Source organism: Tachyglossus aculeatus, chromosome 24 (genome assembly GCF_015852505.1).
Source record: "Tachyglossus aculeatus isolate mTacAcu1 chromosome 24, mTacAcu1.pri, whole genome shotgun sequence".
In the NCBI taxonomy this organism is placed as follows: Eukaryota; Metazoa; Chordata; class Mammalia; order Monotremata; family Tachyglossidae; genus Tachyglossus; species Tachyglossus aculeatus.
The window spans coordinates 3,686,298-3,758,386 of NC_052089.1; positions in this window are offsets into that span (position 1 = coordinate 3,686,298).

Here is a 72,089-nt window from a genome sequence, read left to right on the forward strand (position 1 = left end):
GGTAGGAGGGATATGGGACGATAACTAGAAGGTGAGGTGGGGTCAAGAGAGGGTTTTTTTTAGGATGGGAGAGACATGGGCATGTTTGAAGGCAGAAGGGAAGGAACCAGTGGAGAGTGAGCGGTTGAAGATGGAAGTTAAGGAGGGGAGAAGGGATGGAGCGAGAGATTTCATGAGATGAGAGGGAATGGGGTCAGAAGCACAGGTGGCCGGAGTAGCACTTGAGAGGAGGGAGGAGAGCCCCTCTGAGGACACTGCTGGGAAGAATGGGAGAGTAGCAGAGAGTGTTGAGAGCCCACTCCCTTCTTCATTGTCCCGAAATTGCTTATTTTGTTCTTCCCCTCTCCAAGGCCCTCAGCACTTATGTACATATCTGCAATTTATTTGCTTGTATTAATGTCCGTCTCCCCCAGCTCTAGACTGTAAACTCGTTGTGGGTAGGGAATGTGCCTGTCTATTCATTCATTCAATCAATCGTATTTATTGAGCGCTTACTGTGTGCCTGTCTATTAATTCATTCAATCAATCGTATTTATTGAGCGCTTACTGTGTGTAGAGCACTGTACTAAGCTCTTGGGAAGTACAAGTTGGCAATATATAGAGACGATCCCTACCTAACAGCGGGCTCACAGTGGAGAAGCAGCGTGGCTCAGTGGAAAGATCCCGGGCTTTGGGGTCAGAGGTTCAAATCCCGGCTCCACCAATTGTCAGCTGTGTGACTTTGGGCAAGTCACTTCACTTCTCTGGGCCTCAGGTGCCTCATCTGTAAAGTGGCGATTAAGACTTTGAGCCTCCCGTGGGACAGCCTGATCACCTTGCAACCTCCCCAGCGCTAAGAACAGTGCTTTGCACGTAGTAAGTGCTTAATAAATGCCATTATATTATAAGCGGTGTGGCTCAATGGAACGAGCCCGGGCTTTGGAGTCAGAGGTCAGGGCTTCAAATTCCGGCTCCGCCAATTGTCAGCTGTGTGGCTTTGGGCAAGTCACCTAACTTCTCTGTGCTTCAGGTACCTCATCTGTAAAATGGGGATTAAGACTTCGAGCCCCCCGTGGGACAACCTAATTACCTTGTAACCTCCCCAGAGCTTAGAACAGTGCTTTGCACACAGTAGGCGCTCAGCAAATGTCATCATTATTACTATTATTACTCTCTGTGCTTCAATTACCTCATCTGTAAAATGGGGATTAAGATTAATGGGGATTTATTGTTGTATTGTGCTCTCCCAAGAGCTTAGTATAGTGCTCTAAGCACAGTAAACGCTCAATAAATATTATTGAATAAATGAATATTCGTTAAGCGCTTACTGTGTGCCAAGCACTGAACTAAGCGCTGGGGTAGATTCAAGAAAAACAACTCCCACATGGGACTCAAAGTCTACCTAGGAAGGAGAATAAATATTGAAAACCCATTTGCAGATGAGCGAACCGAAGCCCAGAGAAGTTAAGGGACTTGCCTAAGGTCACATAGCAGGCATATGGTGGAAACGGAATTAGAACTCACGTCTCTGACTCCCAGGGCAAGGTTCTTTCCACTATACCATGTTGCATCTCTCTAGATCATCAACTCAGTTCTCCCCTCTACTGTTCAGGAAGGAAGAGTTGGTTCTCCTGCCATTGGTGGGAGAAAACGCTCTCTTTGTCCCCAGAACCCCTCACTTTTTTTTACCTCCAGTTCCATTTTGGCATAAGTGGGCTACAGGTTTAGCTAGCTTGGCGCTCCCTCCCCTTCATATGCACCAGACAGCCACTCTCTCCACCTTATTAAAAGTGCATCTCCTCAAAAAGGTCTCCCCTAAATAAACCCTCTTTTCCCTGGCTCGTTGTCTCTTCTGCGCCACCTATGCATTTGGATCTGTGATATTTGCATAATTATTACCTGCCCCACTCCCAATCCCACAATACTTCTGTCCATATCTTTAAATTATATAGGTTATTTGTTTATATTAATTTCTATCTCCCCAGCAAGATTGCAAGCTTGTTGTGGACCGGGAACATATCTACCGACTCTGTTATGTTCTACTCTCCCAAGTATTTGGTACAGTGTAAGCACTCAACAAATACCGTTGATGATGAGTTAGACGGGGGAGTAAGTGCTCTGGATGTGAAGGAAACGGAGGTGACAATCAGAGTAATAAAAATGATAATTCATTCAATGGTATTTATTGAGAGATTACTGTGTATAGAACACTGTATTAAGCGCTTGGAAAGTACAATTCAACAACACATAGAGACAATCCCTGCCCACAACGGGCTCGCAGTCTAAAACGGGGTAGAGATCATTCATATTAGTGGCATTTGTTAAGCACTTCCTATGTACCAACCACTGAATCAATCAATCGTATTGATTGAGCGCTTACTGTGTGCCTAGCACTGTACTAAGCGCTTGGGAAGTACAAGTTGGCAACACATAGAGACGGTCCCTACCCAACAGTGAGCTCACAGTCTAGAAGGGGGAGACAGAGAACAAAACAAAACATATTAACAAAATAAAATGAATAGAATAGATATGTACAAGTAAAATAAATAAATAAATAGAGTAATACTCTATTACTCTATTACACTGAACTATGCGCTGGGGTAGATACAAAATGCTCAGGTCCCATGTGGGACTCACGGTCTATGTAGGAGGGAGAACAGGGATTGAATTTGGCAGATGAGGTAACTGAGGGATAGAGAGGTTAAGCAACGTGGCTTGGGTGGGCCCCTCCCTGCCCCCATTTTATAAATGGAGAAACGGAGGCGGAGAGAGGGGCAGCGATGGGGTCTGAACTCAACTGCAGGTGAGCCGCTCGGGTGTTCATTTGGGAACCGGCGGGCAAGGAGAAGCAGCCTAAGGGCTAGAGGAGGTGCAGGGGGATGGTCGCTTGATGGAGGTCCTCAACTCTCATCCAATCAATGGCATTTATTGAGTGCTCACAATGTGCAGAGCACTATTCTAAGCACTGGGGTTTTCTCAGTTTGGACACCGTCCCTATCCCACATGGGGTTTCCAGTCTAAGTTGGAGATTGATCGATTGATCGATTGATTGACTGCATGAATGCAAGGAATCATAATCAAGCAGAAAACCCTCACCTCTGGCTTTAAGGCATTCATTTATCTTTTTCCTCTCCCCTTAAACTCTCTCCTCTCCCACAATGCCCCAGCCCACACACTTCATTCCTCTCATGCCACCCTGCCTCATTCTCATCTTTCTCACCATCTCTTGCTTTCCCCCTACCTGGAACACCCTCCACCTTCATATCCGGAAGACCATCACTCTCTGAATCAAGATCTTTCTAGAATCACGTCTCTTTCAAAAGAAACTACCAGATTATTCTGTCATCTTCCCACCGTATTTCCTCCCCAATGACCATGTTTACTCTCACACACCACATTGCACTTATGGACACATAAGTCCTCTCTGGCTTCCTCTTAGTTTTAGTTATTTTAATGTCTATCTATCACATTAGATTGTAAGCTCCTTGAAGGAAGGGATTAACGTCTTCTAACTCTATTGTACTCTCACAAACATTTAGGACAGTGATCTGTACAGAGTATGTGTCTGGTAAATATCATCCATTGGATGATTGCTGTGGCTATGTCAGTTCCAAGCATTTCTGTGAGGTACACTCTCCCAATTCTCCTCACAACGGATGCTGTTGGGTACAGAGAAGGAGGGATGGAGGGGGAGAGAGAAAGAGAGAGACATGGAGAGAGAAAGATGGAGAGAGAGAGACATCACGCTTCTTGTGGACAGAGATTGCATCTGCCAATTCTATTGTATTGAGATTAATTATGGTGTTTGTTAAATGTTTACTATATACCAAGCACTGGACTATATACCAAACACTAGACTATATAGCAAGCACTGGGCTCAGCTCTAGGGTAATTATAAATTAATCAGGTTGGACCCAGTCCGAGTCCTAAGTAGTACTTTCGTAAAAACTTAGTACAGTGCTCTACACACAGTAGATGCTCAATAAACACCATCGATTGATTAATTGATAGAGACAGGGAGAAAGAGAGAGAGATACTGTAGAATGTTAGCCACTTGCGGGCAGAGATCTTATCTATTGTAATTAATCACTCAGTTAATTGCCTTGTCTCTCATAATTGTCTCACGACTCTCTCCCGTGCTGCTGCTGCTCAGCAAAGGTTAGTTTTTACTTGTAGTAGATTGCCTTCCACTCGCCAGCCACTGCCACTAAGGAATGAAATGGGTAGGCCTCTGCGTGACTCTCCCTCCCGTATCCGAGACTGGTAGAGTACTGGAATCTCTTTATGTGCGATCCTGAGAGGGGTCTCAATTACCCTATCGCTATTAATTATGGTACTTCAAAAGCTTTACATATATCCCAAGCACTGTACTATGTGCTGGGATAGATACAAGATAATCAGGTCCCATAAGAGGCTCACAGTCTATGTAGGATGGAGAAGAAGTATTGAGTGCCCGCTTTGCTGATGAAGGAACTGAGGCAACAGAGAAGTTAAGTGACTTGCCCAGAGTCACACAGAATATATGTGACAGAGCCAGAATGAGAACCCAGGTCTCCGACTCCCAGGCCTGTGCCCTCTCCACTAGATCATGCTGCTTCTCAAGCAAAGGGAACCCAAATTGAGGGGGCCCATGAAAGAGCATGAAGAGGATTTGGTGGAATGTAAAGTAAGACCAGGGATAAGGAATTGAAGCATGAGATTCCACCCATGGAGGTCTTTAAGGAAGTGGCAGGATCTGCTTCACTAGAGAAGTACACACCTTCCTGCCCACAGAGAGATTAGTGACTGAATTTCTCCTTTCCTTATTAGAACTCCTGATTGGGACTTTCTGTCTTGAAATGGCAGAAAAGAAATGGCCAATCACACAGTAGTGACAGAATTCCTCCTCCTGGATTTCTTTGAGGTCCAGGGGCTGCAGAGAAAGTCCCGTGGATTTAACAGAGTTTCGGCAAGGAGTTTTGAAGTTGGGAAGCCCTGTGGTCTGGTGCAAATGAAGGTACTGGGAATTCCATGCCGAGGAAAGGTGATGAGGTAGGAATCTGAGTGGGGGAGCTGGTAACGAAGCACAGTGAGATGGTGCACTTGAGAGGAATGGAGAATGAAGAAAGGAATTCAGTAGGGGAAAATAATGCATATCAATCGATCGATCAAATTAATGTGAATTTCGCTTACGATGTGAAGACCTTGGTACTAAGCGCTAGAGAGAGTACCATTTAACAATATAACAGGGTTGGTGGCCACATTCCCTGCCCATGATGAGCTTACAGTCTAGAGGGAACTGTCCAACTTGGATTGCTGCAGTTTTCAGATGGTCCCAAGCCCTGCCATGGGATGAAGTTCCAAACCTCAGGGCATACCCAGAACGTTATTATTAATCACAGAAAGGGAATGATGATTAATTGGTTGATGCTGTCATAAGAAGGAGTCCCAGAGTGGGAACCACGTGGGACTGGACAGTCATTTAGGTTGTGGAGGCCGGGACCACAGGGAGCCCACGATCTTGGCCTTCCGAGATTCCCGGACAGTCAGCTGTCTCAGCCTAGTCCCGGGCCCGTCCGCACACGGGGAATCCCCCAGGAAATAACCGGGCTGTGTTCTGAGGGGACAGCGCAGCTGAGAGGTGTAGCGAGCATCCTGACAGCTCTCACCTCTCAGTCAGACTTTCCTGTCACTACCACCAGCGTCCAGAACCGATGGGATAGAGTGAACCTCTCTCTCAGCAGAGTTCTGTGCTCTCCAGCCCAGGACAAGCCCAGTGACTCTGGAGAGGAGCAGGGGAAAGGTGAGGGAAATTTCCCCTTTCCCCTATCCCCTTTACTCTCCATCCAAACCGCTACCCTGCTCGTTCAATCTCTCATCCTATCCCGATTGGATTACTGCATCAGCTCCTCTCCGATCTCCCATCCTCCTGTCTCTCTCCACTTCAATCCATACTTCACGCCGCTGCCCGGATGGTCTATGCAGAAACACTCTGGACATGTTTCTCCCCTCCTAAAAAATCTCCAGTGGCTACCAATCAACCTACGCATCAGGCAAAATCTCCTCACCCTCTGCTTCAAGGCTCTCCATCACCTCACCCCCTGCTACCTCACCTCCCTTCTCTCCTTCTACAGCCCAGACCGCACCCTCCGCTATTCTGCCGCTAATCTCCTCACTGTGCCTTGTTCTCGCCTGCCCCGTCGTCGTCCCCCGGCCCACATCATCCCCCTGGCCTGGAATGCCCTCCCTCCGCACATACGCCAAGCTAGCTCTCTTCCTCCCTTCAAAGCCCTACTGACAGCTCACCTCCTCCAGGAGGCCTTCCCAGAGTGAGCCCCCTCCTTCCTCTCCCCTTCCTCTCCCCTTCCTCCCCCTCCCCATCCCCCACGCCTTACCTCCTTCCCCTCCCCACCGCACCTGTATATATGCACATATGTTTGTACGTATTTATTACTCTATTTATTTATTTATTTTACTTGTACATATTTATTCTATTTATTTTATTTTGTTAATTTGCTTTGTTTTGTTGTCTGTCTCCCCCTTCTAGACTGTGAGCCTACTGTTGGGTAGGGACCGTCTTTATATGTTGCCAACTTGTACTTCCGAAGCGCTTAGTACAGTGCTCTGCACACAGTATGCGCTCAATAAAAACGATAGAATGAATGAATGAACTTGATGACCAAGGTCAGAGTCACAATTTCTCTAAATTAAAAGCAGTGTCGCTTAGTGGAAAAAGCATGAGCCCGGGAGTCAGGAGGACGGGGTTCTAATCCCAGTTCTACCACGTATCTGGTTTGTGACATTGGGCAAGTCACTTCACTTTTTTTGGCCCCGATCCGGTCCTCAAGGGATTCCCCTCAGAGCGGCGGCTGCTTTATCTTGGGGATTGGGTTCCATCTGGAGAAACATCTCAGTGTCCGCGGGAGAGCGGAGAGCGGCTGAGGGCTCCTAGATGTCCCTCCTTGGCTGACCGAACCCATGAATCCAAGGGGAGATAGGGGACCAGCCCAACCTGGGAGAGGTCGGCGACTTCCAGCCCCACGCTGCCCCGGTGAGTGTGCCCTGTGTTGGAGATTGAGGGGCGGGGAGAGGCCAGCAGCCCACAGTGAGTCTGTGGAGAATCTCGCATTCGGCCTCCAAGGTGAAGTTCGGACCAGGGCAGCATTGCAGGCGAGTTTGAAGGAGCAGAAACCATGGACGACACAGTGGCAGGTACTACAGCACAAGCCACTAGTAATGGAATCACTGCCTCTGCTCAGTTCCTCAGTCGCATGGTCTTTGTAACTGGACCAGCACTCATCTGCTGATTGTTCTACGGAACCCCCTCCAGCGTATCGCTGACATCATTTCATCGGCCCTCTATCGTCCTTCTCTCATCTCTCCATCACCGCTCCATCGTCCCTCCATCATCCTTCCATCCCCCTATATTATCAGCTCGTTATGGGCAAGGAACGTGTCTACCAACTCTGTTGGACTGTCCTCTCCTTAATGCTTTAGTCAAGTGCTCTGCACACAGTAAGCACTCAGTAAATACCATCGATTAAACATTTCTCCCAGCCCTCTGCCAAGTCATAGGTGACGTACCTTGTTGGGGTCCCAAGCCAGACCCTTCCCTGTTTAGCCAGACTTCACTCTGCAGTTCATTTTCCTCATACAGAGACTGCTGCAATCGGATTCCCTGGACTTGCAGCTTTGTGTGTGTGTGCGTGCGCGCACGTGTGTGTGTGTGCTCAGGGCATGGTAGGAGAATCAGGGAGCAAATCACAGACTTTAGGGAAGGGGGCCATCTGGGTAGGGAACAGTGGGGTATGTTCACCATCTCTCCCTAGGGAATAGTTTTGGGGGTCAGGGAAGTGCCGAACGAGTGACTATATACGTTTATGGTTGTGTGCGTCTACCAACCTGTTCGTATTTTACTCCCCCAAGTGATCAGCACAGTGCTCTGCACACAGTAAGCACTCGATAAATATGATTGGCTCTGTGAGACTGTCCGTCTTTGGGAGAACCCCGGTCTGTGAGTGAGCGGAAATACAAGTGAGGGCATTATGTGTTTGTTTACCTGTGATTTTGGGTGTGAGAGTGAAATTGTGTGCTTCAGGGTGCCTTGTAAAGTTGGTATATCCTTGACTTTTTTGTCCCCTGGGGGCTCGATAAACACCGTTATTACTATTATCAGCCAGTCAATCAGCTTAGTACAGTGGTCTGCACACACTAAGCCCTCAGTAAATACGATTGAATAAATGAATATTTATTGATCAAAGAGCAGAGCTCTGTGTGTCGAGCACTGTATTAAGTGTTTGGAAGAGTACAATAAAAGAATATAAGAGACATACCGCCTACCCACAACGAGCTTGCAGGCTCTGTACATATCCATAATTTATTTTATTTTAACATCTTTATCCCCCATTAGACTGCAAGATTGTTGTGGGGAGGGAACATGTCTACCAAATCTGTTAGGTTCTATTCTCCCAAGTATTTACTACAGTGCTCTGCACACAGTAAATGTTCAAAAATACGAATTCTAAATTGCTTGATTGATTGATACTACAACTTCTACTAGGGCATTTGCTGCTATTACTCCTACTATTACTGTGACTGCTTTCCCCTCTTGTATCTTTGTCATCTTGTTAACCCCACTGGGAGAAATATGGTGTTAATCCTCCTTTGGAATTCCCAGCTTTTTACATGGAAGTCTTTTACCAAGTTTCTGGGTCATTTTGTAATTAATAATTCTCTTCCAATATAAAATAAATTGCTCCTCTCATAGAATCACCGGGAAAACTCCTGATGATTTCTTCACCTCATCAGGTTCTGTGTCCTGTGCAGAGAGTCATCATCACCTACCAATGACCACCATCTCCACGGTGAGGGAATTCCTCCTGATGGGTTTCTCGGAGGTCCGGGAGCTGCAGCTGGTCCACGGCGCGCTGTTCCTCCTGGTCTACCTAGCGGTCCTGACAGGGCATCTCCTCATCGTTGCCTGCAACGCCCTCGACCGGCACCTCCACACCTCCATGCACTTCTTCCTCAGGCAACTGTCTGTTCTTGACCTCTGCAACATGTTTGCCACCATCCCGAAGTCCATCCTCAACTCCTGGACCGACTGCATCTCCATTTCCTTCCTGGAGTGCATCTTGCAAGTGTTTTTCCTACTGCTGTTTGCTTGTACTGAGCTCTATATCTACATCCTCGACTGTTATGTTGCCATCTGCTTCCCCCTGCGCTACGATGTCATCATGGATTGAGGGACCTGTGAGAAGATAGTAGGCACCTCTTGGCTCAGAGATGTCCTTTCTGCCATCCTACATCCTTCTTCCACCTTCTCGGGCCCTCTGGGAGGGACCAGTGTGATCCATCAACTCTTCTGTGAGATCCCTCAGGACATCAGAGTCTCGGATTCCAATGGGAGGTTTTGGGAATTTGTAGCTATGAAACCTTCAGCAAGCCTGAGCTTGGTCTGTTCATTGTCCATCGTTGTATCCTACATTCACAGCTTCTCGGCTGTGCTGAGGGTGCTGTCCAGAGAGAGCCATTCCAAAGCCTTCTCCATCCATCTGCCCCACCTCATCGTCTACACTTTATTAATTTCTACCGGTGAGGTGGCCTATCAAACCCGTGTAAGACTCCCCCTCGATGATCGACCTGCTTGTGTCCGTGTTCTATGCCATGGTGCCCCCGACCCTCAACCGCCTCTTATACAGCCTAAGGGACATAAAGTCCGCTCTAAGGAGGGTCATAGCGTAGAAACAGTTCCCCTAGGAAGCACCTCTTGGGGATCGGGAACAATATCTTTCTCCTCAAGATATTAAATATGGCCCTCCAGCCCCGGGAGAGGTATTTTAAAAAATGTTGCTTGTTAAGCAGTGACTATGTCAGTCACTTAGTCGTATTTACCATGTGCACAGCACTTTACTACGTACCAGGGAGAGTACAATATAACAATATAACAGACACATTCCCTGCCCACAGTAAGCCTATAGTTTACAAGTTGCCAAGCACTGTTATAAGTGCGGGGCTAGACACAAGGTCAGCACGTTGGACACAGTCCCTGGTGGATTCATACCTGTTCTTCATATTTAAACTGTAAGTCTCCTGTGAGACCTGATTATCTTGTATCTACCCCAATGATTGGCACATGGTAATTCACAAATACCACAATAATTCTTACTACTCCAGTGCTTAGTACAGAGCTTGGCACCTAGTAAGCACTTAATAAATACCACAGTATTACTATTACTAACTCTGTCATTTTTATAGTATCTGTTAGGTGTTTACTTTGTGCCTGCCACTATATTAAGCACTGGTGTAAATACAAGATAATCAGGATGGACACAGTCCGTGTCCCACGTGGGGAATCACATTCTTAACCCCCATTTCACAGATGAGGTAACGGAGGCACCAAGAAGTGAAGTGACTTGCTTCACACAGAGCTGGGATTAGAACGCTGATCCTTCATTCCGAGGCCATGGCTCTGCATTTCCCCCAAGCCCTTGCTCTATCCTAAGTTCTTAGTAGAATGCTCTTCACACAACAATCACTCAGTAAATATCATCGATGGATTGCTTGGCTGCGGCCTGCTGATGTATCTCTCTATCTCTCTCTGGACCATCACCACTGGGAACATTCGGAGAGTCAGAAGCCCGCCCTCACCCAAGCACTGATCAGCACAAGCAGCTGGTCTGGAGTCCTCTGTTGAATGGTATAGATGGACATCCACCACCACAAGACCACCAGGGGAGATGGGAAGGCTTGGGGAGACAGGGTCCTGTAGGTGAAGCCAGATCATTCCGTCTCCACTGCCCACGCTTTGCCATTTTGACTCTAGCCCCCATTTCACCATAAAGGGAACGCCCACACCTCTGGAATGGGATTCCTGCCCTACTGCAGGCTGAGCAGCTCTTCAACGCTGGCATGGAGGGAGAGAGTCCAGGGGCTCTAGGCAGGGGCCAGGGCAGCTCTAAGACACCCACCACGCCAACCCAGTAAGCTTCCACTCTCACGTCCAAGTGGTACAACCAAAACTCTCTCATTGTCCAGGGGGCAGAGGAGGCAATGTCTTGCTCTGAAACTGGAAAGCTCTCTGTAGCACCTGTACATTCAATTGTATTTATTGAGCGTTTACTATGTGCAAAGCACTAAACCAGGCACTTGGGAGAGTACTATATAACAACAAACAAACACATTTTGTATGTAACGAACTTACAGTCTAGAGAAGTGGGTAAGAGATTCCTGGCCTCGGCTAGGGATTTGGGCCACATGGACATTATCAGAATCCCTTGATCACTGGCTTTAAATCCCTCGATCAGCTCTTTCCCCACTACCGATCAAACAATGGTAAACACTAAGTACTTTCGGTTTGCAGAGCACTTTACTAAGCACTGGGGTAGACATTAGATAATTGGGTTGGACACAGTCCCTGCCCCACACACGGTTCATAGTCTTAATCCCCATTTCAGAGATAATTTAACTAAGGTCCAAAGAAGTGAAATTACTTGCTCAGCACCTTGATCTTGTAACTTCATCCTCTAGACTGTAAGCTCGGTATGGAAGGGAACATATCCACTAATTCTGTTATATTGAACTTTCCCAAGCGGTTAGTACAGTGTTGTGCAGACAGTAAGTGCTCAATAAATGCCATGAGTTTATTGAGGAAAGTTCCACACAAGAAACGTCTTCCTATTCCTGTCCACCTGCCTGGTCCTTCCAATCAATCAATTAATCATTCAATTGAATTTATTGAATGCTTACTATGTGCAGAGCACTGTACAAACCACTTAACCATAGCGGGCTCCCACCAGTTCATTCATAATAATAATAATAATGATAATAATGGCACTTCTTAAGCACTTTCTATGTGCCAAGCAATGTTCTAAGTACTGGGGTAGATGCAAGTTAAGCAGCTTTGACAGAACCCCTGCCCCACGTGGGGGTCAAACTCTTAATTCGCATTTTGCAGATGAGGTATCTGAGGCCCAGAAAAGTTAAATGACCTGATACCCACAGCAGACATGTACCAGAGCTGGGACTAGAACCCAGGTCCATATGACTCCCAGGCCCGTGCTCTATCCACTAAGGCATACTCCTTCTCTAATACCTTCTAGACTGTAAGCTCACTGTGGGCAGTGAATGTGTTTATCAACTATGTTAAACTGTATTCTCCCAAGTGAGAAGCAGAGTGGCCTAATGGGTAGAGCATGGGCCTGGAGGTCAGAAGGATTTATGTTCTAATCCCGGCTCCACCATTTGCCTGCTGTGTGACCTTGAGCAGATCACTTCATTTTTGGGGGATTCGGTTCCCTCATCTGTGAAATGGGGATTACGACTGTGTGCCCTATGTGGAACAGGGACTGTGTCCAACCTGTTTAACCTGTGTCTACAGTGCCTGGCACATGGTAAAAGCTTAAGAAAAACCATTTTCAAAAGTCCTATTCTGGACACCATTCAGTAGAGAGGATCAGGTTCTGGAAGCCATGTTCTGGACACCATGCTCTAGAATTGCTCCAGTTCAGGACACAATACTCTAGAATGAATCCAGTTCTTGAAGCCATGCCTTAGAGTGGCTCTGGTTCTGGACACAATTCTCTGAACTGGATCCAGACCTAGACACAAAGCCCTAGAGTATCTGAACTGGATCCAAGCCTGGACACAATGCCCTAGAGTGGCTCTAGATCCAGGCAGAGCCTGAGTGGACTGAGTGGGAAGCTGCCCTACAAGAAGTGCTGTTCATTCATTCATTCAATCATATTTATTGAGCACTTACCGTGTACAGATCACTGTACTAAGCGCTTTGGAAGTACAAGTTGGCAACAACACTGTTACCCTCTCCCCACTGTTTCTTTGTCTTTCCTGGGTCCCTTTAACTCCAGAGCATTGAAAGACCAGAAGCAATTCTTCCTGGATTGTGCTGAGGAAGCAACCGAGAGTCTAAAACCGCTTGAGCATGCATGGTTGCGCAGGAGGCCTAGTTTGGCAGATCGTCTGGAAATGGTCATGATTCTCAGACCAAATGAGGCTCTTTGGCCCTGATCTGGACAAAGTCGTATTGGCAGAAGTAGCCATTGCCCCGCACCTTTCCAGGACTGCTCTCAGTGGACAGGCTGAGGCCAGGTTGGGACCAGGTTCAGTCCCAAGGGGAGCTTCTCCCAGGCTTAAAATCAAAGTTATTTCACAGTCCGCAAACCTCATCTAGAGTTGGAAGTGATGCACTCCGGACCAACAGATAAGCAAAGAACAAAAGAACGCGGCATGGATGTATAATCACCAGTCCTCTCAACGTCAGTGAGTTCATTATGAAATGTATGGTCTTGATCAAGGGCTCACTCTATATTAAGCACTCTGCTTAGCACTGGGATAACCACAAGATCTTCACTGAGACCAGGGAGAGTCCTGTCTATGGCCGTGAGCCTTACTGATGTCATAGCTTCGCCAAGAGGCCTTCCCTTAAAGCACTCAATTACCTTGCCCCCTTATACCTCACCTGATGCTCTCTCATAACCCAGCCCACACACTTTTCTCATGTATGCCAGCCTATTCACTGTACCTCAATCTCGTCTATCTCACCGCTGACCTCTCACCCACGTCCTGCCTCTGGTCTGCAATGCCCTCCCTCTTCATATCCAATAGATGATTGCTCTTCCCACCTTCAAAGTCTTATTAAAGCCATATCTCCTCCAAGAGACCTTCACTGATTAAGCCCTCATTTCCTCTTTTCCCACTCCCTTTTGCATAACCCTGATTTGTTCCCTATACCTGCCCCTGCCCCCCTCTCAGCCCCACTGCACTAATGGCCATATCCATAATTTACTTCTTTTAATTAATATGTATCCACTGTGGCCAGGAAAAGGGTCGGTTATATTGTTTTATTGTACTCTGCCAAACACTTAATACAGTGCCCTGCATACAGTAATTGATTAGGCGTGGACCATCAGACAAAATGAGGAAATTCTCTTCTAATGTCAATTGCTCTTCAGCCAGAAACTCAGATTTTCTTTCATGGACCAACCAATCGATCAATAAATAGTATTTCTTGAGAATTTACAGGGTACAGAGCACTGTAATAAGCACTTGGGAGAATACAATACAAGAGAATTCGCAGACGCATTCCTTACCCACAACAAGCTGACATTCTAGAAGGGGAGATGGACAATAATAGAAATAAATATATTACAAATATGTACATTAAGCTCTGGTGGGCTAAGGGGAGTGAATAAAGGGTTCAAATCCAAGTACAAAATCGATCAATCAGTGTGGGTTTTGTATGGCATTTGTTAAACATTCACTATGTGTCTGGCAGTGTTCTAAGCACTGAGATAGGTTAGAGTTTATCGGGTTGGACACAGTCCCTGTTCCATGTGGGGCTTACAGACTAAGTGGGAGGGAAGGAGAATTTAATCCCTATTTTAATCCCTATTTTATGAGCTAAGTAAGGCACGGGGAGGTTAAATGACTTGTTCATGGTCACTCAGCAAGCAGTTGCCAGAGCTGGGATTGCTGAGTCCTGTGACTCTCAGGCCCAGGCTCTTTCCACTCGGCCATGCTGCTTCTATTTTTCGTGTGCTTACTGTGTGTAGAAAGCTGTAATAAGCACTTTAGAGAATACAGTTTAACAGTGTTGCTAGAACGTTCCCTGCCCACGTTGAGTTTAAGGTCTAGAGGGAAGTTAGAAATGGAGCAGTCCCTCAAGATGATTAGATCTACTTCACATGCACACTAGAAATGAGAGAAGCTGCGTGTCCTGGTGGAAAGAGACCAGGCCTGGGAATCAGAGGACCTGAGTTGTAATGCCAGTTCCGCCATTTGTCTGCATTGTGACTGGGCAAATCACTTCACTTCTCTGAGCCTCAGTTTCCTCATCTGGAAAATGAAGACTCACTACATGTTCTCCCTTCCGCTCACACTCTGAGCCTCAAGTGGGACAGGTACTGTGTCTGGCCTGGTTATCTTGTAGTTATCCAAGTGCTTAGTATTGTGGTGGGCATAAACGACCATAATTATTGTTGACGTAGGATGAAATAAAATGACTTGAAAATTAATAATAATAACTGTGGTGTTTTTTAAGCACTTACTGTGTTCCCAGTATTGAACTATGCACTGGGGTAGATGCAATACAAGCAGGTCAGACACAGTCCCTGTCCCACATTGGGCTCAGAGTGTGAGGGGGAGGGAGAATAGGTAGTGAGTCCCCATTTTCCAGATGAGGAAACTGAAGCCCAGAGAAGTGAAGTAATTTGTCCATGACCACACAGCAGATAAATGGCAGAATCAGGATTGGAAACCAGGTCTGATCAGCTTGTATCTACCTCAGTGGTTAGTACAGTGTCTGACACATCATAACTGCTTAATAAATACCTTTAGAAAATTGCAAAGCTGGGATTCATTCGTTCATTCATTCTTTCAATCTTCTATATTGAGCGCTTATTATATGCAGAGCACTGTACTAAGCACTTGGGAAGTACAAGTCTGTAACATAGAGACGATCCCTTCCCAACAACGGGCTCACAGTCTAGAAGGGGGAGACAGACAACAAAACAAAACATGTAGACAGGTGTCAAAATAGAACAAATAGAATTAAAGCTATATGCACATGATTAACAAAATAAATAGTAAATATGTACAAGTAATGAATAGAATAATGAATCTGTACAAATATGTATATGTATATATCTATATATCTATATCTATATCTATATATGTATATATATATATATATGTATATATATATATATATATATATATACAGGTGCTCTGGAGAGGGGAAGGATTTAGGGCGAGGGGGATGGGGAGGAGGACAGGAAAAAGGGAGCTCAGTCTAGTCACTCTAGGAAGGCCTCCTGGAGGAGGTAAGCTCTCAGTAGGGCTTTGAAGGGAGGAAGAGAGCTGGCTTGGCAGATGTGTGGAGAGAGGGCATTCCAGGCCAGGGGAAGGACGTAGGAGGGGGGTCGACTTCAGGACAGGTGAGAACGAAATACAGTGACGAGGTTAGCGGCAGAGGAGTGGAGGGAGTGGGCTGGCTGGAGAAGGATAGAAGGGAGGTGAGGTAGGAGGGGGCGAGGTGATGGAGAGCCTTGAAGCCAAGAGTGAGGAGTTTTTGCCTGATTTGTAGGTTGACAGGCAGCCACTGGAGATTTCTGAGGAGGAGAGAAACATGCCCAGAGCGTTTCTGCACAAAAACAATCCGGGCTGCAGAGTGAAGTATAAACTGAAGTGGGGAGAGGCAGGAGGATGGGCGATCAGAGAGGAGGCTGATGCAGTAATCCAATCGGAATAGGATTAGAGATTGAACGAGCAAGATAGTGGTTTGGATGGAGAGGAAAGGGCAGATATTGGCAGTGTTGCAGAGGTGAGAACGGCAGGTTTTGGTGACGATTTGGATGTGTGGGGTGACTGAGAAAGCGGAGTCGAGTATGACACCAAGGTTGTAGGCTTGTGAAACGGGAAGAATGGTAGTGCTGTCTACAGTGACAGGAAAGTCAGGGAGAAGACAGGGTTTGGGAGGGAAGATGAGTTCAGTCTTGGACATATTGAGTTTTAGATGGCGGGCAGACATTCGGATGGAGATGTCCTGAAGGCAGGAGGAGACACGAGCCTGTAGGGAGGGAAAGAGAGGAGGGGCAGAGATGTAGATTTGGGTGTCATCAGCGTAGAGATGATAGTTGAAGCTATGGGAACGAATGAGTTCACCAAGGGAGTGAGTGTAGATAGATAAAATAAGGGGACCAAGAACTGACCCTTGAGGAAACCCTACAGTAAGAGGATGGGAGGGGGAGGAGAAGCCTGCAGAGGAGATGGAGAATGGACGGCCGGAAAGATAAGAGGAGAACCAGGAAAGGACGGAGTCTTTGAAGCCAAGGTTGGATAGCGTGTTGAGGAGAAAAGGGTGGTTCACAGTGTCAACGGCAGCTGAGAGGTCGAGGAGGATTAGGATAGAGTAGGAGCCGTTGGATCCGGCAAGAAGGATGTCATTGGTGACCTTTGAGAGGGCAGTTTCGGTGGAGTGTAGGGGACGGAAGCCAGATTTGAGGGGGTCAAGGAGAGAGTTGGCGTTGAGGAATTCGAGGCACCGGGTGTAGCCGATTCTTTCTAGAAGTTTGGAAAGGAAGGGTAAGAGGGATATAGGGCGATAATTAGAAGGGGAGGTGGGGTCAAGGGTGGGTATCTTTAGGATGGGGGAGACCTGGGCATGTTTGAAGGCAGAGGGGAAGGAACTAGTGGAGAGTGAGTGGTTGAAGATGGAAATTAAGGAGGGGATGAGGGAAGGGGCGAGAGATTTGATAAGATGAGAGGGAATGGGTTATGAAGCACAGGTGGATGGAGTAACACTTGGGAGGAGGGAGGAGATCTCATCTGAAGATACTGCTGGGAAGGATGGGAGAGTAGCAGAGAGGGTTGAAAGCGGGGGGGTGGAGAAGGTGGAGGAGTGACGTTGGGGAGCTCCGACGTGATGGAGTTAATTTTAGTGATGAAGTAGGAGGCCAGATCGTTGGGGGTGGGGGATGGAGAAGAGGGAGGAACAGAGGGCCTGAGAAGGGAGTTAAATGTACGGAAGAGCTGACGGGGATGATGGGTATGGGTGTCAATAAGGGAGGAGAAATAGTTTGTCCTGGCAGAGTGAGAAGGCAGGGTTAAGGCAGGACAGGATAAACTTGAAGGGAACAAGGTTGGCGTGGTGTTTAGACTTTCGCCAGCAGCGTTCAGCAGCTCGAGTATAAGAGCGAAGGAGTCGGACAGTGGGAATGATCCAAGTCTGCCAGGTCCTCTGACTCGCAGGCCTGGGCTCTGTTACTAGACCACGTGACCTCTATTGAGGTTTCCATAGACTGTGAGAGCATCCTGCTCGACTGTGTGACCTTCATTATGTCAAATAGACAGCATTCACTCTCACCCGCCTCCTGCCAGAGCTGGCTGATTTCAACTTGACCGACTCCAGCCCAGGACCAAGGCCAGGACCAACAACACCAACCTCAGAGGACAAAGGGTGGCACATCATGATCATCAAATACCGAATTGTTTCCCGATTTATAGTGATTCAATAGATATATTTTCTCCAGAACGTTACATCTTCACTATATCTGTAGTCATTCTGGTATGTCTTTCCATAGAGTTTTCTTGGTAAAAATATGGAAATGGTTTACCAATGCCTTCTTCCACATAGCAAAAACGTGAGTCTCTTTGACTGTTTCCCATGCCGCTGCCGCCCAGCACAAGTGAATTAACTCTGTCTGATGCTTCAGCTTAAACCTTCCCATTTTGAGTAACCATAGCGAGAGAGTATCTCTCAATAGCATAGCTCTAAGCACATCGGTAGAGTGCAAATGGCTCCGAGTTGGTTGACTGGAATGGAAATACCCCTGGGTTGTGCCTGGATTCTTATTTGCTGTTGTGGCTGTGCTGGCATGCCCATCTCCCTCCTGTCTCCCCCATGATGACAGGAAGTTTTCTACAATCAGCCATTGCCTTAACCACTGCATCAGTCCTTCACCGACCTCCCAGCCTCCTGTGTCTCTCCATTCCAGTCCATATTTCATTCGTTCAGTCGGTGTCTTCCCAATCCTCAAGAACCCCCAGGGGTTGCCCATCTACCTCCGCATCAAACAGCAACTCCTTACCACAGGGCTTGAAAGCACTTAATCACCTTGCCCCCCTTCTACCTCACCTCACTGATCTACTACAAACCAGCCCAAACACTTTGCTCCTCTAGCGCCAACCTACTCACTGTGCCTTGATCTCATCTATCTCACCACCAACCCCTTGACCACATCCTGTTTCTGGTTAGAAACACTCTCCTTCTTCATATCCAACAGATGACCAGTCTCCCCACCTTCAAAGCCTTATGAAAAGCAGATGGTGCAGTGGATAGAACACAGGCCTGGAAGTCATAAGGTCATGGGTTCTAATCCTGACTCCACTTATCTGCTGTGTAACCTTGGGCAGGTCACTTCACTTCTCTTTGCCTCAGTTATCTCATCTGTAAAATGGGGATTGAGACTGTGGGACCCTAATGGGACAGGGACTGCATCCAGCCCACTTTGCTTGTATCCACCCCAACGCTTGGTAAAGTTCTTGGCACATGGTAAGCGCCTAAGAAATACTATAATTACTATTCATTATTGTGCCCTCTAAGAGCGCTTCTCCGACCAAGCCCTCTTTTTTTCTTCTCCTTTTCTCTTCTGCATCGCCCTGGCACTTGGATTTGTTCCCTTTATTCACCCCAACCTCAGCCTCACAGCAGTTATATCCATATCTGTAATGGATTTATTCATATTAATGTCTGTCTTGCTTTCCAGAATTTAAGATCATTGTGAACAGAGAACATGACAATGATTTTGGAATTTGTTAAGCACTTACTGTGTACCTACCTAGCATTATACTATGCGCTGGGGTAGATACAAACAAACAAGGTTGGGCACAGCTTATGTCACACATCGGGCTCACAGTCTTAATCTCCATTTTACAAATGAATCAACTGCGGCACAGAAAAGTCACGTGACTCGGCCAAGTTCACACAGCAGACAAGTGGTGGAGGTGGAATTAGAACCTAGTTCCTCTGACTCCCAGGTCCAGGCTCTTTTCACAAGGCCATGTGGCTTGCTGTATAGTTTGTATTTGACTTTTCTATTTACCTCTTTTTATCAATTTAAACAAAATCTAATGCAGTAGAATTTCAGAATAGAAAGCAATTGCAAATTCTCTCCCAATTGAGGGAGGCCACCATTTACTTGAGGGAAGCAACCCTTTGATTGAGGGAGGCGCTTTTTCTCCCTCAAGCAACAAATTCCTTTTGAATCTTCCAATCCGATCACTCCAACCCCCTGGATTTCCTGCAACTGAGTGACTTCAAGAATCTGAGGGAAGGGGAAATGGTTAAAAATACCAGATTAGTAAGACGACTTTCAACCTGTGGAGCTACCCCAATTCAGTTCGGAATTTCTCTTCGCAATGCACAATACACATCTCCATAACACTGTTCCTTTCATTCTAACATAACTCATTCTACACACACTTTCACTGACACAGGGCACAGCCAATTCCTCCCCATCAAATGAGGTGTCACTTTCCACCCCAAGGGGAAGTGCCTAATTCTTTCTTCAACATTCTCATTCCTTTCTGAGACATAGGGATTCCCTCTCATCTCTATTCACTCCCACATTATCTCCTTAGCGATAAACCTTCAGGCCTTTCGTTTGTTTCCTTTTCACAACCTATTATCATTCCTGCTTGTGCCAAGGCGACCCTGGGCATCGGCCATCCCAAGGTCAAAATGTTACCTGTGACGCAAATTCTCTGGCCAGAGGGGGCGGGGAGGAATGATAAGCGTCCCTCACCTCCGACCCAATAAAGTATGGGCGATGAAAGGGGCGGAGATCGAGCAAGTGGAAGACTGAAGCCGGGACGGCACAAGCCACAGGTAATGTAAAAACCTGTCGCCTCTGACCTTCTGGGTAGAACACCGAGACGCGCAGCAGCCGCAACAGCAGCAGCAGCGGCGGCGGCCCACGTGTCTTTCTCTGCCCAGAAAGCCAGACGTCCGCTCTGCAACCAGGACCAACCCACTGAGGGAAGGGCTGCGGGACGGGTGACTGTCTCGCCGAACGCTCGTGGGTGAGACCCAGGTGCCCCGCTGCAGCTGGAGTACACAAGTGGATTCCTCCCGTGTAGGGAGAGCACATGATGAGGTCTAGCCGCCTCACCACGCGCACGCGTAAGTGGATTCTTCCCGAGTGGGATAGCACGTGGCGAGAGCACTTGCGACTTTTGAATGAGTGTGTTCCTCCCACTACGGAAGCTCCAATATGACTAATTAATCATATTCCTCCCGAAAGAGAAGTTCAATTCATTGCGCCTCCACAATTAAATAATTCAATTCGCCTCCCGGAGTAAATTTTATATAAAACTCGGGTTTTCCGTCCCTGGCCTCTCTCTCTTTTGCCGCTCTGATTCCCGAACAAACCTGTCCCCGGGCGACGGGTGAAACTGCTCAACCCACAACCATATACATAATCTTTCTGTAGGAATCACCTCAAATCTCCAAGTATAGGCTTCATGGCATAATGAATAGAGCACAGGCTGGGGAGTCAGAAGGATATGGGTTCTAATACTGTTTCTGCCACTTGTTTGCTATGTGACTTTGGAAAAGCCACTCAAATTTTCTGTGCCTCAATTACCTTATCTGTAAAATGAGGATTAAGATTATGACTGTGTCCAATCTGATTATCTAATATTTACCCCAGCGCTTAGTAAAGTGCCTGACACATAGTAAGCGTCTAAGAAATACCATCATTGTAATTATTAGTATTACTATTACCTCAACTTCTTGGCGTTCCCAAAACATCCTCCATTCTACACACTCAAATATGAGGGGGATCTTAATCCCAATGCATTCATGCAATCTTTTCAACTCTTAAAGCAGAGCACTCTACACATTCACACTCTTATACACACGTGAGGTTACACCCAATCCCAAGACATTCACACAATCTTTTCAGTAGTTTGGAACAGAATAGAAATGTTCTCTGGTCATCATCAGGAACTTTTCTTCATGGAGACGTTAAGTACCCGGTAGCAGCAGTGTCAGACACTGATCTCTCATGCGAGGCTGGTTTAGGACCTGAAACCTAAACTTGGTAACTTGGTTAGTGCAGGTTTAAACATTCATTCATTCATTCAATCATATTTATTAAACCCTTACTGTGTTCAGAGCACTGTACTAAGTGCTTGGGAAACTACAGTAAAGAGTGACAATTCCTGCCCACAACGAGCTCATAGTCCAGAAGAGGGAGACAGACATGAAAACAAAAAAGCAGGCATCAATATAAATAAATAAAATTACAGATATATGCATAAGTGCTATGGGGCTCGGATGGGGGGAAGCAAAGGGAGCAAGTCAAGGCGATAAAGAAGGGAATGGGAGATGAGGAAATGTAGGGCTTAAACTGGGAAATGTGACTTCAGTAAGGCTTTGAGAGGAGGGAAAGTAACTGTCTGGCAAATTTGAGAAGGGAGGGCATTCCAGGCCAAAAGTAGGACTTGATCCAGGGGTCAGTGAAAATCGCAGAAGAACCCCAGTATCTACCAGAAAGGAGACTTCTTGGAGGTCATTCACTTGGACGGTCATATGCAGAGCACCCAGACTGTGAGAGGGCCGTGGCCACCGTCTGTTGGCAGGGCCTGCCGGATCCCCCTTCTAGCCTCCTTTTTCTGTAGCGAGTGGAGCTGTTGGTCTGCCGTCCCAGTTTCAGCAGCCTCAGCATATCGGTGGGCAACCCATCCAGTTCCTCCATAAGGAAACTGTTCCTTTAGTTCCCACCATGTGACCACTTGTCCTGAGTTCAGTCTCCCTCTACCGGCAGACCACAAGGGTCAGTGGGTGCCCTTCCTAGCAGCGGCCCACGTTGTCCTCCTTGGCTTCGAGCCTTTCCCCACCACAGCTGCTAAAAGCCAGACAACCGGCATCTCAGCGGACTGGCACAGAGGCCAGGCGCTGTTGACTATATTAACTAAGGTGCCCCAGGTTTGTACCACCATGGCACTATCCCTCAAGCAACGGGCCAGCATGAACTCTGGCCTTGGGGGTGAACCCTTTACTATTGTGCGTAGTAAGCCCCTTGAGTGGGGAGGTACCAGGGGCTAGGCTTCTGGATTCTGCCCTTACTATTCAGGATTTGTTCGATGTCTACCAACGTGTCTACCAACTCTATTATTTTGTATTTTCCCAAGCACTTAGTACAATACCGTGTATACAGTAAAAGCTCAGTACATATGATTGATTGATAGATGGGTCTTCTCCATAATATTAATCCTGGTATTTCTTAAGTGCTTATTATGTACTAGGCACTGCACTGACCACTGGGGTAGATACAAGCAGAGTATATACAGAGAAGCGGCATGACTTAGTGGAAAGAGCCCAGGCTTGAGAGTCCGAGGTCGTAGATTCTAAACCGTCCCTACAAATTATCAGCTGTGTGATTTTGGGCAAGTCACTTCACTTCTGTGTGACTCAGTTACCTCATCTGTAAAATGGGGATTAGGACTACAAGCCCCACGTGGGACAACCTGATTACCTTGTATCTACACCAGCTATTAAAACAGTGCTTGGCACGTAGTAAGCGCTTAACAAATGCCATCATCATCATCAAGCTAATCGGGCTGGACACAGTCCCTGTCCAACAAAGGGATCAAAGTCTTAATTTCTATTTTACAGATGAAGTAACTGAGCCTCAGAGAAATATATGTACTTGCCCAAGGTCACACAGCAGACAAGTGGCGGAGCTGGGACCAGATCCCAGGCCCCCTGATTCCCTAGCCACTCTGCTGCTCCAGAAACTTCCCAATAGCCCTAGCAGCCACACTTGATTGGAGCTTGTTCCTTTCCTCATAACTCCTTCTCTCCCCAAGGCAGCTCATGGAATTTCCCAACCGATGATCAACATCACCACAGTGACCAGATTCCTTCTCCTGGGTTTCTCGGAGCACCGGGAGCTGCAGCTGGTCCATGCCACACTCTTCCTGCTTGCCTGCCTGGCGGCTCTGACAGGGAATCTCCTCATCGTCACGTCACCGCCCTCGATCAGCGCCTTCACACCCCCATGTACTTCTTCCTCAGGAACCTGTTCTTCATAGACGTCTGCTACATCTCCATCACTGTCCCAAGTCAACCCTCAACTCCCTCACAAACGTCAACTCCACCTCGCTGCTGGCTTGCACTGCCCAGGTCTTTCTTGTGATTTTCTCGGCGGGATCGGAGATGGCTCTGCTCACTGTCATGTCCCACGACCGCTATGTGGCCATCTGCGCCCCCTACACTATGACATCATCATGCACCGCTGTGCTCGTGCCTCTATGCTTGCCGCCTGCTGGCTCAGCGGCAGTCTGATCGCCTTGTTGTACCCTGCCAGTACTCTGTCACTCTCCTTCTGCGGCCCCAACGACGTCGACCAGTTCTTCTGTGACGGCCACCAGTTGCTGAGGCTCACCTGTTCTGCTAGCCAATTCGCTGAACATGTGAGATTAGCCATAGCCATCTCCTTAAGTTTCCTCTGCTTCGTGCTTATTGCCGTCTCATATGTGTGCATCTTCCGGGCCGTGCTGAGAATGCCGGGTGCCGCGGGCCGGGCCAAAGCCTTCTTCTCCACCTTCGTGCTTCACCTCTTCATCGTCACTCTTTTCACCTCTTCTGAATTCTTCGCCTACCTGAAGCCAATATCAGACATCCCCTCGGCACTGGACATACAGGTGTCCGTGTTGTATGCCATAGTTCCCCCGACCGTAAACTCCCCTCATCTGCAGTCTGAGAAACCAGGACATGAAGGCCTCTATGAGCAACCTTCTTGGGCAGGAAAGTCTTCGAAAAGAAAAAAATATAGCACGTGAAATTTTTCCCATCCTAGTTGGCATAGATCCTATTCTTTGGCTGGGCTGCTTTGGCCAGTACTCTCCTTCAATATTTATTTATATACATGTCTGTGTCGCCCTCTAGACTGGAAGCTCGTTGTGGGGAGGGAATATGATCACCAACTCTGAGCCATTAGTTCAGTGCTTAGCACACAGGAAGTGATCAATAATATCATTAATAGATTGATTAATGTCTGATTTTCTTCTCTAGATTGTATTTTCCTTATGGACAGGGAATGTGTGTACCAACTCTCTTATATTGTACTCTCCCAAGCACTTGGTACAATGTTCTGCACACAGTAAGCATTCAATAAATACTACTGATTGATTGATTGATTGATTGATTAGTCTTCCCCAGCAACAGCTCTCCTGGTTTGGGAAGGGATGTGTTTGGCAGGAGCAGCTTCTGACATTCCAGAACCAGGGTAGAAAATCTGATTTCTATCCCCCTACATGCCTCCCCCAGCCCTGCTGATCCAACTATGCAAGTTGGATGCAGGGTTTTGTGGGCATGGTAAGTGTTGAAATAGACTAGAAGCAGACATAATAATCAGGGTTATGTTGGTTAGGGCAATGGTCTTGGTTGTGAGTGTTAATAATAATAATATACAAGATAATCAGGTCACAAATGGAGTTCTCAGTCTAAGTAGGAGAGATAACAGGTATTGAATCCCCATTTGGTAGATGAAGTAACTGAGGCACAAAGAATTGTCTTTACCAAGCAGCAAGCTTGAAGCAGCATTGCTTAGTGGATAGAGTCTGGACCTGGGTTCTGGTCCCAGCTCTACCACTTGTCTTCCGTGTGACCTTGAGCAAGTAACTTCATTTGTCTGTACCTCAGTTACCTCAGCTGTAAAATGGGGATTAAGACTGTAAGCCCCATGTGGGACATGGACTGTGTCTGACCTGATTCTCTTGAATCTACTCCAGCGCTTAATACAGTGCCTGGTACATAGTAAGCACTTAACAAATACCATAAAACAAACTAATCAAGGTCATACAACAGACAACTGGGATTGGAACCCAGGTCATCTGACTGCTAGGCCTGTGCTACATTCTTCTGAGCACTTGGGAAAGTACTATACGATCAAGATTGTAGATATGGTGCCTGCGACATGGAGCTTACAGTCTACACGAAGTTATAGACATTAAAGTAAATTATGGACTGTGAGAGTATGTATAAAATTTCTGTGGGATGAACATCAAGTGCTTAGCGGGTACGATCAAAATGCATAGGTGATACAAAGGGGATGGTGTGTCGGCGAAAGGAGGACTTAAGAATGTCCCTTGTGGAGGAGATGTGATTTTAATAAGGCTTGGAAGACGGGGAGGAAGGTGGTCTGTCGAAAATGAAGTGGAAAAGAGTTCCAGGACAAAGAAAGTATGTGGCCTAGGTGAGATAGGTCAATCAATCGATCAATCAATTGTATTTATTGATAACTTCTTTTTATGCAGAGCACTGTACTAAATACTGGGGAGAATACAATCAATCAACCAATCAATCAATCGTATTTATTGAGCGCTTACTATGTGCAGAGCACTGTACTAAGCGCTTGGGAAGTACAAGCTGGCAACATATAGAGACAGTCCCTACCCAACAGTGGGCTCACAGTCTAGAAGGGGGAGACAGAGAACAAAACCAAACATACTAACAAAATAAAATAAATAGAATAGATAAGTACAAGTAAAATACAGAAATGAATAGAGTAATAAATATGTACAAACATATATACATATATACAGGTGCTGTGGGGAAGGGAAGGAGGTAAGTTGCGGGGGATGGAGAGGGGGACGAGGGGGAGAGGAAGGAAGGGGCTCAGTCTGGGAAGGCCTCCTGGAGGGTATGAGCTCTCAGTAGGGCCTTGAAGGGAGGAAGAGAGCTAGCTTGGCGGGTGGGCAGAGGGAGGGCATTCCAGGCCCGGGAGAGGACGTGGGCCGGGAGTCGATGGCGGGACAGGAAGGCTGAGTAGGTGTGAATAAGGCCTTTTTCCCGGGGTTGGGGGTGGGGGGAGTCAGTCAGGACCGGACCGGGAAGGGGGGTTGGGGGGCACTATAAGGAAGGTCACTTAAGTGGGTGGGGGTGGAAGTAAGGGGCGTCTATGGCGGCGCTCGGAGGAGAGGAGCCTTCCGGGAGCAGCGGGGGCCACGCGGTGTGATGGCGGGTGGGCGGGCCTCTCAGGAACGGAGTCCCAGGAGTCTATGGTGGCGCGCTCTGAGGAGAGGATCCTTCCAGGAGCAGCAAGGCCGCGCGGTGTGATGACGGGCGGGCTTCTCGGGAACGGAGTCCCGGGCGTCTGTGGCGGCGCTCTGAGGAGAGGATCCTTCCGGGAGCAGCGGTGGCCACGCGGTGTGATGGCGGGCGGGCCCCTCGGGTACGGAGTCCCGGGCGTCTATGGCGGCACTCTGAGGAGAGGATCCTTCCGGGAGCAGAGGGGGTCACGCGGTGTGATGGCGGGCGGGCCTCTCGGGAACGGAGTCCCGGGCTTCTATGGCGGCGCTCTGAGGAGAGGAGCCTTCCGGGAGCAGCGGGGGCCAAGCGGTGTGATGGCCGGCGGGCCTCTTGGGAACGGAGTCCCGGGCGTCTATGGCGGGCCTCTCTGGCGCTCTGAGGAGAGGATCCTTCCAGGAGCAGCGGGGGCCACGCGGTGTGATGGCGGACGGGCCTCTCGGGAACGGAGTCCCGGGCGTCTGTGGGGGCGATCTGAGGAGAGGATCCCTCCGGGAGCAGCGGGGGCCACGCGGTGTGATCCGGGCGGGCGGGCCTCTCGGGAACGGAGCCCCGTGCGTCTATGGCGGTGCGCTCTGAGGAGAGGATCCTTCCAGGAGCAGCAAGGCCGCGCGGTGTGATGGCGGGCGGGCCTCTCGGGAACGGAGTCCCGGGCGCCTGTGGCGGCGCTCTGAGGAGAGGATCCTTCAGGGAGCAGCGGGGGCCACGCGAGTTGGTAAACACATTTCCTACCCACAAGAAACTGAGTCAGAGGACCTGGTTTCTAAATCTGACTCCGTCATCTGTCTGCTGTGTGACCTTGGGCAAGTCAATTCACTTCTCTGGGCCTCGGTTCCTTAATCTGTAAAATGGGGATTAAGACTGTGAGCTCCTTGTGGGACAGGGACTGTGTCCAACCCCAGCTCTTAGTACAGTGCCTGGCACCTAGTATGCACTTAACTCATAATAATAATAATAATGGTATTTCTTAAGGGCTTACTATGTGCAAAACACTGTTCTAAGCGCTGGGGGGATGCATGGTGATCAGGTTGTCCCACGTGGGGCTTACTGTCTTAATCCTCATTTTACAGATGAGGTAACTGAGACACAGAGACCATAAGTGACTTGCCCAAAGGATACGTGGCAGAGCCGGGATTAGAAGCCATGACCTCTGACTCCCAAGCCCGAGTTCTTTCTACTGAACCACTCTCCTTTTCTACGGAACGTGTCTGCTGATTCTACTCTGTTGTGCTCTCCCAATTGCTTAGTATAGTGCTCTGCACACGGAAAGATAAATACGATTGTCTGGCTAACTAATTAATTGAGTGAGTAAGTGATTGGTTGAGAAAGGGAGGATGAAGGGGCTCTGTGCAGCTGTGGTCCACGGAGGCAGGGGAACCCCAGTCCTGTGACCCTTCCAGCCCGGCATTCCACCCCTAACCGGCCTCCTTGATTCATTCCCCCTCCCAGTCCCACAGCACTTATGTCCATATCTGTCGGGTATTTATTTATAATAATGTCTATCTCCCACTCTAGACTGTAAGCTCATTGTCGGTAAGGAATGTGTTTGTTTATTGTTATATTTTACGCTCCCAAGAGATTACTATAGTGCTCTATCCACAGTAAGCGCTTAATAAATATTATTGGCTGACTGACTGTCTCCGGGAGACAGATGGAGGGCGGGGCGGAGAGGAAAGTACCACTGGTATGGGGAAGCCTCTGACCGCTGCCACGTGGAGCGGTAAGGCGAGGAGCAAACGCGTCTGGGCGTCCTGCCGGGTGTTGGAGAGAGCTGGGCACGGGCGCTGAATTGTACTTTCCAAGCGCTTAGTACAGTGCTTGAGCACACAGTAAACGCTCAATAAATAGTAATGAATGAATGAATGAGGGGCCATGTGGCCCCACTACCGGTGGGGGATGTGCGGGTGATAGTCAGTTGTAGTAATTGAGTACTTACTCTGTGTAGAGTACTGTACTAAGCCCTCGGGAGTGTACAATAGAACAAAATGACAGACACATTCCCTTCCCTCAATGAACTGACAGTCTAGAGGATGTGCGAGGCATTAGAGGAGCGAAGAATGCGGGCTGGGTTGTAGTAGAAGAGAAGCATAGGAGGTAGGAGAAGGCATAGAGCAGCGTGGTTTAGTGGATAGAGCATAGGCTTGGGAGTCAGACGGATCTGGTTTCTAATCCCAGCTCTGCCATATGTCTCCTCACAATTGGCTTTAAAAGACTCAATCACCTTACCTCCTCCTACCTCACTTCGCTAGTACCCTACTACAACCCAGCCCGCACACTTTGTTCCTCTAAAGCTAACCTTCTCACTGTACCACCGTCTCATCTATCTCGCCACCGACGTCTCCGCCTCATCCCACGTCTGGCCTGGAACGCCCTCCCTCCTCATATCAATCAGATAATTTCTCTCCCCTACTCCAAAACCTTACTGAAGGCACATCTCCTCCAAGAGGCCTTCCCTGACTGGCCCTCCTCTCCTCTTCTGCCACTCCAATTTGAGCTGTTCATCCTCCCTCCCACTCCCGCAGCATATAATATATATATACATATATATATATATAATTTATTTCTTTCTGTATTTAGTCATTTTTTTTTATTAATGTCTATCTTCCCCTCTGGGCGGTGAGCTCGTTGTGGGCAGGAATGTTTCTGTTTGTGATTGTATTGTACTCTCACAAGTGCTTAGTACAAAGCTTTGCACACAGAAAGCGTTCAATAAATAGTAGTGAATGAATCAATGTCTACTGTGTGACCTTGGGCAAATCACTCAACATCTCTAGGCCTCAGTTACCTCATATTTAAAATGGGGATCAAGAGCGTGAGCCCCATGTGAGACACATGTGTTGGACAGGAAATGTGTCCAACATGATTGACTTGTATCTATCCTAGCGTTTAAAGCAGTGTTTGGCACATAGTACGCACTTAACAAGTTTCATTACTATTAAGGTGACTGAGTACTTTTAAGTCACTTTGTTCTTTTTTTCAAGTAAGAACTTCGTGGCAAAATTAGGGCCACGGATGAATCACAGGTGGTAGAGGTCTGCAAGAATCTGGAAGATGTAGTTTGTTTCATTTGCCTCCTATGTGCCTGGAGGCACTGAGTCTCGATTCCCTTCCCCTTCATAGCTGACAGACTACCTATCCCCACTTCAAAGCCTTATTAAGACCACATCTCTAAGAAGCCTTCCTCAACTAACCCCTCATTTCCAGTTCTCCCACTTCCTTCTGTGTCGCGCTTGCTCTTGAATTTGCATCCTTTATTCACTCCTCCCCCAGTCCCACAGCACATATGTTCTTATCTGTAGTTTATTTATATTAATGTCTTTCTTCTCCTCTAGACTGTAAAATAGTTGTGGGTAGGGAACGGCTCTGCTAATTATTGTATTGCACTTTCCCACGCCCTTACTACAGTACTACTATAGTAAGCCCTCAACTAATACCACTGATTGAGTCAGAGGCTGCTTCTGACTTACTGTGTTTCATAGTTCCCGCATTTGTGAAAGAAAAGTCTCTTCTCCCCATTCCCTCTCCCTAAAACATCCTCACCCCTCCTATGATTCTTTCTACCCCTTAATGCTAATGACTCTTTGGCTTCTATCCTCCTTCTCTGTCATCCTTTCCCACTGATCCGTTTTTCTTTCCTTTTCACCCATAATTCCCGAGGGCGACACACACACAGTTTTCAAAATGAAACGTTGGGGCACATCTACTACTGAGCTTCTCTTTATGGTGTCAGTTATTTCGTTTTCAGCATTTTTCCCCATTTTAGATCATATCTGTTTCTTTCGAGAAGCAGCATGCTCCAGTGAATTGAGTGCGGACCTGGATTCTAATCCCCATTCTGCAACTTCTCTGCTGCGTAACCTTGGGTAAACCACTTCACTTCTTTGGACCCCAGACACTTCATCTGTAAAATGGGGATTGAGACTGTGAGCCCTATGTGGAACAGGGATTGTGTCTAAACTGATTAGTGTGATCCTTGCTGTCATCCTTAACTCCCACGTATCATCATTAACCCCACGTATCCAATCCGTCGCAATAACCTGCCAGTTTCACTTTCATACCATCTCCAAGATTCGCCCTTTCCTCTCCATCTAAACCGTTACCATGTTAGTACAATCACTCATGCCACCCTGACTGAATTACTGCATCAACATCCTTTCTGACCTCCCAACCTCCTGTCACTCCCCACTTCAGTCTATATTTCACTCTGCTGCCCGGATTATCTTTCTACAGAAGCATTCTGGGCATGTTACCCCTCCTCAAAACTCTCCAGTGGTTACCTATCAACCTCGGTATCAAGCAAAAACTCCTCACTGTTGGCCTGCAAGGCGCTCTATCACCTTGCTCCCTCCCACCTCACCTCCCTTATTTTCTACATCACAGCCCGCACACTCTGCTCCTCTGGTGCTAACTTTCTCACTGTGCCTCATTCTCGCCTGTCCCGCCTGTGACCCCTGGCCCACATCCCACCTCTGGCCTGAAATGCCCCCGCCTCATCAGATCTGCCAAACAATCACACTCCCCTCATTCAAAGCCCCACTGAAGGCTCACCTCCTCCAAGAGGCCTTCCCAGGCTAAGCCCCCTTTTTTCTAAGCTCCCTTCCCCTCCTCATTGCCCCGTCCCGCCCCCTTTGTTCTACCCCCCACCCCACAGCACCTGTGTATATATGTGCATATCTATATAATTGTATTTATTTATATTTATGTCTGTTTACTTGTTTAGATGTCTGTCTCTCCCCTTATAGACTGGAAGCCTGTTGTGGGCAGAGATTGTCTCTATTGATGAATTCTACTTTCCAAACCCTTAGTACAGTGCTCTGCACACACTAAGCACTCAATAAATTAGATCGAATGAATCAATAGTTTGAATCTTCCCCAGAGCTAAGAACGGTGCCTGGAACATAGTAAGCCCTTAACAAATACCATGAAAAAAACAAAAAGGCTAATTGAATCCCCATTTTACTGATGAGGAAACCGAGACCCAGAGAACCAAAGTGACGGGCCTAAGGTCACACAAAAGACAGGTGTCAGAGCCGGGATTCCCAGGCTTGGGCTCTTACCACTAGGCCAAGCTGCTTCTCCTGTCTTCTGCTGGGGTCACCGAAGTGCACGAGCAGCTCTGAGCTCAGACATCGTTTTCACTGTGACCCAAACTGTCTACTTCAACAGGTTACAACTCTGCAGTATTGAATGCTTTCAAGCACTTAACACAGTGTTCTGCATACAGTCAATGCTCACCAAATACCGACGAGGTGGAAGGGAAGAGGAATTCTTGAGGCAGAAGGGTGGATGTTTTTATGATCTGAACAAAAGGGGGCAAATTGGCATTACCATGGAGGGAGGGAGACGTTGGGTAGACGTTATGGAGGGAAATCAGATATGTTCTTTCAGAATACAGCTGCCACCACTCAGCTGGCCTGGCTGAATAACCATCCGCTGCCTTGGCTCCCTTTTAGATCCTTCCAGTTGACGTAACGCCTTCATTTCACTGTTCCCCCTCTGGATCCTTCTACTTCCGTGGCACTGATTGGTAAGTGGTCCTGCCCTCATGGTCCGATTCCTTGGGCAGGGCAGGGACCGGGTGGAGCCAGAAACATTTCCACCCAGATTGCCCGTGTTGTTCTGCCAACCACCACTTTCCACTCCCCTGTCCGGAACACGGGAGGACTTAGTACTGGGCTGGAGTCAGGCAGCATAGACCAGCCAACTCTGAGCGAGGGTGGGTGAGAATGAATATTGTCTGTCTGGGCATTACTGGATATGGATTTGTGTCAGAGGAGGGCAGCCTGCTCGACGGTGTGACTACATCTGCTCCTCCGAGGAATGGGAGAGCCCTTTTATGATGATGATGGTGATGATGGCAATTATTAACTGCTTACTTGTCCAGTTAGAGCAGAAGCCTGGTCCTGGTTTCTTCATTCAGACCCTTGATCCTGCTCCCTCTCTCTCCTCTATTCCCTACTTACTGCCCTCGTCTCTGGATAGTTTGGACAACCCTTCTTTCTCCACATTTTGGCCTGGGTCTTCCTCCTGGAAACAGATCTGCTTCACTTCAGAAAATCGCCCCCCGAAGGGAGAGTTTGGGTGTGATCTCCTCCCTGCCTGTGTCTCTAATTTCTGAAAGGAGGCTCCATTCTCTCGGCCATGGCCTCAAGGAGACGCTCGAGGAAGCTTTGCATGTGTGGGAGTGACCGGTGATTGCAGGATCGAGGAAGGAAACAGTCATGGAGTCCTGGACACAGGCTCTCCATCGGAACGAGGGACTCCAGATGAGGAGCCAACACCAACTCTCTCCTCGACCCCCTCCAGTCTAGCTTCCGTTCCCTACATTCCACGGAAACTGCCCTCTCAAAGGTCACCAATAACCTCCTGCTTTCCACATCCAACGGCTCATACTCTATCCTAATCCTCCTCGCTCTCTCAGCTGCCTTCGATAGTGTGGACCACCCCCTTCTCCTCAACACGCTATCCAAACTTGGCTTCACAGACTCCATCCTCTCCTGGTTCTCCTCATCTCTCCGGTCGTTCATTCTCAATCTCTTTTGCAGGCTCCTCCTCCCCCTCCCATCCGCTTACTGTGGGGGTTCTTCAAGGTTCAGTTCTTGGTCCCCTTCTGTTCTCGATCTACACTCACTCCCTTGGTGAACTCATTTGCTCCCACGGTTTCAGCTAACATCTCTATGCTGATGACACCCAAATCTACATCTCTGCCCCTGCTCTCTCCCCCTCTCTCCAGCCTCGCATCTCCTCCTGCCTTCAGGACATCTCCATCTGGATGTCTGCCCGCCACCTGAAACTCAACATGTCCAAGACTGAACTCCTTGTCTTCCCTCCCAAACCCTGCCCTCTCCCTGACGTTCCCATCATTGTTGACGGCACTACCATCCTTCCCGTCTCACAAGCCCGCAACCTTGGTGTCATCCTCGACTCTGCTCTCTCGTTCATCCCTCACATCCAAGCCGTCACCAAATCCTACCGGTCTCAGCTCCGCAACATTGACAAGATCCGCCCTTTCCTCTCCATCCAAACCGCCACCCTGCTCGTTCAAGCTTTCATCCTATCCCGTCTGGACTACTGTATCAGCCTCCTTTCCGATCTCCCATCCTCTTGTCTCGCCCCACTTCAATCCGTACTTCACGCCGCTGCCCGGATTGTCTTTGTCCAGAAATGCTCTGGGCATGTTACTCCTCTCCTCAAAATCTCCTGTGGCTACCAATCAATCTACGCATAAGGCAAAAAATCCTCACCCTCGGCTTCAAGGCTCTCCATCACCTCGCCCCCTACTACCTTACCTCCCTTCTCTCCTTCTACAGCCCAGCCCGCACCCTCCGCTCCTCTGCCGCTAATCTCCTCACCGTGCCTCGTTCTCGCTTGTCCCGCCATCGACCCCCGGCCCACGTCATTCCCCGGACCTGGAATGCCCTCCCTCCCCACATGCGCCAAGCTAGCTCCCTTCCTCCTTTCAGGGTCCTACTGAGAGCTCACCTCCTCCAGGAGACCTTCCCAGACTGAGCCCCCTCCTTTCTCTCCCCCTCTTTCCCCTTTCCATCCCCCCCACCTTACCTCCTTCCCTTCCCCACAGCACCTGTATATACGTATATATGTTTGTACGTATTTATTACTCTATTTATTTATTTTACTTGTGCATATCTATTCTATTTATTTTATTTTGTTAATATATTTTGTTTTGTTCTCTGTTTCCCCCTTCTAGACTGTGAGCCCACTGTTGGGTAGGGACCATCTTTATTTTGCCAACCTGTACTTCCCAAGCTCTCATTACAGTGCTCTGCACACAGTGAACGCTCAATGAATGCGATTGATTGATTGATTGATTGAGGAGTCCTCAGGGGGACGGGAGTAAATCTGGAGAGCAGAAATACAGGAGAATGGTGAGAATTTCAGCCAGCGCTTCCAGTGGTTCCGCAACCGGGAAATGACCGGGCCCCGTGAAGCCCTGGGGCAGCTGCGGGAGCTGTGCCATTTGTGGCTGAGGCCAGAACTGGAACATCTGGTGTTGGACCAGTTTCTGACCAACCTGTCCACCGAACCCCAGGCCTGGGTGCGCATCCAGCGCCCTGAGAGCGAGGAGGAGGCCGTGGCCACGGTGGAAGATTTACAGGGAGATGTCAGTGGGTAAAAGAGGAGACGGATGTATGGGAGAGGGCTGGGGGACCCGCAGGTGGATTTGAGGGAGTCTCAGCTGAGGGAACGTAAAGAACCCCTGAGTCTTTTCCTGGGGCCAACTCTGGTTCCTTTCTTCTCCTGACTGCGCCTGGGTCACGTCTCTAAAGACTAGGAGAGGTTTTCTCTCCTGTTGCAAACTAAATCCAGTGTGACAGTTCTGCCCCTGGGATTCCCCTCCTGAAAAGCGAGCCGAGTTTCTCCTTTCCCCTAATGGGCTTGGAGGAGTCCAGAGTCCCCCTTTGCCCTCACTGGAGAGCCCCCTACGGTCTCTAATCCCCATATGACAGCTTTTCTGACGTTTTATATGGTATTTCTTAGGCGTTTACTGTGTGACAAGCCCTGGACTAACTGCTGGTGCAAGTTAATCAGGTCTGACACAGTCCCTGTCCCAAACAGTTTAAGTAGGAGGAAGAGCAAGTATTAAATCCCCCTTTTGCAGATGAAGAAACCGAGGCACAGAGAGGTGAAGCATCTTCACATGTAGGCTACAAATTCGTTGTGGGCCAGGAACGTGTCTGCCAGTTCTGTTGTGTTGTACTCCCCCAAGCACTTAGCACAGTGCTATATACAGAGTAAGCACTCAGCAAATACTAATGATTGATTAACTTGCCCAGGGTCACACAGCTACCAGGTCATGGAGCCGGTTTAAAACCCAGGTCCTCTAACTCCCAGGCCTGGGCTCTTTCCATTGGACCAAGGTGCTGCAAAGACTCCCCATGATTAGTAAAGGCCAAGATAAAATATTGATGAGGGGAGTGGGAAAAATGTAGATTCAGGAAACTACCAAGGATTATTGTTAGGAGTCGCAGAAAATCTGTCCTGTCATGTGAGTGTCCAGATGAGTGTCCAGCCTCAGCTGCATCTCTATTTCCCTCTAGCCTCTGTCCTGCTGCTCTCAGGAGAGAGTTTCTGATTCTATCCTGTTGATTTGTGTTACAGGATCCCTCTGCCTCGTCTATGCATTTGGATCAATACCTTTTGGATACTTGATATTCAACCCACCCTCGGCCCCGCAGCACCTATGTACATATCCGAGCTCCCTGGGGTCAGGGAACGTGTCTACCAACAATATTGTACTCTCCCAAATGCTTAGTACAGTGCTCAGCGCAGAGCCACACAGTAAGTGCTCGATAAAACCACTGATTGACTGATCTCTGTCAACTATTTCTGTCACTGTAGCTCCCTTTCTAGAATGTAAGCTCACTGTGGGCAAGAAATGGGTCCACTAACTCTTGTATTGGGCCCTTCCAAGAAGTTGGTGTTGGGCTCCGCATACGGTATGCAGCCTGGCCTAGTGGAAAAAGCTGGGGCTCATTATTGTTATGGCATTTTTTATATTCTTAATATGTGCCGAGCCCTGTTATCAAAGCTGGGGTGGATATAAGGTAATCAGGTTGTCCCACGTGGGGTTCACAGTTTTAATCCCCATTTTACAGATGATGTAACTGAGGCAAAGCAAAGTTAATCGGCTTGCCCAAGGTCACACAGCAGATAAGTGGCAGAGCCGGGGTTAGAGTCCTGGTCCTCTAACTCCCAAGCCCGTGCTCTTTCCAATAAACAACCTGTGCTCTAAACCCTGCCTCCACAGCTTGTCTGCTATGTGACCCTGACCAAGTCGTTTGACTTATTTGCCTCAGTTGCCTCATTTGTAAAATGGGGATTAAGACTGTAAGGACAGGGGACTATGTGGGACAGGGACTATGTCTAACCTCATTAATAATAATAATTAAAATGGCATTTATTAAGCACTTACTATGGGCAAAAAACTGTTCTAAGTGCTGGGGAGGTTACAAGGTGATCGGTTGTCCCACGGGGGGCTCACAGTCGTCATCCCCATTTTACAGATGAGGTATCTAAGGCACAGAGAAGTTAAGTGCCTTGCCCAGAGTCACACAGCTGACAATTGGTGGAATGCGATTTGAACCCATGACCTCCGACTCCAAAGTCCGTGCTCTTTTCCATTGAGCCACGCTGCTTCTCATTATCTCATACCTATTACACTGCTTAGTACAGTGCCTGGCATGTAGTAAGCTCATAATAAATACCATTAAAATACAATATAAGTGCTCAATAAATACCACTGATTGGGTGGTTACTAGGTGTGGTCTTGTCTGATCTCTTCTATCATCATCTCATCCCCTTTGTGGTTACTGTTGACTAACAACATCAATAGTATTTATTGAGCACTTACTATGTGCAGAGTACTGTAGTAGGTGTTTGGAAGAGTCCAATCCAACAGAATTGGTAGACATATTCCCTACCCACCACAGGCTTACCACCTAGCATGCGAGGCAGGTGTTAATATAAAAAAATTCATAGTATATGATTTTGATTGTTCACAGGTCCCTACCTCCACTCCCAACTAGAATGTGACCGTGGAGGATACAGCCCTTCTTCTGGGAGGAGATCAAGAGTCACTTCCAGCTTCCTGTGTCAGCTCCTTGTCACAGTGTATGGAGCTGGATTTCCTTCAGTCCAGTGTGCCAGTCCACTGTTATGACGATCATTCTGGTGCTCACTGCCACACCTATGGGTGCTTGTTTCCTCCCGCCTCTTCCGTTCTACCGCTCCATCTCCATTTTCCCATTGCCAGTTTGAGCCCCTCAACCTTTACTTAGGCCGTAGCCTCCTGTCCCCACCTTCAAAATCAAATAGCCTCCTGCAAAAGCTCCTTTTTATCCATGACACCTGAGAAGCAGCATTGCCTAGGGGCTGGAGCACGAGCCTGGGAGTCAGAGGACCTGAGGCCTAATCCCAGCTCCGCCCCTTGTCTGCTGTGTGACCTTGGGCAAATCACTTCAGTTTTCTGTGCCTCAGTTTTCTCATTTGTAAAATGAGGAATAAGACTGTGAGTCCCACGTAGGAAAAGGACTGTGTCCAACCTGATTATCTTGTATCTATCCCAGCTCTTGGTACAGCGCGTGGCACATAAAAAGTGTTTAACAAATGCATTACAAAAAACATTTTAGTTGCCTCTCTCAAATGACACCGCATATCCTTGTGTGGACAGACATGGTTGTCTGATGATGATTTGTTGTCATGATGAAATAATTTTTTGGTTTCAATAGTCTTCCTGATGACGTTCGGCATTTTGCTTGTCTTTTGTGTACTGACACATTTTGGTTCCATGATATGACAGAACACAAAACACACATACAATCCTTGGTATTTATTGATCACTTACTCTGGGCAGAACAGTGTACTAAGCACTTGGAAGGGTACAGTGCAACAGAGTTGCTAGGCGACTTCCCTGTCCACAAAGAGTTTACTGTCTAGAGGGGGAGAATGACATTAATATAAATAAATTATGTACTTTGTGCTGAGGGGCTTAGGGTAGGTTGAATATCAAGTGCTTAAAAGATACGGATCCAAGTGAATAGGCTATGCAGGCAAAAAGGGGAGGGAATAGGGGAACAGGAGGGCTTACTCAGGAAAGGTTTCTTGGATAATATGTGACCTTAGTAAGACTTTGAAGGTGAGGAAGTCTACCAACTCTATTGTGTTTACTCTCCCATTTGCTCACTACAGTTTCTGCACACAGTAAGCGCTCAATCAGTGCTATTGGCTGATTGATTGATTAATTATCTGTCCATCAGTTTCCATATATCTCCCTGTCTCTTCCTGCCCTCTTGGTTGGATTTTCCCAGCTCAAATTAAACACTTCCCAAGGGAGGAGGGGATTCCAGTTCTGGTTACCTATGGGTTCCGAGGATAATGGGAGTCTCTCCTCTAGACCGTAAGCTTGCTGTGGGCAGGGAGTGTTTTTGTTTATTGCTCTGTTGTACTCTCCCAAGAGCTTAGTACAATGCCCCGCACACAATAAGAGCTTAATAAATGTGACTGAATGAACTTGTGGTAATTGCTCCGTCCACTCTGCCGGCTTCACAGGGGCCTGCCCTTCCCAAGGAAATGAGACCGGAAGATGAGAAAAGAGCTGCTGTGCTTAAGGAAGCCAGGATTCAGTTGAACCTTGGGTTCTTCTGCCCAACTATAGATCTGGCTCTTTGTCCTAGTTTTGGAGCTTCTTTAGAAAACTGGGAAATAGCGTGGACTACTGGATAGAGGCCGGGCCTAGGAATCAGAGGGCATGAGTTCATTCATTCATTCATTCAATCGTATTCATTGAGGGCTTACTGTGTGCAGAGCACTGTACTAAGCGCTTGGGAAGTACAAGTTGGCAACATATAGAGACGGTCCCTACCCAACAGCGGGCTCACAGTCTAGAAGGGGGAGACAGAGAACAAAACAAAACATATTAACAAAATAAAATAAATAGAATAAACATGTACAAATAAAATAAATAAATCAATAAATAGAGTTATAAATACGTACAAACATATATACATATATGCAGGTGCTGTGGGGAGGGGAAGGAGGCAAATCGGGGGGATTGGGAGGGGGAGGAGGGAGAGAGGAAGGAGGGGGCTTAGTCTGAGAAGTCCTCCTGGAGGAGGTGAGCTCTCACTAGGGCCTTGAACGGATGAAGCGAGCAAGATTGGCGGATGTGCAGAGGGAGGTCATTCCAGGCCAGGGGGATGACGTGGGCTGGGGGTCGACGGCGGGACAGGTGAGAACGAGGCACGGTGAGGAGAGTAGCGGCAGAGGAGCGGAGGGTGCGGGCTGGGCTGTAGAAGGAGACAAGGGAGGTGAGGTAGGAGGGGGCTAGGTGATGGAGAGCCTTGAAGCCGAGGGTGAGGAGTTTTTGCCTGATGTAAGGAGTTTTTGCCTGATTCTAATTCCAGCTCTGCCACTTGGCTGCTGTGAGGCCTTGGTCAAATCATTTAACTTCTTGGTGCCTCAGTTCCCTCATGTGTAAAATGGGGATTAAGACGGCGAGCCCCATGTGAGACGTGGGCTGTGTCCAAAATGATTATCCTGTTAATGTACTAACCTCCAGGGCTTAGTACAGCACCCGGCACAGAGTAAGTGCTTAACAATGACCACAAAAAACACATTTCCTCTCCCTTCGATTACTACATTCTGCTTTGCTCCACGTTCCCTTGGCCTCGTGACACTCCGTGTCCAGGCTGCAAAAAAGAAACCAAAAACTTGGATGTTGCATTCTATTCACACATCTGATTCTACCCCAAACGTCCTTCTCATTTATTATAGATGTGCATCTGGAAGAAACTCACGGCTCAATAAGTTCTAATCTAAGTAAGTAACTTCTGATCTAAGCCTACCAGATGGCTTAGACCAGTGTTATTGTTAGGTTAGGGGCTCAGAGAAACCTCGGAGCAAATAATAACGCAACTAGCTGGGGAATCTTCCTTTGTATGTCTCCCACCTAGACTCCTGTCCTCCCAGAGTCCAAGTATGACATGTGAACATCTCCATTCTAAGTGCTGAAAAGAGAGTGTGAATGTATTGAGTTTGGGTGCACCTTCATATTTGTATAAGTGTGGGAGTGTGAAGTGTTTTGTTATTAAATATTGAAAAGATTGCAAGAATATGTTGGCATTAAGGCCTGCCTCGTGTTAGTGTGTGTACAACGTAGGAGGGGGGAATGTGAAAACCAACTCTTAACCAGTCTTACTCCATTTTGTTTTCAGTCTCCACTTCGCATTAATCTAGTTTGTTTTCATAAATCGTGCTTCAACTACACCCTTCCAGGCCTAGCCCTAACTCTAACCCAAAACCTAGGCATAGCCACAGCCCTAACCCTAATCTTAAACGTATATTAAACCTTAACCCTAACTCTAACACTAAGCGAAGACCATGTCCTAACTCTAGCCCTAGGCCTCTTTCCCTACAATAACCCTAATCCTAATAGTAACTGTAATCCTAATGGCAACCTTAATTTTAACCTTTACCCTCACCATAAACTTAACCCTAATCGTAATCTTAACCCTGACCCTCACAATAACACTAACTCTAAACGTAACCCTTATCTCTAACACTAATCTTAACCTAGTCCTAACCCTAAACATTCATTCATTCATTCATTCATTCAATTATACTTACTGAGCACGTGCTGTATGCAGAAAACTGTCCTAAAGGTTTGGGAAAGTAAAGTATAAAAATAAACGGACACATTCCCTGCAGACAACGAGTTTACTGTTTAGGGAGGAGGCAGACATTAATATAAATAAATCAATTAGAGATATGTACATAAATGCTGTGGGGATGAATATTCTTAACCCTAACTGTAGCCCCAGGCCTAGTTTTAAACCAATCATGAAGCCTAACATTAAACCCAAGACTAATCCTAACTTGAACTTTAACCCTAGCCCTAACCCTTACCTTAAACTTCATCCTAGCTGTACCCTTAACCCTGACCCCAATCCTAATCCTAGCTATAACTCCATCTGTATGCCTAGCCTTAGCTCTGAACGTAACCATAACCATAACCCTAGTAAAGTGTACTATGGGATCATCTTTACTATATCCCGCCACAACCTCAAAATAAACATGTCCAAAACAGAACTCCTGCTCTTCCCGCTCGAACCCTGTCTGGGCACCTGTCTTTTTTTTTCTGGTAATCTTTAATAAGGGTATACTATGCTCAAGGCACTGTACTAAGCGCTGTAATAGACTCACGCTAATCAGGTTGTTCACAGTCCCTATCCCACATGGGGCTCGCAGTCTTCCCCCCCCCCCCCCCCTTTAAAGGATAAAGTAACTACCTGTTCTCCCTTTTCCTTAGCCTGGGAGCCCTGTGTAGGATGCGGGCACTAATTCAGCATACACCAGTCACCGACACAGCCATCTGGACCTTGTCGAGAGGGGACTGTTGTGGCTCGGGGCACAAAGCCCTCTGAGAGTCGTAGTACGATGGTCGCTTTGGCTAGCGTTTGCCTCCTCCCCCGTCGTGCTCCACCACGGGGCTCGTGGCCGTTGGGCGGATCGCAGAAAGTGCTGTGTCGGGGAGTGACTGTGACCGGCAAAGGGCAGCATTGCAGCTCCGATGAGGGGCGCTGAGCAAACCCCGAGCCCAACCCCACTGCACTTGTATGTATAGCCATAATTTCTTTATTTACCATGGTGTCCGTCTTCTGCTCTAGACTGTCAGCTCGTTGTGAGAAAGGAATGTGTCTGTTATATTGTCGGATTGTACTCCCCCAAGCTCTAAGTACAGTGCTCTGCACACATTAAGTGCTTGATAAATATAATTGATTGAGTCCAGAACAACACCAAGGATTCAGGCTTGTGAGATAGGACGAAAAGCAGTATTGCCTATAACGATGGGAGAGAGAATATACATGGCCTAGTGAATGGAACAAGGGCCTGGGAGTTAGAAGGACCAGAGCTGTAATCCTGACTCTGCTCTCCCATTTTCGGCTGACCTTGTGAGCAAGTCGCTTCATTTCTCTGGGCCTCAGTTACCTCATCAGTAAAAGCTGGGGTTAAGACTGTGATCCACATCTGAGACAGGGACTGTGTACAACCTGATTGGCTTGAGTTTATCCCAGCACTTAGTTCAGTGCCTAGCAAATAGTAAAAGCTTATTAACGAATACCAGGGAAAAAAGGACAGGTGCCTAGACGGTATTTGAACGGGGCGAGAAATAGATTTTTGTTTTTGAACAGTTCTAATTTGATGTGATGGCGAGATATACTACACATGAACCTTCCAAGCTAGATATGAGGAGGGACAAAAAGTATATTCCGGGTAGGAGAAGGTCATAGAGGATGACGTAGTCCTAAAGTACTGATGCATCAGTTGAGCGCTGAAGTCAAACCGCGGCGTTGCCATGCGAAGGCAGCTGTCCTGATCACTCTGGCCACGGCCGGCTCCTCGACCCCGTACAACCCCCAAGAAGCAGCGAAGCCAGTGAAAATTGCACAGGGAGGAGAGTTGGAGGACCTGGGTCATAGTCCCAGCTCCAACACGTTCTCGCCCTTGGGCAAAGACTCTTTGGCTTCTCTGTGTCTCAGTTGCCTCATTGGGAAAATTGGGATTGAACTACAAGTTCTCTCTCTTCCTCAGTGTGGGAGCCCCTTGTGGGAGGCAGGCTGCCTCTGCTCTGATCTTAGGGTCCCCAACCGAGAGATAGTTCAATAGTAACCGCTGAACAAACCCCCCCGCATTAATGCGGGGACTAACGCCCCCGGCCCAGGCATCTACCTCGCCAATCAGATACGGTTGCCAGGGGAGGGCGGGGGGCGGGGAGTCGTTGCGGCTCGGGACACAAAGATTTCCGGGAGCCGTAGTCTGACGCTCGCTCTTGACAACGGCCGGCTCCGCCTCCCGAACTACCACTCCCGTCGTGCCCCGCGGCGGGGCTGGCGGCCGCGGAGCGGAGCGCAGTAGGCGGTTGCTCAGTTCGTTTTCCCATTCCTAATTCTAGGCATCATGGGGTTTATTACGTCCTCGCTACCACTCCAGATGAGTTGGAGAGTACGGCAGAAAGAGCTCCCCATTCTCGCCTCCACCAACGTGCTCCAAGTGCGGCACTTTTAACCCTACTTCCTCCCACCTTGGATTTAGCTAAAATCCACGCCGGTCCTGGCACCTAGCGGGTCCGGATTCAAGTACAGAGTTCAGGCTCCTTACACGGCCAGGGTTTGAACATATCCTTTCAGTTGCCTAAGCCCGCTCCGGGTTAACCCAAGCAGCTCCTCTTGGCCCTCCCGAAGATGCTCCAAAGGAGCGAACCCTCATTAGCCGTCGCTCTGTCCATCAGGTTAAGTGTTTTCTCCTGGGCGGTTGAGCACGAAGGTGGCATCTCTAGTTGCCCAGTGGTCCCTGTTCATCACTTTTGTTCCCTCCTCCAACGTTCTGTTGGTCTCCACCTCGTGACCTGGGGGCATGGGGGCGGGTAACGGGCATCCCACATATACCAAGGTGTTGAGGAAACACGGTGCACTAAGGTCCATCCCAAGCTGCGACAGGACGGAAGTTGGAGGGGTCCCGCAACAGCAGTGGCTTCATTAGCCGCTGCGGGCTGCATTCTGGAGTTGGGGCTGGGCCTTGGGGACGCTCTGTGATGCCTTTGGTTTTGGCGTGTGTGTGTGTGTGTGTGTGTATGTGTGTGTGTATGTGTGTGTGTGTGTGTGTGTGTGTGTGTGTGTGTGTAAGAGAGAGAGGAAGAGAGAGGGAGGGGGAGGGAGAGAGGGAGGGAGAGACAGGGAGGGCGAGAGAGACAGAGAGACACACACAGAGAGAGATATGCCGGTTCTGGGGCAGAGACGACTTAATCACTTTGGATAGACTCCCTTTCCCGCCTGAAACTCGCAGTTTGAGGAGACTGGAATGTGAAGCAGGAGGAGATTCCAGCGATAATCCTTTCCTGCCTTAACTCTGTCCTCTCGTCTGTCAAGCAAAACTATTAATCTTGCCTTATTGACACCCATGCCCATCACCCCCGTCAGCTGTTCCGGACATTTAACTCCCTTCTCAGGCCCCCTGTTCCTCCCCCTCCCCCTTCACTGCTCAATGATCTGGCCACCTATTTCCTTAGTAAAAGTAACACCATCAGGTCTGAGATCCCCAAAGTCACCCGTCCCTCTTCCCCATTCCCCCGGCTCTCAACCTTCTCCTCTACTTCCCCATCCTTCTCAGCAGTATCTTCAGATGATATCTCCCTCCTCTCAAGTGCCACCCCATCCACCCGTGCTTCAGACCCCATTCCCTCTCATTTTATGAAAACTCTCGCCCGTTCCCTCCTCCCCTCCTTAAATTCCATCTTCAACCGCTCACTCTCCACTGGTTCCTTCCCCTCTGCCTTCAAACATGCTCACGTCTCTCTCATCCTAAAAAAAGGCTCTTGACCCCACTGCCCTTTCTCTTTACCGCCCTATCTCCCTCCTACACTTCCTTTCCAAACTCCTAGAACGAGTCGCCTACACGCATTACCTCGGATTCCTCAACTCCAACTCTCTCCTAGACCCCCTCCAATCTGGCTTCCGTCCCTTACAATCCATCGAAACTGCCTTCACAAAGGTCACCAGTGACCTTCTTCTTGCCACCCCTAATACCTCCTACTAATCGTTCTCGACCTCCCAGCTGCCTTCCATACTGTGTACCATGTCCTTCTCCTCAACACACTAACCAACCTTGGCTTCACAGACTCCCTCCTCTCCTGGTACTCCTCTTATTCCTCCAGCCGTTCATTCTCAGTCTCCTTCGTGGGCTCCTCCTCCCATTCCCATCCCCTTTCTGTAGGGGTTCCTTAAGGTTCAATTCTTGGTCCCCTTCTGTTCTCCATCTATACTCACTCCCTTGGTGAACTCATTCGCTCCCACGGCTTCAAGTATCATCTCTACGATGATGACTTCTAAATCTACATCTCCACGCCTGTTCTCTCTCCCTCCCTCCAGACTCGTATGTCCTCCTGCCTTCAGGACATCTCCATTTGGGTGTCTGCCCGCCATCTAAAACTCAGCATGTTCAAGATTGAGCTACTTACCTTCCCTTCCAAACCCTTTGCTCTCCCTGACTTTCCAGTCACTGTAGATGGCACTACCATTCTTCCTGTCTCACAAGCCCGCAACCTTGATGTCATCCTGGACTCCACTCTCTCATTCACCACACACATCCAATCCGTCACCCAAACCTGCCGTCACCTCCACAACATCGCCAATATCTGTGCTTTCCTTTCCATCCAAACCGCTGGTTCAATCTCTTATCCTATCCCGACTGGATTGCTGCATCAGCCTCCTCTCTAATCTCCCATCCTCCTGTCTCTCCCTGCTTCAGTCTATACTTCACTCTGCTGTCCACATTATCTTTGTACAGAAACGCTCTGAACATGTCACTCCCCTTCTCAAAAATCTCCAGTGGTTATCTATCAACGAATCGAGCAAAAACCCCTCACTCTCGGCTTCGAGGCTCTCCATCACCTCGCCCCGTCCTACCTCACCTCCCTTCTCTCCTTCTACAGCCCAGCCCGCACCCTCCGCTCCTCTACTACTAACCTCCTCACTGTGCCTCGTTCTTGCCTGTCCCGCCATCGACCCCTAACCCACACCCTTCCCCTGGTCTGGAATTCCCTCCCTCCACCCATCCTCCAAGCTAGCTCTCTTCCCCTTCTAAGTCCTACTGAGAGCTCACCTCCTCCAGGACGCCTTCCCAGACTAAGCCCCCTTTTTCCTCTCCTCTTCCCCATCACCCCACTCTTCCCTACCTCCTTCCCCTCCCCAAAGTACTTGTATATATTTGTATAGATTTATTACTCTATTTATTTTACTTGTACATATTCACTATTCTATTTATTTTGTTAATAATGTGCATATATCTATAATTCAATTTTTCTGACTATTTTGACACCTGTCTACATGTTTTCTTTTGTTGTCTGTCTACCCCTTCTAAACTGTGAGCCCGTGGTTGGGTAGGGACCGTCTCTATATGTTGCAGACTTGTACTTCCCAGGCGCTAAGTACAGTGCTCTGCACACAGTAAGCGCTCAATTAATACGATTGAATGAATGAATAAATGATGATGATGATGTTGATGATGGTATTTTTTATTTGCTTACTATGTGGCAAGCACTGTATTAAGTGCTTGGGTAGCTACGAAATAATCAGATTGGAATCAGTCCCTGTCCCACGTGGGCCTCACAATCTTCATCCTCATTTTTACAGATAACTGAGGTACTGAGAAGTAAAGTGACTTGCCCAAGATCACACAGGAGACAAGAGGCAGAGTCGGGATTAGAACACAGGTCCTTCTGACTCCTGTCTCTTGTGAGGCTGAAATGAGATCACTGACATGAGAATGCTCTGGAAATGTAAAGGTGCTATGCAAAAAAACTGAGATCTTATCATTTCCTGTCCTTACTGTGGTGTGACACCCACAGCATCATTTCCCTTCCCCTTTTTCAGCCCAATTGGGCCCCCAAAATCGCAAGGTGGAGGCTTTGCAGGACAAAGAAAGGTAGCTTGTCTTTCTCACCCATTCCCCCTCCACTCTCTTCAAAGTCTTATTGAAAGCTCATCACTTCCATTAGGCCTTCCCTAACTAATCCCTCCTTTCCTCTTCTCCCGCTCCCTTCTACATCGCCTTGACTTGCTCCCTTTAGTCATCCCCCCTCCATGACCCCTGGCACTTATGTACATTTCTGTACTTTTATTTATAGATATTAATACCTGTCTCCCCCTCTAGAACGTAAGCTTGTTGTGGTCAGGGAATGAGTCTGTTTATTGTTGTGTTGTTATATTGTTATATTGTACTCTCCGAAGCAGGTAGGTCGGTACTTTATGATTGATTGAATGAATGATTGAATAAATGAATGAGTGAATGAACCAAGCCCTCTCCCCTGCCAGCAACTCCCTCCCCCTACTCATCGGACCTACCCTCTCTCTGTCTTTTTGAAAGTCCATCTCCTCCTAGAAATCTTCCCTGACTAAGCCCTCATTTCCTCTTCTCGCACTCCCTTCTGCATCACCCTTGCACTTTAATTTGCACCTTTTATGAAGATGGTATTTGTTAAGTGCTTACTATGTGCCAAGCACTGGGGTAGATACAAGGTAATCACGTTGTCCCACGTGGGGGTCACAGTCTTACTCCCCATTTTACAGATGAGGCAACTGAGGCACAGAGAAGTAAAGTGACTTGCCCAAAGTCACACAGCTGATAAGTGGGAGGAGCCAGGATTAGAACCCACCACTACGGACTCCCAGGTCAGGGCTCTTTCCAGTATGCCCCGCTGTTTATTCACACCACAGTCAGTCTCACGGGGCTTATGTACATATCTGTAATTTCTCTATTTATATCAATGTCTGTCTCCCCCTCTACATTGTAAAGGCATTGTGGGCAGGAATCAATCAATCCTATTTATTGAGCACTCACACTATGCAGAGCACTGTACTAAGTGCATGGGAGAGTCCAACAGAGCAATGTCACAGGGTTGATAGACAAATTCCCTCCCCTCAATGAGCTTGCAGTCTAGAGGGGGAGAGGGACATTAATATGACTAAATGAATAATGAATATGTTCATGACTGCTGTGGGAAGGCTTATGTACTTAATCAGGCTTAATCAGGGAAGGCCTCTTGAAGGAGCTGTGAACTTCCAGTAGAGACGGGGTCCAAGAGAGGAGAAGATCAAGGACAGGTCTGTCAATCGTGGTCGAGGGAGGAGAAGATCAAAAACTGCTATGTGAATCAGGTTCCAAGACAGGAAAAGGTTAGGGATGGGTCTGTGAATCAGTGTCAGTGAGAGGAAAAGATCATGGAAAGATCTGGGAATCGGTATCTGAGAGAAGAGAAAATGAGGAAACGTTCTGGGAATCAGGGTCCCAGAGAAGAGAAGATCAGGGACTTGTCTGTGAATCAAAGTCACAGAGAGGAGAAAACAGTTCTCTTTAGTCTCCCAATCCCTCCTCCTTGGGGGGCATCAGTGGATGTTAGATGGGATAGTAGCTAATTACCCCAGTTTCTGGGGGGCCGTTCACTCATGTTCCTCCCCACAGCGAAGCCGTGATGCCTTACAGCATCTGAGACCCTGACCTCGCAGGCTGTTGTCGGAACACCTGCCTGTGACCTTGGGGAAGGATAAGACACAGCACCGGAGAGCAGATAACCGCTTACCTTCCCCCCAACCCCCGCGGAGGTCCGAAGACGAAACCAGGCTCAGCAGCCTCTTGCTTCTGGCCAAGCAAACTGACTTTCTGTTCCCAGAAGTGGTTAAGGGCTGGGAAAGTTTTCAACTCGATTATATTGCCCTCTACCAGGCGCTTAGTATAGTGCACTCCCTCTGCCTACGATAAGCCTCTATAAATACCAGCCATGCTTCCGGGCACCTGAACAGTAAAGGAGCAGTGGACATAAGTTTTCTGAAGACCAGCTAGTGCGTAAGAGGGTCTGTGTGTTCTTTTGAGTTGGGGGGTGGGGGGAAATCAGATGGAACAGCCGTGGAAGTGGGAGTTCTGAACTGAGTTCGAGTTTCCGAGTCTGGGTTCAGTCCCCTGTGGTAGGAAGGTGTCCTGAATAGTGTAGACTGGTAAATTCTGTCTCCCCCTCCAGACTGTAAGTTACCTATGGGCAGGAAACTCTGCTATATTGTATTTCCCCAAGTGTCTAGTACAGTGCCCTGAACATGGTGCCCATTGTTTGCTAAGGATTGTCTATCCGTTGCCGAATTGTACTTTCCAAGAGCTTAGTACAGTGCTCTGCACATAGTAAGCGCTCAAGAAATACGATTGAGTGAATGAATGAGTGGTGAGCTTTCAATAAATGCCAAGTGCTTACTAGTAAGTGCTCAATCAATACCACTGATTGATTGATTGATTTGATTGTGTCTATTAGCCCTGCTGTATTGTACTCTCCCAAATGCTCAGTACAATGCTTTGCACGCAGTAAGTGCTTAATAAATACGATTGAATGAATGAATGAATAAATATATGACTGATTGATTAATTGATTCAGTCACCCTCTAGACCTTGTGGGAAGGGTATGTGTCTTTCAACTCCGTTATGTTGTTTAGATTGTATTCTCCCAGGTAAGCGCTCAATAAATGTAATTGTTTAATTGATTGATTGATTGTCTGAAATCAGGTCCTGTCACAAGATGTCTGAAGGCCTCCTTCCGGACATGGCCAACATCTCCACGGGGACAGAATTACTCCTGCTGGGTTTCTTGGAGATCCGGGAGCAGCAGCTGGTCCACGCCACGCTGCTCCTCCTGGTCAACCTGGTGGCCACGACGGGGAATCTCCTCAACGTCGCCAGCACCCTCGACCTGCGCCTCTTATGTACTTCTTCCTCAGGAACATGTCCTTCAGTGATCTGTGTCTCATCTCCGTCACCGTCCCCAAATCCATCTACAACACGCTGACCAACAAGTGATCAATCTCCTTCCTGGGCTGTGCTGCTCAACTCTATTCCTTCATTTGTTTTGTTCCACTGGAGATTGCCCTGCTCACAGAGATATCCTACGACCACTATGTGGTCAACTGCCGCCCCCTGACCTCCAAGGTCATCATGGACCAACGGGCCTGTGGGAAGATGGCCGCGGCCTCCCGGCTTTGGGGTGGTTTCCTGGGCCTCATACACACTGTCAACAGATTTTCCTTGTCTTTTTGTGACTTGATTCAGTTACTGGCCCTTGCCCGCTCCGATGGTGCCCTCAGGGAGGTGTTCCTGCTCATTGCCAGTGCGACTTTAAACTTCTTCTGCTTCCTCTTCATAGTCATTTCTTTATAGTCATCTTCTCCACGGTGAGGACCATCTCTTCCCAAGAAGGCCGGTCTGAAGCCTTCTCCACCTGCCAGCTGCTCCTCGTTGTCGCCACTCTGTGTTTCTCCTCTGGGAGTTTTCCCTACTTAAAACTGCCCTTAGATTCCACCTTGACCCCGGGCCTGCTGTCGTCCGTATTCTAAACGGTGGTGCCCCCTACCCTGAACCCCCTCATCTACAGCCTGAAGAGCAGGGACATGAAGGCGACGATGGGGAGAATTCTAACGTTTTTGAAGAAGCCAATTTCTTTGCCTTCATTCACTTTTCTTTCACTTTTTATTTGTGTTATGTCACCCGGAAGTATGGTACCTCTGGGGAGGGCCTTAAGTATTTCTTTCCTCTCTTATCTCCTATTGGAGTCGTTTTGGGGTGACCTTGGATACCCCATCTCCTCACCTCCTCCAGAATGTCTTCCCAGACTGAGCCCCCCCTTTTCCTCTCCCCCCCACCCCCCCCGCCCTACCTTCTTTCCCTCCCCACAGCACCTGTATAAATGTTTGTACAGATTTATTACTCTATTCATTTTACTTGTACATATTTACTATTCTATTAATTTTGTTAATGATGTGCATCTAGCTTTCCTTCTATTTATTCTGATGACTTTACACCTGTCCACATGTTTTGTTTTATTGTCTTTCTCCCACTTCTAGACTGTGAGCCCGTTGTTGGGTAGGGAACGTCTCTATAGGTTGCCAACTTGTACTTCCCAAGCGCTTAGTACAGTGCTCTGCACACAGTAAGCGCTCAATAAATATGATTGAATGCATATCCACATTGGCCCATATGTTCTTTATGGCAAGAACTGTATCACGGGCTTCTGCTTATTACATCTCCTTTAGAAAATTTTCCCCGACTAATCTCTCAGTTAATCAATCAGTGGTATTGAATGATAGGATCTGGTTTCTAATCCTAGCTCCACCGCCTATCTGCTGGGTGAATTTAGGCAAGTCACTTCACTTCTCTGTGCTTCACTTACCTTATCTGTAAAATGGAGATTAAGAGTGTGAGCCCCATGTGGGACAGGGACTGTGTCCAACCTGATTAACTTGTATCTATCCCAACTTTTAGAACATTGCTTGGCACATAGTAAGTGCTTAACAAGAACCAAAATTATTATTACTATTATATTTATTCAATTGACTCTGCTATATTATACTCTCCCAAGCACTTAGTACTAAGTGCTGTGCACACAGTAGGACCTCAATAAATATGACTGGTTATTGAGCACACACTGTGTGCAGAGACTGTACCAAGAACACTGTATTATAGTCACGCTGAACTAATCTCTCATCTGTCCATCCTAGAATTTCTCTACTGTGTCACCTATGTACTTGAGCCTTTGTCCCCTAAACACTTAGATATTCACCCCAGCCCCACAGGACTTACGTCTGTATCTTAAGTACATATCTGTAATTATTTAATTTATTTATGTTAGTGTCTGTCTCCCCCTCTAAATTGTACTCTCGCTGTGTGCAGGGAATGTGCCTGTTTATTGTGGTATTGTACTCTTCCAAGTGCTTAGTACAATGCTTTTCACACAATAAGTGCTCGGTAAATACGATTGAACGAATGAATCCTTATACTCCTCCATTTCACCTATTTCTATTATCTCTTCCAGTCTGTCTCCCTGACTACATAGTAAACTCCTTGAGCCTGAAACCTGTCTACACTCTATTGTATTGTATTCTAGACTGTAATAATAATAATTGTGCTGTTTGCTAAGCGCTTACTATGTGCCAGACACTGTACTAAGTCCTGGGGTAGATATACGCTAATCAAGTTGTACACAGTCTATGACTCCCACATAGGGCTCAAAGTCTTAATCTCCATTTTACAGATGTGGGAACTGAGGTACAGAGAAGTGAAGTGACTTTCTCAGGGTCACACAGCAGACAAGTGTGCGAGCTGTGATTAGACCTCAGGCCCTTCTGATCCCTAAACCCGTGATCTATCCAGTAGGCAACACTGCTTCTCTTGTGTTCTCAGGCAATTAATGTTTTGTTAATTTATTTATCAATATATTTATTGAGGGCTTACCGTGTGCAGAGCATTGTACTAAGAGCTTGGGAGAGGATAATAAAATCAAGTTGGGAGACACATTCTCTGCCCTCAAGAACTTTACAATCTTGTTCTCACTACTCACTAAGTGGAGCTTCTCTGATTTGATATAGATATTTTAACTGCATTTTTCATCTATTTATTGAGCACTTACTATGTGTACAACACTGTATAAAGCGCTTGGGAGAGTACAATACAACATAATTAGTGCATATGCTCCCTGCCCTCCCTTCCTAGGTTCAAACCTCATTATGGGTAGGGAATATTTGTGCTTATTCTCTTGTTTTGTGCTCTCCCAATCACGTAGAACAGTGCTCTGCACATAGTAAGCGCTCGATAAATACGATTGATTGCCCATAACATGTTTACAGTCTAGATGGTGGAAAGTACAGTGTTCTGCGCACTGTGCTAAATAAAACACATTGATTAATTTATATGTATAATTCCATAGATGTCTGTCTCCCCTCTAGACTGTAAGCTCATTGTGGGCAGGAAACAAGTCTAACTTCTCTTTTGTATAGGACTCTCTGAAGCGATTAGATTATTACAGTGCTCTGCACACAGTAAGTGCTCAATGTATACCATTGATCGATCGATTGACTGATTGACTGATAATTGACTGAATACACAATCCTGGTAATTCAGATGAAAATATCATTGATAGATTTGTTCCTGAGGTAAAATCAATTCCAGCTCAAACTGTTCTGATTTCAGATGCTACTTCCTGGGTCACTCGTGTGGCATAAGGCTGAAAATGGCCAACAGGAGAAGTGCCTAGTGGGTAGAGTGCGTGCCTGGGAGTCAGAAGGACTTGGATTCTAATCCTCGTTCTATCACATTTCTGCCTGGTTACTGTGGGCAAGTCACTTCACTTATCTAGGCCTCAGTTCACCAACTGAAAAATCAGGATGAAGACTGTAAGCCCCATTTGAGATAAGGGCTGTGTCCAAACTGATTACTTTGAATCTACTCCAGCTCTAAGTACAGTGTCTGGCACATAGTAAGTGCTAAACAAATACCATTAAAAAGTGTCCAGCCTGACTGACTGGTTTGGTCTGTGTAAACGAGGGTCTACTGCTTACCACACTTAGTTCAATCATTCACTCGTATTTATTGAGGGCTTACTGTGCGAAGAGCACTGTACAAAGTGCTTGGAAAGTACAGTTTCTCAACAGTTACAGACAATCCCCACCCAACAACCGGCTTGACGTATTTCCCCTCCCAAGCATCATGTAGAAGGAGTAATCAGTCAATCAATCAATCATATTTATTGAGGGCTTACTATGTGCAGAGCACGGTTCTAAGCAATTGGGAGAACACAATGCAACAGAATTAGCAGACACTTTCCATGCCCACGACGAGCTTACATTCTAGATGGGGGAGAATGCACACTAAGGTGTAAAGATCCCTAACCAGTGGGAAGCATTTTGGCCTAGTAGGAAGAGCACGGGCCTGGGAGCTCTGCTACCTTTGGTGAGTCACTTCACTTCTCTGTGCCTCAGTTCCCTTATCTGCCAAATGGGGATTCAATCCCTGTTCTCCCTCTTAGTTAAACCGGAACCTCCATATGGGGGTTCATCACTTTGTATTAGCCCCAGCGCTTATTACAGTGGTTGGCGCATGGTAAACACTTAACAAATGCCACTGTTATTAGCATTATCATAACTCATCCTGGTGTCATCTACCACTGTACACCGTCAGTCTGATGGGGGGAATGGACATTTTCTCTTCAAGATGTAAGAGATTTCCCCAAGGAGAAGAACCATGGCGGCCTTCACATCCCGATTCCTCGGCTGTAGATTAATGGGATACAGGGCGGGGGGCACCACCGTGTAGAACCTGGATCCCAACAGGTGCAGAGCTGAGGGGGAGACTGAGGGTGGCTTCAGGAAAGCACAGAAACAAGTCGTGAGAAAGAGAATGACTACGACGAGGTGGGGCTGGCAGGTGGAAAAGGCTTTGGCCCGACCCTCGGCGGCTGGCATCCTCAGCACGGCCCGGAAGATGCGCACGTATGAGACGACGATGAGCACGAATCAGAGCGAAGACAGGCAAACTGCCGCGGCGACGCTCACTTCGATGGCGCTGTGGGCCTCGGAGCAGGAGATTTTCAGCAGGGACGAGGAGGCACAGTAAAATTGAGGGACAGCGTTGGACCCACAGAAGCGCAGGGAGAAGGTTGAAGCCAAAACACGACTCCATCAGCCCCCCGCTGAGCCGTGAGATGGCGGCCATCTTCCCACAGGCCCCTTGGGCCATGACGACCTCATAGCACAAGGGGAGGCAGATGGCAGCGTAGCGATCATAGGACATGGTCGTGAGGACGAAGTACGCAGAGCTTGCAGACAGGGTCACCAAACAGATCGGCGCCGCAAAGCCCAGGGAGCAGATGGAATGGCACTGCGACAGAGTGACGAGACTGGATTTGGGGACGGCGACAGAGATGTAGCAGAGATCAGCCACTGAGAAGTTACTGAGAAAGAAGTACATGAGGGTGTTGAGGCGCCAGTCGAGGGCGGTTACGGCGACGATGAGGAGATTCCCCATCAGAGCCGCCACGTAGACCTGGGGGACGGCGTGGCATAGACGAGCTGCAGCTCCCGAATCTCAGAGAATACCAGCAGGAGGAATCCCTTCACCATAAAGACATTGGAGACCTCCAGCGGGATGCCTTTAGGCATCTTGTGATAGAACCTGATTGCAAACAATCGATCAGTCAATCCATCAGTCATATTTATTGAGCACTTGCTGCGTACTAAGCACTATGCTAAGCCCTTGGGAGAGTACGATATAAACTGTAACAGTTTGTAGACAAATTCCCTGCCCACAATGAGCTTATAGACTTGAGGGGGAGTCACATATTGATATAAATAAATAAATTATGGATACGGACATAAGTGCTGTGGGGCTGTTGGAGAGGTGAATAAATGGGTGAATAAAGACAAGGATGAAAATACTCAGAGAGAAGCTTAGAGACTGTAAGATTATTACGGGCAGAGAACGTATTTGTTAATTCAGAGTTGTACTGTAATATAATAATAATAATAATAATAATAATAATAGTGTTTGTTAAACACTTACTATGTGCCAAGAACAGTTCTAAGTGTTGGGGTAGATACAAGGTAACTGAGTTACCCCCGTGTGGCTCACAGTCTTTATCCCCATTTTACAGATGAGGTAACTGAGGCACAGAGAAGTGGCTTGCTCAAGGCCAAACAACAGACAAGTGGCAGATCTGGGATTAAAACCCATGTCCTCTGAATCCCAAACCCGTACTCTTGCCCCAAAGCCACTTTGCTTCTCTCACTGTAACAATAATAATAATAATGATGGTAATAATAATAATAATAATAATAATAATAATGCTATTTGTTAAGCACTTACTATGTGCCAAGCACCGTTCTAAGCTCTGAGGTAGATACAAGGTAATTGAGTTGTCCCACGTGGGGTTTACAGTCTTAATTGCGTAATCTTAGGTCACATAAAGTTACGTGACTTGCCCAAAGTCACACAGCTTACAAGTGGCAGAACTGGGATTAGAACCCACATCCTCTGACTCCCAAGCCCATGCTCTTGCCACTAAGCCATTCTGCTTCTCTCACTGTACTCTCCCAAGCACTTAATACAGTGATGTGCACATAGTAAGCTCTCAATAAATACCACTGATTGATTGTGCAACGCGGCAGCACCGTGGAAGGAACTTCATCTTCTCATTCTTGTATTGATTCAGGACAAAGCTACGATCTTTTGACTGCCAAAAATACCCGTTTTATTCTTAAATATCAGGAAAGACCAAGACTACACAGATTCTCATGCTTCCTTTGTCATACTCACGCATCTCCCCTCTCCTCAAAACTTCCCGAGATTCCCCTTCCCTCTCCACATCGAACACCAACTCCTTACCTTCAGCTTCAAGGCATTCAAATCATCTCTTTCCCTCTAATCAGCCTGTCAATCGTATTTATTGAGCGCCTCCTGTGTACACAGCTGTACTAAGCGCTTGGGAAAGTATAATGTAAAAATAAACAGGCACATTCTCTGCCCACAATGAGCTTACGAACTACCTGACTACTACCTGACCTCACTAGTCTCCTACTACAACCGAGCCCGTACATTTTGTACCTTTAACCACAACTCAATCACTGTACCTCGATCTCATCTATTTCACCGCTGAACCCTTGCTTACACCCTCTCTCTGGCCTAGTGTTCCCTCCCCCTTCATATCCATAAGCACATTAATACTCAGCCCAGCACCACAGCACTTATACCCATAGTCTTATACTCTACTGTTTCCTCTCTCCACAATTCACCTTAATGTCTGCCTCCCACAGTCAATCAACTAATGGCATTTAATGAGCATTTACCGTGTGCAGAGCACTATATTAAGCACCTGGAAGCATACAATACGACGGAATTGGTAGATACATTCCCTGCCCATAAGGAGCGGGAGAAAGAGATTACTAGAATGTAAGGTTCTTTTGGTTAGGAATTGTGTCTACCAGCTATAATTTTCATAAGCTTGGTACAGTGCTCTGTGAATAGCAGTGCTCAATAAATATCACTGATTGATTGATTGACTGATACTAATATTACTAATCTTCATACGGCTGTAAATACATAGGCATATATTTAAACCTCTTTACTGTAACCTCTCAGATTATTTCTGATCTAATTTTATTGATTAAATCAATCAGTGGTATTTATTGAGCGTTTACTGTGTGCAGAGCACTGGACTAAATGATTGGGAAAATACAACAGAGTTAGCAGACACTGTCCCTGCCCACAAAGAACTTACAGTCTTATATTTACCACAGCACTCACCAACACTACCCATACCCATCATCCCCGTCAGCTCTTCCGTACGTTTAATTCGCTTCTCAGGCCCTCTGTTCCTCCCCCTTCTCCACCCCCACCCCCAACTATCTGGCCTCCTACTTCATCACTAAAATTAACTCCATCACGTCGGAGCTCCCCAAAGTCACTCCTCCCCCTTCTCCAATCCCCCGCTCTCAACCCTCTCCGCTACTCTCCCATCCTTCTCAGCAGTATCGTCAGATGAGATCTCCTCCCTCCTCTCAAGTGCTACTCCATCCACCTGTGCTTCAGAACCCATTCCCTCTCATTTTATCAAATATCTCGCCCCTTCCCTCATTCCCTCCTTAATTTCCATCTTCAACCGCTCACTCCCCACTAGTTCCTTCCCCTTTGCCTTCAAACATGCCCAAGTCTCCCCCATCCTAAAAATACCTTCCCTTGACCCCACCTCCCCTTCTAATTATCTCCCTATCTACCTCTTACCCTTCCTTTAGAAACTTCTAGAACGAGTCGGCTACACCCGCTGCCTCCAAGTCCTCAATGCCAACTCTCTCCTTGACACCCTCCATCTGGCTTCCGTCCCCTACATTCCACCGAAACTGCCCTATCAAAGGTCACCAATGACCTCCTTCATGCCAGATCCAACGGCCCCGACTCTATCCTAATCCTCCGCGACCTCCCATCTGCCTTCGACACTGTGGACTCTTCTCCTCAACACGCTAACCAACCTTGGCTTCACAGACTCCGTCTTCTCATGGTTCTCGTCTTATCTCTCCGGCCGTTCATTCTCAGTCTCCTTGAGGGGTTCCTCAAGGGTCAGTTCTTGGTCCCCTTCTGTTCTCTATCTACACTCATTCCGTAAGTGAACTCATTCGCTCCCATGGCGTCAACTATCATCTCTACGCTGATGACACCCAAATCTACATCTCTGCCCCTGCTCTCTCTCCCTCCCTTCAGGCTCGGGTCTCCTTCTGCCTTCAGAACATCTCCATCTAGATGTCTGCCTACCATCTAAACCTCAATATGCCCAAGCCTGAACTCCTTACCTTCCCTCCCAAACCCTGCCCTCTCCCTGACTTTCCTGTCACTGTAGACGGCACTACCATCCTTCCCTTCTCACAAGCCCGCAATCTTGGTGTCACCCTTGATTCCTCTCTCTCGTTCACCCCTCACATTCAATCCGTCACCAAATCCTGCCGGTCTCACCTCCACAACATCGCCATGATCCGCCGTTTCCTCTCCATCCAAACCGCTACCTAGCTGGTTCAATCTCTCATCCTAACCCGACTGGATTACTGCATCAGCCTCCTCTCTGATCTCCCATCCTCCTGTCTCTCCCCACTTCAGTCTATACTTCACGCAGCTGCCCGGATCATCTTTGTGCAGATATGCTCTGGGCATGTTACTCCCCTCCTCAAAACTCTTCAGTGGCTCCCTTTCAACCTACGCATCAAACAAAAATTCCTCACCCTCGGCTTCACCTCGCCCCATCCTATCTCACCTCCCTTCTCTCCTACAGCCCAGCCTACACCCTCCGCTCCTCTGCCACTAACTTCCTCATTGTACCTCGTTCTCGCCTGTCCCGCTGTTGACCCCAGACCCAAGTTCTCCCCCTGGCCTGGAATGCCCTCCCTCCTCATGTCTGCCAAGCTAGCTCTCTTCCTCCCTTGAAACCCCTACTGAGAGCTCACCTCCTCCAGGAGGCCTTCCCGGAATCTTCCCCGTTTTTCCTCTTTCTCCCCATCCCCCCGCCCTACCTCCTTCCCCTTCCCACAGCACCTGTATATATGTTTGTACAAATTTATTACTCTATTTTACTCGTACATATTTACTATTCTATTTATTATGTTAATGATGTGCATCTAGCTTTATTTCTATTTATTCTGATGACTTGACACCTGTCCACATGTTTTGTTTTGTTGTCTGTCTCCCCCTTCTAGACTGTGAGCCCGTTGTTGGGTAGGGACCGTCTCTATACGTTGCCAACTTGTACTACCCAAGAGCTTAGTACCGTGCTCTGCACATAGTAAGCGCTCAATAAATGCGACTGAATGAATGAATGATTGTGACCTTGTGCAAGTCACTTCACTTCCCTGTGCCTCAATTCCCTCCTCTGAAAAATGGGGATTCAATACCCGTAAGTCCCATGTGAGATATGATTATTTTGTATCTACCCCAATGCTTAATATAGTGCTTGGTACATAGTAAGTACTTAACAAATAGCATTTTTAAAAATGGGGGGAGTATAGAGGAGGGGAGTAGAGAATGGTTGTAGGAATGAAATCTAAGTGTGCCACACTGCTCATGGGACTTGTTCTAAGGAATAGCTGTAGGTCAGTGGATGGGCATTGTATGACCTTCCAGAACTTTATTGCAGACTTTGGTGGCAAGTATGACCAGAAACCATTTTTGGGAGTTCTGATACAGAACCTACTTTAGGATGCAACAAGTGGTGGCCATTTTGAGAGTAGTAGTAATCAGTCAATCAATCATATTTATTAAGCGTTTGCTATGTGCAAGGCAATTTACTAAGCATTATGGGAGACTACAATATAACAGAGTTGGTTGAAATGTTCCCTTTCCTCAGAGAGTTCACAGTCTAGAGGGGGAGAGAGACATTAATACCAATAAATAAATGACAGATATAGGCATAGGTGGTGTGGGGCAGAGGATGGAGTGAATGCAGTTTGAAATCCAACTGCAAGGGCGACGCAGAAAGCAGTGGGAGAAGAGGGTTTAATCAGGAAAGGCTTCTTGGAGGGGATGCGCCTTCATTATGGCTTTGGAGGTGGGGAGAGTAATTGTCTGTTGGAAACGAAGAGGGAGGGCATTCCAGGCCAGAATCAGGATGTAGGCGAAGGATCGAAAGGGAGATGGATGAGATCGAGGTACAGTAAGTAGTCTGGCATTAGAGGAGCAGAGTGCGTGGGCTGTGTATTAGTAGGAATACAGGGGAAAGGTTATTTAGAAAGGATTTGCTTATAACCACCCGAACACTTAGTAAAGTGCCTGGTACATAGTAGCATTTAACAAATACTACAAATATAATCATTATCATTATTATCCCAGACTAAGCTCCCCCTTCCCTCCCTGTCACCTCGGACTCGGTATCTTTACTCTACACTCCCCCTCTCCACCCAGCCCCACAGCAATTGTCTGTATATGTACATATCTATAATTCTATTTACATTGATATCTGTTTACTTGTTTTGATAGGCTTCTAGACTGTAAGCCCTGTGTGGGCAGGGATTGTCTCTCTTTAGTGCTCAATTGCATTTTCCAAGTGCTTAGTACAGTGTTCTGAACAGAGTAAGTGCTCAATAAATACAATTGAATCAATGAATGAATGAATATCATTATTATTATTAATCCCAGCTCCACCACCTGTCTGCTCAGTGACTTGATATCTATTTATCATTAATATCTTTTTAATGGTATTTGTTTAACATTTACTATGCCCCAGGCACTGTACTAAGCTCTGGGTCAGGCAGAAGTTAATCAGGATGAACACAGCTCCTTTCCCATATGGGGCTCACAGTCTTAATTCCCATTTTACAGATGAGGGAACTGAGACACAGAGAAGTGAAGTGACTTGCCCAGGCTCGTACAGTAGACAAGTGGCAGGTCAGCTCGTTTCGATTCCCAGGCCTGTGTTCTTTCTACCCACTAGACCATGCTTCTTCTCTTATCCCATCATTTAGTACTGTGCTTGAAACACAGCAAGCACTTAACAAGTACCATTGAAAAAATTAGGGTTATATTCTTTCCCTCTAGATCTTGCTTTCTCCCTTCACAATTATGACCCAGGATCTGTTCTAGCTGGTCCTCTAATTGCGTGTGATTGTGGCCCATTTCCTGTAGCAATGATTTATGGGTAATCCTCTTACTCTACAACCCTAACACTTGGCAGCCCTGTCTTTGTTGCACCACCACCAGCCCCACAGCAGCCTCTCACCATCTGCTGACCACTCCACCCTTGGTTTCCGGTGTCTGCTCATTGCCCTTCTCTACCTTCGTTGTCTCTCCCATCGTCCCCTCTAAGCTTTGTGGCTCCCTGTCCACATGCATTGTTGGGGATTGGGACAGCAATCAGTCAATCAATGGCTTTGTATTGAACACTTACTGTTCGCAGACCACTGTAATAAACAGTTGGGAGAGTACAACGCAAAAGAGTTGGTAGACATGATACTTGCCCTCAAGAAGCTTACAGTCTACAGGGGGAGACAGACATTAAAGTAGATCAGGATTAGGGAAAATAGTAGAGCATGAGACTATTTATACAAGTATCGTGGAGCTGGGGTAAGTAACAAAGTGTTTGAGGAGTACACAATCAATTTCAGGGTCGAAGCAGAGGGGAGATCAGACAAGAGAAATGGTTTTCAGCCACAAACGTTCTTCAAGGCGGTCTTCATGTCCCTGTTCCTCAGGCTGTAGATGAGCGGGTTCAGGGTGGGGGGCACCACGGTGTAGAACACGGACACCAGCAGGTCCAGCGTCGACAGGGAATCTGACACGGGTTTGAGGTAGGTGAAGATTCCAGTCGAGAGAAAAAGGGTGACGACGGCGAGGTGGGGCAGGCAGATGGAGGAGGCCTTGGCCCGACTCTCGGTGGACGGGAACCTCAGCACTGCCGAGAAGATGTGAACGTAGGAGATGACGATGGAGACGAAGGAGACAAAACTAAAGCCGATACCTACAGTCACACTGATGTCAATGACAACGTGTGTTTCCGAACAAGAGATCTTCAGTAAGGAGGGGGCGTCACAGAAGAGCTCCTGGATCACGTTGGACTCACAGAAGCTTAATATGAATTTTCCGACTGACGACATCATCACCAAAAGCCCTCCGATGAGCTAAGACACGGCGGCCATCTTTCCACAGGCTTCTTGGTCCATGAAGACCTCGTAGCGCAGGGGCGGCATATGGTGGTGTAGCGGGCATATGACATCGCCGTGAGGATGGACAGCTCTGAACCACCAAACAGAATCGCCAAAAAGACCTGGGCCAGACAGCTTCTGAAATAGATGGACCTATTGTTGATCAGGGAGTTGAGGATGGATTTGGGGACAGTGACAGAGATGAGGCAGAGGTCGATGAGGGACAGGGCCCTGTGGAAGAAGTACACGGGGGTGCAGAGGCGCCGGTCGAGGGCAGTGACGGCGACGATGAGGAGATTCCCCTCAGGGACATCAGGTAGACTAGAAGGAACAGCGTGTCGTGGACCAGATGCTGCTCCCTGACCTCCGAGAAACCCAGCAGGAGGAATTCTGTCACAGCTGTGTGATTAGCCATGTGTTCTGAGAGTTACCTGAGTGTACCAAGAAAACAGTAGAGTATCACTCGGAGAAAAAACATAGGAAAAGTGAAATGTTTAGGTTTTATCGGACCTCTCAGATTCCTCTTTCTTCTGCCTTTGGCCTGGAATGAAGACAAGCACACAAACTGATTTATTCTCCTGGGAACCTTCCCTGATCTTAAATGTTTGTAACAATTGAGAAACTGCAACTCCTCTTATTTATCTAGTCACCCTAACTTATCTGCTCTGAAACGCCCTCTCCCTTTTTATCTGACAGACCACCACTCTCCTCTCCCAAATTAACACGAAGGTAAACACGAAGCATCAGGGTGACGTAAAGGCAGGCAGATGCAGAGAAACAGAGACAGGGAGACAGAAGCACAGAGACCAAACAAAATTCAAAATTCAAGGAGATACCTAGAACGAGACAGAGTTTTAATTACAGCTCTGTCACTAGCTGGCAGTGTGGCTTGCTGTGAGACCTTGGGCCAGTCACATAATTTCTCTGGCCTCAGTTTCTGCATTTGCAAATAGTGATTAATGACCTTTTCTTCCTGCTACGTAAACTGCGAGCCCTACTTGGGAGAGGGTGTATGTCCAATCTGATTATTAGAGAAACAGCACGGCTTAGTGGAAAGAGCACAGTCTTGGGAATCAGAAGACATAGGCGCTAATCCCGCTTCTGCCACATCTGCTGTGTGATCTTGGGCAAATCACTTAACTTTTCTGTGCCTCAGTTACCTCATCCGTAAAGTGGGGATTAAGACCGTAAGCCCCACATGGGACAACCTGATTACCTTGTATATACCCCAGTGCTTAGAACAGTGCTTGGCATATAATAATAATAATAATAATAATAATAATAATAATAATAATAATAATAATAACATTTATTAAACACCTACTATGCGCAAAGCACTGTTCGAAGCTCTGAGCACTGTTCTAAGAGCTGAGCACTGTTCTAATATAGAAAGTACTTCATACCATCATCATTATTATTATCTTGTATCTCTCCCAGTGTTTAAGAACAGTACTAGGCACGTACATAAGTGCTTAAAAAGTATCAGTAAAAAAAATACCGGATCTCCATTCTACTTAGAATTGTGAACCCCATGTGGGACATGGGTTATGTCCAATCTAGTATCAACTCCATCACTCAGAACAGTTTCAGTGCAAACCCGGGACTCCGTTCCCGGGAGGCCCGCCCGCCATCACACCGCGTGGCCCCCGCTGAGCCCGGAAGGATCCTCTCCTCAGAGGGCCCCCATAGATGGCCCTGCTTCCACCCACACGACACCAATTAAGCGACCTCCCTTAAAGTGCCCCCCCATACCTACCTTCCCGGTCCGGACCTGACTGACTCTCCCCCCGCCCTCCCCCGGGAAAAAGGCCCTTGTTATCACCAAGTTACATTAACGACAACCTCATTCGCACCTACTCAGCCCTCCCATGCTATTTGGCTGTTCACTCCTCTCCCCACGTATCTCTGCTCCCTGACCCCCCTTAACAGGTCCACCCTACTCCAGCACATAATAGTTTGTATCTGCTCTCTGTGACATCATTATCTGCCAATTTTAGTATTGCCATAGCATGTTAATCGTTAACTACCCCCTGTGATGCCATCGCCTATTTATATCATTGCTACTGTTTTATCGCTTCTGCATCTCAATTGTTAACCTCCCGCTGTACTGTCACTCGCCCTTCTGACCTCACCATGAACTTTCAATTCCCTTGCTCCCAACTGCTATTCCCATTCCTCACCTTCCCCTTCCCCTCTCCCACCCAGCCTTTTCCCTCCCTCTCCCCCACCAAGACCACTTCCCCTCATACCCTACCAAGGATCCCTCTGTACCAACGCCAATCTTCCACTCCTCCCTCCCAGCCCCCTCCCTCCCCTCCCTCCCCTCCTCCCCGCCCCCAGTCCATCCCAGTTCTCCTTTCCCATCGCCACCCCTCTTCCCACTTTCCCAGCCTTGGCCCTCGCCAACTCATCCCAATCCAAACCTGCCCCATCCCTCGCACCCTTCCCCCTCCCCCCACTCCCCCGACAGCTACTGTCAAGTGTGGCCCCTGGAACCCCCGCTCCATTATACATAAGATCCCTTTCATCCTGGACCTATTCCTTTCCAGCTCTCTACTCCTCCTCGCCCTAACTGAAACAAGGCCGTCTCCGGACGACACGGTCTCTCTGGCTGCTCTCTCCAATGGAGGCCCCTTCTTCTCCCACTCCCCCAGACTCACCGGAAAAGGAGGAGGTGTCAGTTTCTTACTCGCCCCCAATGTCCCTTTCCCACTATCCCTCTTCCCCCTTCCCTTTCCTTCCCTTCCTTTGAAGCCCACAATATTCACATCTACCACCCCCTCCAGATTCTTGTAGCCGTCATCTACCCCCTCCCCGGACCCCACCTACAACTTCTTTAACGATTTTGACCCCTTCCTCACCTTCCTTCTCTCCTTTTCCATGCCCACTCTGATGCTCGGAGAATTCAACATCCACATGGATATCCCTGGTGACTCCTCTGCCGCCCGCCTTCTATCTCTCCTTGACGCTGCCAACCTCTTTCTCCACCCCACGTCGCCCACTCACCAACTTGGTCACACCCTCGACCTCCTCATCTCCTACCGCTGCACTGTGTCCACACTCACCAACTCTGAAATCCCTCTCCCTGATCATAATCTTCTCACCTGCCTCCTCACTCATTCCTTTCCCCTGTAAATCCATATTACTCCCTCACAGAGATCTCCGCTCTCTTGACCCCATCCATCTTTCTGAGCGCCTCACACCCACACTTGCCTCCCTCTCCTCTCTACTCAATCCTGATGATCAGATTACTGCTCTCAACTCTACCCTTTCTACTCAGCTAGACTCACTCGCTCCTCTTTCCCTTCGCCGCTTTCGTACCATTAACCCACAGCCCTGGATCATGCCACTGTCTGCCACCTTCGCTCTTATGCTCGAGCTGCCGAACGCTGCTGGCGAAAGTCTAAACAGCATGGCAACCTCGTTCACTTCAATTTTATCCTTTCCTGCCTTAACTCAGTCGTCTCCGCTGCCACACAAAACTATTTCTCCTCCCTTATTGACACCCATGCCCATCATCCCCGTCGGCTTTTCCGTACATTCAACTCCCTTCCCAGGCCTCCGGTTCCTCCCCCTCCTCCTTCCCTCACCCCCAACCATCTGGCGTCCTACTTCATTAATAAAATTAAATCCATCAAGTCTGACCTACCCAAAGTCAACCCCCCCGCAACCCCCTGGCTCTTAACACTCTCCGCTACTCTCCCATCCTTCCCAGCAGTATCCTCAGAGGAGCTCGCCTCCCAGCTCTCAAGTGCAACTCCGGCCACCTGTGATTCTGACCCCATTCCCTCTCATCTCATGAAATCTCTCGCTCCGTTCCTTCTCCCCTCCTTAACTTCCATCTTCAGCCGCTCACTCTCCACTCGTTCCTTCCCCTCTGCCTTCAAACATGACCATGTCTCTCCCATCCTAAAAAAACCTCTCTTGACCCCACCTCACCTTCTAGTTATCGCCCCATCTCCCTTCTACCATTCCTTTCCAAACTCCTTGAACGAGTCGCCTAAACGCACTGCCTCGAATTCCTCAACACCAACTCTCTCCTCGACCCCCTCCAGTCTGGCTTCCATCCCCTACATTCCACGGAAACCGCCCTCTCAAAGGTCACCGATGACCTCCTGCTTGCCAACTCCAACGGCTTATACTCTATCCTAATCCTCCTCGCTCTCTCAGCTGCCTTCGACACTGTGGACCACCCCCTTCTCCTCAGCACGCTATCCAACCTTGGCTTCACAGACTCCGTCCTCTCGTGGTTCTCCTCTTTTCCGGTCGTTCATTCTCAGTCTCTTTTGCAGGCTCCTCCGCCCCCTCCCATCCACGTACTGTGGGGGTTCCTCAAGGTTCAGTTCTTGATCCCCTTCTGTTCTCTTGGTGACCCTTGGTGACCTCATTCGCTCCCATGGCTTCGACTACCATCTCTACGCTGATGACATCCAAATCTACATCTCTGCCCCTGCTCTCTCCCCCTCCCTCCAGGCTCGCGTCTCCTCCTGCCTTCAGGACATCTCCATCTGGATGTCTACCCGCCACCTAAAACTCAACATGTCTAAGACTGACCTCCCTTTCTTCCCTCCCAAACCCTGCCCTCTCCCTGACTTTCCCATCACTTTTGACGGCACTACCATCCTTCCCGTCTCACAAGCCTGCAACCCTGGTGTCATCCTCTACTCCGCTCTCTCGTTCACCCCTCACATCCAAGCCGTCAACAAAACCTGCCGGTCTCAGCTCCGCAACATCTCCAAGATCCGCCCTTTCCTCTCCATCCAAATCGCTACCCTGCTCGTTCAAGCTCTCGTCCTATCCCTTATGGACTACTGTATCACCCTCCTCTCCGATCTCCCATCCTCTTGTCTCTCCCCACTTCAATCCATACTTCACGCCACTGCCCGGATTGTCTTTGTCCAGAAACGCTCGGGGCATGTTACTCCTCTCCTCAAAAATCTCCAGTGGCTACCAATCAACCTACGCATCAGGCAGAAACTCCTCACCGTCGTCTTCAAGGCTCTTCATCACCTCGCCCCCTCCTTCCTCACCTCCCTTCTCTCCTTCTATAGCCCAGCCCACACCCTCCACTCCTCTGCCGCTAATCTCCTCACCGTGCCTCGTTCTCGCCTGTCCCCCCGTCGACCCCCGGCCCACGTCATCACCCTGTCCTGGAATGCCCTCCCTCCACACATCCGCCAATCAAGCTCTCTTCCTCCCTTCAAAGCCTTACGGAGAGCTCACCTCCTCCTGGAGGCCTTCATGGACTGAACCCCCTCCTTCCTCTCCCCCTCCTCCCCCTCTTCATCCCTCCCTCCTTACCTCCTTCCCTTCCCCACAGCACCTGTATATATGTATATATGCTTGTATGTATTTATTACTCTATTTATTTCACTTGTACATACCTATTCTATTTTTTTTGTTAATATGTTTTGTTTTGTTTTCTGTCTCCCCCTTCTAGACTGTGAGCCCACTGTTGGGTAGGAACCGTCTCTATGTGTTGCCAACTTGTACTTCCCAAGCGCTTCGTACAGTGCTCTGCAAACAGTAAGCGCTCAATAAATACGATTGATTGATTGATTGATTGGCACCTAGTAAGCACATAACCAATTCCATGATTTTTATTATTATTATTACAAGGCACACACTATGTGCTTAACAAGTACCTATAAAAATACCTGTTCTCCTTCCAATTTAGACTGTGAACCCCATCTAGAACATGGACTCAGTTCAATTTTAAATCTACCCCAGAGCCTAGCCCTGTGCTTGTAAGTGCTTAACAAGCTAGAGGAAGACAAGGATCCGGCAGGAACTCACATGAACAATGAAACAGCTGAAGGTCACTGAAATGAATTTCCTGATGCACGTTGGCACTTACTAATGGACGGAAGCAGGTGATTTCTCGTCATATTTATCCCAGACTTAAACGCTTCTCCTTTTTGCTGTTCAGCCTCTCTGTCACTAGACGTCAAGTTCACTGTGGTCAGGGAACCTGTCTCTTCTCTGTTTTATTTCACTCTCCCGAGCTCGTAGTACAGAACTCTGCATACAAGAAGCTTTCAGTAAATACCATTGATGGATTATTTAAAGTCTGTTTCTCCCTCTGGACTGTAAGCCCATTGCGGCCAGGGAACGAATTTCCCAACTCTGTTATATTGTACTCTCCCGAGCGCTTAATCCCTGCATACAGTAAACGCTCAATAAATACCACTGATTGATTACTGGTTGCACCCGGGTGGAGACATCACTCTCTTGTTGAGGAGTTCCCGAAAGATAGTGTCTTTCACATTTTGCGCTCCTCTCGAGCGGCAACTTGTAATCCTTCCCACGTGGCCTCTCTTTTTCCTCTGGAGAAAGCAGGATTCCTCTTTTGTTCTGAGGGACCTCGTGACTGAAAGCCCCCAGAATCTACTGTGCTGTCAAATGCGACTGAATAAACGAATGGATGAATCATCCTGGCTTTGCCATGAGGATTATCAAGCTACTCTCAACCCCACAGAACTTCATAGTTATAAATTATGAATTGTATATCGTATGTTATTCATTTAGATTAATGCCTGTCTCCCTCTGTAGACTTTTTGCTTCTTGTGGGTAAGGAAAGTGTCTACCAACTCTACAATATTGCAATGAAAATAATAATAATAATAATAATAATAATAATAATGATAATAATGGTATTCTTTTAGCCCTTACTATGTGTCAAGTACTGTACTAAGCGCTTGGGTGCATACAAGCAAATTGGGATGGATACAGTCCCTGTCCCACGTGGGACTCACAGTCCCCATCCCCATTATACAGAGGAGGTAACTAAGGTATAGAGAAATGAAGTGACTTGCCCAAGGTTACATAACAGACAGGTGGCAGAGCAGGGATTAGAACTCATGACCTCAGACCCATGCTCTATCCACCATGCCATGCTGCTTCTCTGGCATACCGTACCCTCTCAAGGGGTCAGTATAGTGGCTCATTATAGTGGTCTGCACACCGTTTGCGCTCAATAAACACCACTGATGGTAATGATTGATGATTGAGGGCCTTAGGCGGAGGAGGCTGGTATGATTTCTTTTTACCAGTACTATCTCCTCATAGATTCTAAGATGTCTTCTCAGAGGCTACTTTTCTGTCATCTGGAATCATTTTTGCGACCGAGTCTCTTTCTGATTCCCTCCTTATGATTTAGGATACTTCCTTAACCAACTCTTTCCTCTCTCTGTCTGTGTTTTTGTCCTCTTACTCACTGAAGATAATAATGATAATAATAATAATAGTAATAATTATTGTGGAATTTGTTAAGCACATACTATGTGTCAAGCACTGTATAACATAAAAGCTAATCAGGTGGAACAACAGCCTCCATCTCACATGGGACTCACTGTCTTCATCCCCATTTCACAGATGAGGAAACTGAACAACAGAGAAATTACTTGACCAAGGTCACAGAGCAGACAAATGGTGGAAAGGGGATTAGAACCCAGATCTTCTGACTCCCAGGTCCAGGGTCTTTCTGCTAGGCTATTCTGCATCTCCATTTTGTGAGCACTACCAGAGCACTGTGCTAAGCCCTTCGAGAAAATGCTAGGCTTGTTAAACAGGATCCCTATCCCAAGGGGCTTGCAATCCTATGGGGGAGGCAGACAAGGACGTGAATTACAGATGGAAAGCAAGAGTGTAAGAAATTAGACATAATCCTTATGCGGCTAGGGTAGGGTAAGCATCCTAGTACTTGGGGGCAAAGACCTAAGGGACCAGGCAACCCAGAACGGACGGTGAATAAATAGGGTGGGAGAAGGTGGGGGAAACCCACATAACCCAACCACCCCAAGTATTACATAGCAATATTCCCTAGCATTGGGAAACAATTCTGGGAGAACAGCTGGTGTCTAGAGAGAAGGAGACTAGCCACCTAATGCTAAAATATTGCACTGAAAGTCATCCGGGACAATATTAGCCAATCAATCAATCAGTAGTATTTGAGTGCTTACCATGGGCAGAATGCTGTACTAAACACTTGGGACAGTACAATGTAACAGAGCTGGTAGAAACGTCCCCTGCCCACAGTGGGGGTGACAGAAAAGAATGTAAATAAATAAATTATGGATATCGACTTAAGTGCTGTGGGGCTGAGGTAGGGGTGAATAAAGGGAGAAAATCCAAGTGCAAGGGTGACCTGAAGGAAGGGGGAGAAAGGAAATGAAGTCTTGGTCAGGGAAGACCTCTTGCAGGAGATTTGCCTTCAGAAAGGCTGTGAAGGTGGAGAGAGTGATCTGTAGTGGACATGAGACTGATCAGCTGAAACTGGAACGTCTTATGATTCGGGATAAATAACAATTTAGTCAGGGAAGGATTTGGAATCTGGAAAGTCAAGGGAAGGGAGATAGGGTAGCAAAGAGTGGTCAAGACTGTAAGCTCCTTGTGGGAGCGGAAGGTCTCTGTCACTTCTGTTGTGTTGGACGCTCCCAAAAGCTTAATAGAGTGCGCTGCACAGAGTAAGCACTCAATGCATACCACTGATTGGCTGATCACTAGGGGCGGAGAAACAACAACACTCAGTACAGTGCAGTTCACAACCAGGGGGTTTGGAAACATTTTGGGGGAAAATGGGAAGATCTTTATTCTGGAGGAATGTATGCCCCTGCAAGACCCTCCCCAGGGAGGCATTCATGTCCCGGTTCCTCAGGCTGTAGTTGAGGGGGTTCAGGGCAGGGGACACCGTGGTGTAGAACACGGACACTAGCAGTTCCAGGGTCGAGAGGGAGTCTGACACGGGCTTGAGGTGGGCAACGGCTCCGGTCGAGAGGAATATGGTGACGACGACGAGGTAGGGCAGGAAGGTGGAGAAGGTTTTGGCCTGGCCCTCTGCGGCCGGCATCCTCAGCACAGCCCGGAAGATAAGCACGTACGAGAAGACGATGAAAATGACGGAGATGAAAGCCAAGCTAAATGCAGTGGCCACGCTGACATCGATTACAACGTGCGTTTCGGGAACAGAAAATCTTTAGTAAGGAAGGGCAGAAAAACTGCTGAATCAAGTTAAAGCCACAGAAGCTCGGTGTTAATGTCCCGGCTGTATACATCGCCACGAACACTTCCCCGCCGAGCCAGGAGGCGGCCGCAATCTACCCAAAGGCCCCTCAGTCCATGATGACCTCCTAGATCAGGGGGCGTTAGATGGCGAAGTAGCGGTCATAAGACATGGCCGAAAGGAGGGAGAACTCCGAGAAAGCAAACGAAATCACCAAAACGACCTGAGCCACACAGCCCCAGAGAGATGGCTCTGTCATTGATCAGGCAGTTGTGGGTGGATTGGTTAGAGATGTAGCAGACGTCGATGAAGGCCAGGTTCCAGAGGAAGAAGTACACAGCGGTGTGGAGGCACCGGTCGAGGGCGGTGATGGCGAGGATGAGGAGATCCCCGTCAGGGCCGCAAGGTAGACCAGGAGGAACAGCGCGGCATAGACCAGCCAGGAGGAATGATCTCACCTTGGTGGTGTTTCACATTTTCATGGATTATCTGGGGATTTCCCATGGAGGCACAGAGAAGGAGCACATTCAGAGGAAGTGATCTGAAAATCCCCATTTTAATTTTCAACTATCAGCCTCCCTCCGTTTTGGCTTCTAAATCTGCATTTTAACTTTCACAGGTACCCAGGATGGGAAGGCAATGGCTTTGGAGCTATATAAAAGGGTCTGGGTCCTAACACAACACCCACCCGCCCCTTTCTCACTCTCTCTCTCTCTCTCTCTCTCTCTCTCTCTCTCTCTCTCTCTCTCTCTCTCTCACACACACACACACACACATATACATGCGCTTTACAAAGATATTTTTATATTGTCTACCAACTCTGTTCTACTATACTCTCCCAGCTCTGTTCCATTTCACTCTCCCAAGCAATTAGTTCAGTGCTCTGCACACATTAAATTCTCAATAAATACCATAGACTTATTGATCATTTCTGCAAACACCTTTTTGTCATAATGGCATCCTGATATTATCATTCAATCGTACATATTAAACTCTTACTGTGTGCAGAGCACTATACTAAGCACTTGGAAAGTACAATTCAGCAACAAAGAGAGACATTACCTGCCCACACCGGGCTCACAGTCTAGAAATGAGTGGATTATCTACATTGCCTAGTATTTCTTCAACATTAATGTTGTTTCTTGAGAGCTTTCTGTGTGCAGGGCACTGTACGAAGTGCCTGGTAGAGTACAATAGAACTGAATTAGTGGAAATGTCCCCTGCCCACAGCGAGTTTACAGTCTAATGGAGGAGACCGCCATTAATATAAATATATAATTTACGAAAATGAATATAAGTTCCATTCCTTATTTTGAGTGTGCTCTGCAGGTAGGCTCCTCTTCAACCCAACCAAAAGTGACTGAGAGAATAGGATACAGGTAGATAGATTCTGTTATAACCTAAAAGGCAGTCCAGTAAGCAATCGATCAATCAACGGTATTTATTGCACACTTACTGGGTGCAGAGC